The sequence below is a fragment of the Acanthaster planci genome, linkage group LG21 (genome assembly GCF_054643075.1).
Source record: "Acanthaster planci isolate LZ-2023a linkage group LG21, COTS_SCS, whole genome shotgun sequence".
NCBI lineage: Eukaryota > Metazoa > Echinodermata > Asteroidea > Valvatida > Acanthasteridae > Acanthaster > Acanthaster planci.
Genome location: NC_141797.1, coordinates 1,766,913 through 1,839,001, shown reverse-complemented (window position 1 = coordinate 1,839,001; position 72,089 = coordinate 1,766,913). Strand labels below are relative to the sequence as shown.

At 40.4% G+C, this 72,089-nt stretch overlaps 3 protein-coding genes and 1 long non-coding RNA gene across 4 annotated transcripts in view; 2 read left to right on the top strand and 2 right to left on the bottom strand.

Annotated features, from left to right (window-relative positions):
- The first annotated feature begins 23,780 nt into the window (after window positions 1–23,780).
- LOC147795675 (uncharacterized) lies at window positions 23,781–56,173 on the top strand. The gene is made up of 5 exons (XM_087131251.1): window positions 23,781–23,940; window positions 29,824–29,944; window positions 53,375–53,500; window positions 54,163–54,255; window positions 54,841–56,173. Exons 1-5 carry the CDS (start codon window positions 23,872–23,874, stop codon window positions 55,011–55,013), a joined length of 582 nt encoding a protein of 193 aa, XP_086987377.1. The 5' UTR covers window positions 23,781–23,871; the 3' UTR covers window positions 55,014–56,173.
- Window positions 31,887–34,168, bottom strand: LOC147795677 (uncharacterized). The gene is made up of 5 exons (XR_015423665.1): window positions 33,533–34,168; window positions 33,268–33,360; window positions 32,937–33,039; window positions 32,723–32,804; window positions 31,887–32,496 (listed from the first exon to the last, which is right to left on the bottom strand). It is a non-coding gene; the product is annotated as an uncharacterized LOC147795677 (long non-coding RNA).
- On the bottom strand, window positions 37,129–48,066 carry LOC147795676 (uncharacterized). The gene is made up of 2 exons (XM_087131480.1): window positions 47,598–48,066; window positions 37,129–41,186 (listed from the first exon to the last, which is right to left on the bottom strand). Exon 2 carries the CDS (start codon window positions 41,023–41,025, stop codon window positions 39,631–39,633), a length of 1,395 nt encoding a protein of 464 aa, XP_086987606.1. The 5' UTR covers window positions 41,026–41,186; window positions 47,598–48,066; the 3' UTR covers window positions 37,129–39,630.
- A 15,533-nt stretch (window positions 56,174–71,706) lies between the features above and the next one.
- Window positions 71,707–72,089, top strand: part of LOC147795674 (uncharacterized) — a 6,912-nt gene continuing 6,529 nt past the window's right edge. Inside the window, exon 1 of the mRNA XM_087131303.1 lies at window positions 71,707–71,869. Coding sequence (XP_086987429.1) covers window positions 71,801–71,869 — 69 coding nt within the window. The 5' untranslated portion in view covers window positions 71,707–71,800. The remainder of the gene's footprint in view (window positions 71,870–72,089) is intronic.

Below are 72,089 nucleotides of genomic sequence, written 5' to 3'. Positions count from 1 at the left end.
ACGCAAAATAAGATGTATGGCGCGCCAAGTAGAACAGAACTATGGAGTGCCAAAGAATCGTTTCGTTACACTATCTTCAAAGAATTGAGGCATGGTTTGCTCCTCCTCTGATTTAACAGATGTAAGTCGAAGCATCTGCAAGGGAAGGTTTCACCAAACCCCGACGGTCTCCAGTAACGTTACAGGAATTTAATCCTCAAAGAGTGTTTTTCTGCCATCTCACATTCAAAGCGCAGATTCCACCACCCAACAGAACTCAACGTTGATACATTTTTTAAACTTAGAATGCACGTTAAGCACTCTTTATTATTACAAGAGTGGTGTTTGAATTCAATCAGACAAAAGGTTTTGCTGTAATGGTTCTTTGAAGTTCAAGGGTACATCAACCCGTGTGCATTGAGCCACGCAGTCTTGGGAAAATTACTTTGGTTGGTTTCAAAATGACCGCTGAGTGTTTTTCCAATATTTCCCACCCAAAGGTTCACCTTTTCCGTGTTGTAAGCACGTCCGTCGCTTTTCCAATAAGGGACAGATAGCGCCCCTCAGAAATATTTAAAGGCAGGAATTAGCACTTGCCGATGCCAGCCAGTTTGTCGTTTTATACCCAAGAAGTACCAGATAAATGGCAGAAAGCTTTCAATTTTCAAAATGTGAAAATGTTGCTCATCAACGTAGCCAAGGTCGTGCTGTGGATTTTTGTCTCATGCTAAGGACCTGGGGGTGTTTAACTCCTGTCTTTGATGTCTGCGATGCTGTCATAATCAGGAAAAATGACTGACAAAACATGTTGTGACACCACCCTAATAGGAATTTGTGTGGAGAAATGTCACAACTAAATAAGACGAGGGTTACTTAAAAATGATCTGATTTGTTGCAAATTATCATAATTATGTCTTATCTTGCTGGAATTTCAATTTCAGGAGACGACAATGTACAATGCATCGAAATTAGAACTCAATTTTGTGACCGTGGAGAGAGGGTCTCACCTGCACAGTTAATATATGACCCCACATTGGTCAAAATGTTGTGTAATCTTTTACCAAGTAGATTTGCAGTGTACAGACATAAATCAATACATGGCATAAATGACATTCAGTTTAGTTTCATATTATATTTAACCTTCTTTTCGACGTATCTTCTGAACGATATTCCATAATCGTTTTTTTTTTTCAATAATTTGGGTAGGCAGAGCAAATTTGTATGTTGCCATGAAAATTATACACCATGGTGGCGTAATCAGAAAATGGAGGTTCTATTTGCATTTACTCAGAACCAACCAACATGAAAATTTCTTATAAATAAAAATGTGTACCAGGATATCGTGTCCTATTGCGTCGTTATATCTTGCATATTACTTATCTATTAATACACCGTTAGTCTGTACTCATAATTAGGGCTGAAGATGAAACCGTCTCCAACGCAGCTGCAAGAGCCACCAGCTTGCACATGGTAGTCATTCTCAAAATCTGTGAAGTCAAGTCTTTGAATGGAAATAAAAAATAATGGCCAGGTGTAATCGAAAGAGAAATCACTGTGAATGGAAAACTCGTTGTTGAATGACTTTGTATACCTTAGAAAAATTCGAAACCATCAGAGTAGAACATTACAGTTGAACTATAGGCTCACGGTAGTCTTACCTGCATAATTTTGTAATCCACGCTCTGTTTAATTTGTCGGTGCACCTTATGGTTTTAATTGCAGGTCCAAACCGTGTAAAAGATTATTCGGTTCTTTAAATTGATGTTACAGGATTGTTTGACTGCAGGGGAAAGCCAACGCAGTATGCATAACACCGCCTTAGTCGCCACTTGAAAAGACTGACAGACGACGCTATAAAAATTGGGGCAGGGTAACAATTTGCACAGTAGTTATACCATACCTGCAGAGACTGGCTAGTAAATGACAACTACTGCCTTCAGTGACTTTACTAATAAATCTTCTTAGTTAGCATTTGTTAATATTACCCCTAAATCCCAGGGACGGATGCTCTAGATTGTGGTTCCAGAAGTGCAGTGTACATATTGTCCATTTTTAGATGACATTTTTACCACCCCTTCCGAAAGCACACATTCAGAAATGGTTGTAATCAAACCTGTTGTGAAACTTTGCTGGTACTGGGAATTGAAAAAGCACTTTAACAAAGCATCCACACAGAAGAGACTGTTTTGGAATCTATATTCAGAAATTTGATGGGTAGAAAGTAGAAAAAGCAAAACGAAATCAGACGAGAGAAGACCGTGGTTGTGGACAACCACGGAGCTGCATCGGTTTAAAGGGCTTTCAAAATCTCATTGAACGAACTTACTAAATAATGGCCAAAATGGAAATAACGCATTGGAAAGTTTGCAATCCATGTCATCTCCAATATAATATGATACGACCATCAGATGATATCAATTTCAATCTCGAAACCTTCCCTTTCTAGCTATCTGCAAAGTTCAACCCAATGGGACACGTACCTCATTAGACATTGAGCTTTAAAAAATCCACCTTTAAAGTCAGGTGATCTGTAACCCGATCATCACATCAGGTCAATTTGGGTCTAAAACCCTTCCCCGTCGAGCTGTATACAAAGTTTCAATTCAATCGGACGTGTACTTCATGAGATACAGCACTATAAAGCGTGCCCCTCTAATGTCAAGTGACTTGTCACGCTATGACATCACAATCACATCAGTTCAATTTGTATACACAACGTTTCAGACAAACCGGAGATGCACTTCACGAGACTTGGCACCAGATGACGTCATCATCACACCAGGTCAGTCGTAGTCTAAAACCCTTTCCCTTTGGGCTATATACAAAGTTTCAATTCAACTGGACACACTTCATGAGATAAAGCACTATAAAGCGTACCCCTTTGATGTCACGTGACTTGTCACCTTATGATGTCATAATCACATGAGGTCAATCTGGGTCAAAAAACCCTTCCCTTTCGAGGTATACACGAAGTTTCAGTCAAATCAGACATGTACTTCTTGAGATATAACACTTAAGAAAGTGTCCCTTTAATATCAGTGGCTTTTCCCAAGATGACGTCATAATTACATGAGGTCCATTCTGGTCTCAAACCCTTCCCCTTTGAGCTATACACGTTTCAATCAAATCGGGGATGTACTTCAAGAGATATAGCATGTTAAAGAGTGAATTTTTAATGTCACGTGACTTGCCAGCAGTCACATCATTATAAGAACTAGTACAGGAACGATTTCTAGCTTGTAGCTTTATTATGTGCCCCTAACACGAACTCAGTGAAACGATAACAGTGCAAAAGCTGGCATCCCTTTCTTAATATCCCTTTCCAATATACTGAACGAACCTGATGGTGAAACCAAGGTTTCAACCCAATCAGGCATGTACTTCAGGAAATAACGTGTCTTAATGATAAAATAAAATGTAATTTGACTCCTCATCTGATGACGTCATCATCACATCCGCTACATTTTTGTCTAGAACACTTCCTTTCCTTGTTGTTTACAACGTTTGAAATCAATGGAATATATACGGATATGTACTGCAGGAGATATAGGGTTTTAAACAGTGCACCTTTAATGTCACGTGGCTTGTCTTCTGATGACGTCATCATCACATGAGGTCAAAATTCCTCTAAAGCTTTCCTTTTCAAGATATCTGTAAGATTTGAACCTGCTCAGACATGTACCTCAGTAAATATAGGGCCTTAAAGAGTTTTAAGAGACCTTCAATGTCACCTGATATGATCATCTGATGACGTCATGATCACACGAGGTATATTTTGTCTAAAACACTTACTTTTTAAATACCGGCCAAGTTTCAACCAAATCGGACATGCACTTCGGGAGCTATAGTACTTTAGAGGATGCACTTTTAATGATTCGTCTGCTGATGACATTGTCATCACGTGAGGTTAATTTCCATTTATAAACCTTCCCTTCCTAACTACCTGCAAGGTTTCAACCCAATCAGACATGTACAATACAAAATACAATAAAAAACATTATCGTTATCGCAGAAAAGGCGTATATTAGACATTTCAAACATCTGTTCGTTTTGACGTTCCATACAATGCGATTTACTCTCCGCACCACGTGCTTGGCAATTTCACAGGTCCCGATTACATGCCTTACGGACTGTGCGCCGTCTATGTTACAGGCAGATATTGGGCGTCCACGCCCACATTAGCGAATGCACAGTATGCAAATGGGATTTTCAAGTTGGCAATTTATACAGTAAGGGGGTTTGTCGGCGGCGGTTCATGTTTGTGAAAATAAACACAAGTTATGCACTTTATGTAGCTGACTCCGATCTTTTAGCTCTCATCTCATGGACAATTCACGCTTATACTTCTTAGGGCTGTTTTTGTACCGAGTTTTGAAGAATAAAAGAAGTTTTCATTGTAACTTCTGCTCTGATGACTTCATCAGCCCAAAACCTTACACACATGTTGACTGGGTAAAGATGATGATCTACATCGATTTTCAGGCACGGCCGTTTCAAAGCGATTGCCATAAGGTTAAAACGATTTTAAGTTCGGTTGTATACGATTTCTGAGCTCCAATCATGACGGAGTCAAAGAATCCAAGATGGCCGATCCCTGTCGCGATTTATGTCACGAAAGTGCCTCGATGAACTTGATTTCCCTTGACATTAACAATGTTTCTGTGTGAATATTGGCAATTTACTAAAAAAATAATCAGATATCTTTATTCCCGTTGTTCAGTTTTACTATTTAAAAAGCATAACCATTAATTTTAAATTGACATTTAAGCCACCACAATTTTTACAATTGTAAACTTGATGCCCAAGGTTGTGGAAAAGTTTCACATGGTTACATATACAAATTTCCGAAGGGTCGTTTCACTGAGGTGAAATGATTTATCCCTCTTTAATTTACAAAACTGTTAAGGCACCGTAGTGCTTGCATCTGGAAATATCTATTTTGGTGTTTAAATACTGCACTACTTTTGCACCCGATCCGACTACCCAGCGTTACTTATAAGTAGGGCTGCACACCAAATATGCCATGCTATGAGAAGGTCGGTATCATAGGATCATATCATGGACTACGTTCGCCGCACTCGTAAACTAGACGAGTTTTAGCGTATGCACCGCAGCAGTAGCTTTTTTTGTGTTTCAAATGGGGGCACTTTTCACGCCATGTTTACAAGTGTGGCAAACGTAGTCCTGCTATGATCCTATGATACCAACCTGCTTATAGCATGGCGTATTTGGTGTGCAACCCCACTTAATGGTGTGTAATTGGATCGGGTGACGTTTGCCTGTTGGTTTTGAAAACCACAGCTGATGATTTCCGGTGAGGCAGAAAGTTTGAATATGAATTTTATGTGGTCATCGTGTGGAAGGATGTTACGCCGGCCTGACTCTTGTATATCTATCGATATGGGACTGAGGTGTACACTACCCGTACATAATTACAACATGATTTACAGGTGTCCATGTAGTGGGATTTAATAGTCGAACATGCCCACCAGCGATAGCATGGCAAATAATGAATGCTGCATGCAAGGTCGTGGAACTCGATTAAGCTAGAATTGATATAATGATACGTAAATATTTAGCGTGTCATTTTATATGAGACTGGAAGGTTTAGTACAAAATAAATAAATAAACAAACAAACACCCCAACAAACAAACAAATAAATAAATAAAGTATTGAGAAAAATACTGATTTTGTACGTGTACGGGTATCCATTTTATCCAGTTGCGAGTCGAGTAGACTAATGTAGTTTTCTCCAGTACTGAAAATCACGTATGGGCCAATTATTTACCGGTATTCGAGTTGTACTCGAGTACGAGTACTTCAATACCGCTTGTAGCCTGCAATAACTTGCTGTTAGCATTTCTCTTTTGGTGTTGGTGTCACCATTTTCTTTAAGAGTATGTTAACCAGTTACCATTGGATTATCTTAGAGAAGCATCCATCTTGTCTGCCTTCACCTGGAGATGTCACTGCTAGGTGAGGAGAGAAGACTACTGCTTGTCCTTCCACGAAAAAACATTCTTCAATTGATTTAAGCGATTTTTGAGGCAGGAATCAGACTGTCGGCGCCACCTTTCTGTTCTTAAATTGGTTTACACACCGACATCGGTAACGGAAATACCGCTTGAGTGACTGCAGATACAACACACTGTGAGAAGCAGGGGCGTAATTCCTGGGGGATGGGTTTCTGTCCCGCACCTTTTGAGGTGGGGGATGGGCTATTGGATTTTCTGCCCCATTTTGTGTGATGAGCAAACACATTAAAGCAGAGTGTGAAGAATTTTCAGATTTTCCAAACGACTAAAATGTTTGCAATATCATTTAAAAGGGAACACAATTTAGAAAGCTATGAATATAACGTTCAGATATAAGATTTTGCCTGAATTTGATACCCATTACAAATGCACATTTTTATCCAGAACAATGCCCCCTATAAAGTTTATATGGTGTGGCCCCCCCTCCCCGCTTTTCAAATTACTATTCCCGGGCAAATCATTCCCCAACCTTTCCCCAATTCCCGATTTCCAACACAGATTTACGCCACTGGTGGGAAAGTAAGTCAAGGGGCCAAGGAAGATAAAGTGATGGTCAGCTTTTTAACCTGGAAACTCGGGGCGTTCTTTTTGTCTATGCATAAACCTAAAGAAATCCTGATGATTCTTTGACGACCCTCAGAATGCAACACACTGTAAAGCCAACGCCCATTACGAATGCGTCTTTGTGTAAGCTGTAAAAATGTAGCCGTTTTAAATTAAACATCTTTTAATATTAACACCCAAACGCATTTGTTTCAAACGTAAATACCATATTGTTTTTAGCTAACATCACAACACGTTCATAAGGTTTCACCAAAAGGGCGTTTAAAACAAATTTAATACATTCATACTTGTTTTTACAGTGTAATCCTATAAATCGGCGGGATTTCCTTCGACGTCGCCGCTCTCTGCTCTGCCTTGCGTTAGTTTGTGACTGCTTCGCCCTTTTGCATTGTAGAAAACCAGTCATTGCCACAAATCTACTACTGCCCTTACAAACACTCTACTTCAGGGCATGTACATCCTGTCGACGATTATCCAATAATGCATAGTCGCCGCATAAGCAACTAATTTCGCCACTTCGATGTTACAACATTATGCTAAGACAACACACTTCAAAACCACATAAAGCAATGAAAGAGATTGGGAACAATAAACCGGCTAGTTTGACTGTCATCCGAAACCTTGTATCCCTCTCACATTGATAAATTGTTGGCCCTGGATGAGTAAATAGTAATAATGTTGTCGCCTCCCTGATACCAAGGAAAATGCTACGTACACATATAATGTGGAACAACTGCCTTTGAAGTTGACAGAAAACAATGGAAAACCAGAAATACGAGGTTGAATCTTTGCAAGTTTGATTGCCGTTAATAAAAATAATGATTGTCTGAATTTGGTAAGAATCTCTCAAACTACTCTTCATAATGTATCTCCATTCCATTAAAAGTTCTTCTTTGGTGAAGAGATAGTTGTTTCTTTTTCGTCTTTTGAGGACCATGCTGAAGACGAATGGGTTGAATTATGACGCCAACGACATTTTCCAGCACCCAAAGGTAGGCAAAACAGTGCCATTTTACAGCAGGTGTGTAAAAATACCAATTACGATGGCGAAGTGCTTTGTCTAATTGTATTTAAATCATTAAAGATGTTTATCTCTGGGCATTACTAGTTTCCACATGGTTCTGCTTAATCAAATTGCATTGTAAAAACGAAACGAATCTGCACAAATTTCTCACCAAAACTATTTATCCAAGCACGTAATCTGCTCAATAAGCCCTAGGACGGTGCTTCTTCTGTCCATTTGTTTTTTTTTTTGTTTTTTTGTTTTTTTGTTTTTTTGATTTCGTTTCTTTTCTACTTTCTGCCCATCAAATTTCTGATTGTATAGGTTTCTATAAAGTCTCTTCTCTGTGGGTGCTTTGTGCGTTTTCAATTCCTAGGACCAGTAATGTTTCACAACGGTTTTGATTACAACCATTTCGGAAAGGTTCGTAAAAAGTCATCTAAAGTATGGTTTGACTTTAACAGAAGTCAGAACGCTGCTAAAGTTTGTAAGTTATATAAAGTCACTCAACAACGCTTTTTCCATTCACGGTGATTTCTTTTCTGGGTACAACAAGCCAATTTTTTCCCTTTCAAAGACTTAACTTCCAAGATTTTGAAAATGACTACTGTGTGGAGGCTGGTTGTTCTTGGAGCCACGTTTGTCACGGTTTCATCTTTGGCTTTAACGGTGAGTGCAAACAAAGTATGTGTATTAAATTTTCGTCTCATATTAAAATTGGCTGCTTAGGTTTTGTTTCGAAGCATTGGTCCATTATTTCATAAGTACTGTTAGTAATATATCAGTGTATCAATCATCTCTGATTGATAGAGGTTCCCCGAGCATTTTCTCTTAGTATATGTACACGAAGTAGTGAGTGCAGTGTTCTTTTTTGAGCAAATTGAAATCACCCTTCAAAATCTGTGACTGTTGAAAAAAAATCAAACTCGGATATTTACGCATTCAATCGGGACATGCACCTGTGCCATCCCTTATTCCTTTTAAATTGCAAGCAATCCGTTTCACTTAATACGCAGGCAAATTTGTGTGTCTTTTAAGCTATGCCTGGTCAAAAGTGAAATTTATCTGTGTGTGAACGCGAGTAACATTAACTTATGGAACTCACTCCCGGATCATCTAAGACAAGAACATGACATCAAGCAATTTCAGCATCATCTCAAAACATTCTTCTTCTCACAAGCTTTTTCACTATGAATGCACAATTGAATTTTTCATTTTTCCACCTAGACCGGCGCCTCTGAATGCTTTGCAGATATAGTGCGCCTTATAAATGCTTTATTATTATTATTATTAAGTGTTTAATTGCATTGTCAGATGTGTGAATGTTCATAATGGTTCAGCTAAACCGATTTACGTTTACTGAAATCCAAACATTCTTTGCCATCTCTTAAATAGCGAACTGAATGATACCCACTGATCAATTTAAGTGCCATTCAAAGGGATTGTAGGGTCTATAGCTCGCTATTATGCAGGCCGTCAGTGATTGAAGGTGGTGGGTCCAGCAGATTTAAAAATGGCGCCCGTGCATCCAAAGTGTTTATCGTTGGGACATTAAGCGCCTGTTTAGAGCGGTTTGAAAGGGGAATTCCATTATTTTCTGCAAATAATCTTTAGTACCCATGAATTTAAAACTAAAATGGTTAATTTAAGCTGATAATGTATATTTTGTGGATGAACAGGGTCCTTGGAATATAACTTGATTTTCACACCAGAAACAAGCACCGCGTTTAATCAATACGTGCAGTTGTAGCGCAGGGCGTACATGCGCAGTATGCACACACCTGTGCGCGCGCACTACGATCTTGTTCAACGTCGCTTGTACGCCTGCTGTTTGTTTGTTGTTGCAAATAGAGTTGCAACAATCCGTTTAGGTTGGTGCATAGGCTATAACGTGCGAAGACATTTCAGGATCTCGGATGGGTGATAATTTTCTTTTAAAAAAGGGCTGACAGCAGTATTTCAACCAATTTGTTGTTCCCGTGTAAAGTTGCAGCAGTTGGCTTGCCACTTTTCATGTCACTGCCTTTGATCTGAACACGTGTGTGTCATCTTACCCTCTATAAACGTGTCAAATGTGTTACGGGTTGGCGTTAAATTTACCTTTAAAACTTAAACGCTTTGGTTTGACAGTGTACAGGCCTATGATATGTGTATTCCTCTAAAACCCTTGTGAGCGGACACCTGGAGATGAACAGCTCATTGCAACCGTACCTAGATGCCTCGAAAGATTGATGACTCATCGAGGCAATGATACAACAAGAGAAAACTTAATAAACTTGCAGAAAGAAAAATGAAGAAGCAAAAAGGTGTTCAGAGCAAAAATTATGAAATTAATTTCCCCAATATTGAAAATTATTCTGTTAGTATTTTGGTATCACGAACATCGCTATCGGTGGTGTCATGGTGTCACTACCCTGTAAACATTTTAGATGTCCATTTCTGGGAAAAGTCATCCTTTCAAAATCACCCGTCAACCTATGACCGTGTGCACTTTTTGTATGAATCAGGAACCCAATCTCGAAGTTCTTCCATCCAAGGAGCAGCAGCTGCTGAAACTGTACAGTGAGGAATTGGCTGACATGACCCCGCAAGAAATCGCCAAGTTTCTCCTTGACGACTTAAAGTCCGATGAAGTTATTTTTACCCATTTTCTTTTCAACTCGTAAATGATTTCAGACTTTACAAGCTACAAAAGCAAGTTTCTGTTACGCCCCAACTACGCACGTCTCCACCTACACTCGCTTGTCGCCCAGCACTGGCACATTAAGCTTTGTAAGCTAAGCTTGGCCTTAGTGCGGTCTTTAAAAATTTCTTTCAGCTTTTAAACAAAGCTGCTTTCTCAGAGATCTCATTTACAAGACATGCATGTAACAGTTTGTCTTGCACTGTACCTTATAATACATTTTAACAAAAGGTTGGTTGACCACTTAAGTAATCTTTCACTTTTCTACTTAACGTTGCTTAAATCGGAGGGGGTTGCGTATTTCTATTAAATAGAGAGGACCGTTAACCCTTTTTGCATTTCTTTTACCCTTAACTGATTTAAGACACAATCTACCTGCTAGTCTCTCCGGTTCTGCTTCACTTTGGGTGCAATCATTTCAAACCTGCGGGGCAGCCTGGCGCCCCCTTTTATGTGAATGCATGGCGAATCGCATCCCAGCTGCAACAGACGTATAACAGAAAATCCCAGGCATTGTTATCTTTAAGTTCCCATTCCTACATTGCATATTTGACAGCAGCCATAGACGTTAATTCTCTTCTTGATAATTTCCGGCTGGTGCTTTAGAAGTCATGGACAAAGGAGTTTCAGGTTCATGCAAGTTAGGTCATCACTCAGCCGAGTGCTGCGGTGAAATGTCTTTCAAGGTCCTATTAAGACGCATCAATCTCACAGGTAATGATCGTCTTAAATATTCTACCCAGTTCATCGGAGTAACTTGGTGATGTAAAGAATTGAGAATAGGGAGGCAAAGAGTCTAACGTTTGAAACTCGGTTGTGTCCAAACTAAGAAAAATAAAATGTTTTGTATGTTGAAATCCTCTCCATACGGATGTAGACAATTTAGCGCATACTTGGCCCTTCTTTTGGCTTGACTTGCTATTCAATGTAAACAAAAGACGGTCAGCCAATGCCAGTTTTTATCATAAGAATGTCAGTCTCCTCATACTTTATCTCCATTGGTTGAAATGGTGATGTCCATTTTTTTTTTCTTTCGTATTTTTTAAATTGCTTTGGCCCTGGATACCAGAAGCAAAATAACTTGCCAAATCAGAGGACTCAAATATTTTTGGCCGTTTGCTGTTTTTAATGGGTTCCATATATTTCGTCACGGTTGAAGCTTTTAAAACAAAGATAATTAGTTTGACGCATTAATTAAATAGCAGGTAGCTATTGCTTCTTTGTTGTTGTTCAAGAGGTAAAGAATTTTTTATCTTCATTTCCATTCAAGCATGCGTTTTTGTCGAGCTTCTTACACAAGATTATGCCCTTCATCTCAAAATAACCATCCTTGGTAGAACAATTCTCGACAAATCGGTGTCAGGTAAGACTTGGATGAAGGTTGGATTGTTAGATTCCTTGTTCTGGCTTTTTTGTTTGATGAAACAAATTTAACGATTTAACGTCAAGGACGTCATTGCTCAATTGATCAAATTAGACTTGTACCATATTGGGAAAAGCTTTCTTCTTTGGATGACAAAAGTGGCCATCTGTTTTTCTACTATCAGAATAGTAGAAAGGCGTTTCACGTCTTGTGACATGCAATTCTTGACGTTTCCACTTTTCTGCTACCTCAAAAGCAGAATGACCATTTTATTGTAATTCATTTCTCCACTTTTCTGCTTTTTTGCCACTACTAAAGTAGTTTTACTTTTCCTCTTTTTGATGGCGGTCGAAAAGTGGCCATCTGCTTTTACCTGTCAAACAAGCAGGAAAGTGGATTGAACGTTTTAAAGCCAACCGTGAATTCAGCTGTTCTGCTTTTGTGATATCGGAAAAGTAAATTTTACATAGGTGGCTGAAAAGTGGTCAACTGCTTTTCTGTCCTCATTGGGCAGTGCATGGGGCCATGAACCTGTAGGTTACCACCATTTCCGTTCTGGGGAGTGAAGACGTATAGAAACCAACGGTTAACTATGTTTTCTGCGGACCAATCCCATACGGCAGTATCAGTGTCCCTGTGAGGCAGAGAAAACAGCATCTCAAAGGAAATACAGTTTTAAAACTTTCATCCAATAGACACACAAGCATGCTTAGGCCAAGGAAAACGTGAATCTTTCATCATAAATGATAGGGTGGACTGCAATTATTGGTGTATATGTCCTCAATACCGAAGAAAGGATATGGCCATAACCTGAGGTTCACGACCCCGATTACCGTCCTTGGAAAGCAGAAAAGCCGATGCCCACTTTTTGTCCGCCTTCGTAAAATTGCTCCTCCTGTATGAAAAAAGCAACAAATTAGAATTCACGGTTGTTGTCGAAACGTTCGATCCTCATTTCTGCCTGCTCGAAAGGAGAAAAACAGATTGCCGCTTTTCGGCGGCCTGCAACTGAAGATAAAGTAAAATCTATCTGCTTTTCTTGAAGTAAAAAAAACAGAAAAATAGAAAAATGCATAACCAAACAATGTTTGTTCTGCTTTTTGATTCCGCAGAAAAGTACAAAAAGTCGAAATTGCATGTTACAAGAACATGTAATCTGCTTTTCTACCTTTCTGACAGCAGAAAAGGAGATGGCCACTTTTAGTCCTCCATATTCTTCCTAAAATAAAATGGACATCATTTCGTAGAATGAGATGAAAGTTAGTAGTTTCAGGTTATGCTGGGGAGGTGCAAGTTATCAATTTTTCTCAAAAGCAATCAGAGCTTGTCAATGTTTATCTCAAACTATGACTATACTTTGAATAGTTATCAAAATAGCGCAGTTATTTTAATAGCTGATTTTAGGTACCAACAAAACATATATAAGCTAGACTTCTTAGAGTGTTTAAGACAAAAGCGTTCACCAGGCTCACTGATTTCTGATTAGAAAAATTAATTTGTCTCCAAACTGCAGCTCTTAAACTACCGTCAATCTGTGTAGACGCCCCTAAAGTGAAACTGGCTAAACTCTGCCTGGAGTTCCGTGACGTCCAAATTATAGGCGGCTTTCACGCATGCCTTGCATTGGAAGTCCGTGTCGTTTTTAAGACTGTATTTGAAGTTACCTTGGGATGCATTGACATCTAAAGAGGCTGATCCAGCTAAGCAGCCGTCTACGAAAATATTTTGATTGTAATTAATCCGGCAGAATTAGATTAGACTTACCTGCATGCTTTCCTGCTAGAAGCTTTTAGAGTGTACATGTACATGGCATAAAGCGTGTATGCTATTTAATTATTTTAAATTAATTTATTATTTTTTTTGTTAAATGATACCTTGCACAAAGCTAAATCATTTGGGAGAAAATTGTGGGTTCAGGCTAGCGTTTGGATAAATATAATTTTTTTTAATCAATGATTTTCAGCACGAAAAACAACTTTAGACAAAGAAGTATTTGGAGCGACGCTTTGGAGATTCATCTTGTCACAATGAAAGAAACGACTGTTAACCAGCTTTGTGAAAAATACACGTCACTGGCCTGAAAAACTATATTTCAAGCTAAATAAACCTCTCCTGTTCGAAGCAATTCCATCCGTTATCTAAGGTTCATTTAGCAAAGTCAAAGATATTTCACCGCTTGCTATTTTGTTTTATTCAATGTGCAGATTTGTCGCATTCGAGCCTTGTAGCGTAACTAGGGTTAAACGTCAGAGAGCACCAGGTGGCATCATATGAAAATTAGCTGCTGCCGCATTTGAACGGAGACAATGTACAGATTCAATTGGGAATGGGGGCACAGGCATCTGCTCAGGGTACGTGTCCCCTGGTAGTTACGCCACTGATTCAAGCCAGTGGGTGAGTGCCACAACTTCCCCATGCTTAAAGCACACAAATATAGGAATCAGTTATTGTACCTACAACTTCGTGGGCAATTTAATAATATATGTCCAGAGTCCTTCTCAAGCTATTTACATGTTAGTTAATATTTGCATTTTCTTTTTGAAAAATTACAAATACTGCTTATTATTTACAAGATTATTCGATGTTAATTTAGAATGAATGGCCTTAAGGTGGATTAAGTTTGGCTGATTTAAGGAATCGTATTGGTCTTTTAATACGTTATTGCCTATAAATTATATTCAAATCGGACCGAGTCACTAATCCCGCTATTTATTAATTCAAACCAGATCTCAAGACAAAGACATACTCTTACCCTAGAAACATATACCAGCAGAAGGCGCTATTGACGGGGAGACTGTGTGATTATACGTGACCGGACTTCGCCCAGAGCAGCGAACACCACAATTAATTGTGGGCATCCAGTGCCGAATCAGGGACTTTAGCAAATCTACGGAGCTTATTGTCATTGATGTGCTACACTCAATTCACGTCACGGGATAGCAATCCGCCCTTGCATCGACTGCAAGCTCCTATCAGGAACTATACCGCACCACCAATCAGCCCCTCAACCTACCGAGCCCCTCAGCAACACACGCACCACTCGGAACTTAGGCACAGTCACACTAGGCTAGGTGACTAAACCCTGGCACAGGATTCTTGGCCCTCACCTTAGGATCAGCCCTTGATCGGGACGACTAGGCTTTGGCTAAGCGCGCCTTTTATAGCCTTTGCGCTGCTGTGACCGCGCACGCGCTCACGTGACCAAGCAGTGACTTTTGCTGCCCTATCGCACTACGCATAAGGCGGAGCCTATGCACTGCACTCGCTTGACACAGCTATACGCGCCTAACATCTGCCTCTGTTACAGGGAAGAGCACCATCTATAACTTCGCACCGCGCTAGTGACTAGCGCCCTCTGTCAAGTCACAATAATAATAGTAAGCTCGGTCTGCTGGAAGAGATGTGGGTTATTGCTCCTGGAGCCCACTCTCAGCCCAAAACCTGGTCATCGGTATTTTTATTAATATCTGCAAGCTTGCGAAGGCATATTTTGTGAAGCTTCTGATGGCGATCGATGTTAGAGTGGCGTATTTTTAATTTAAAAAACCACGGGCTTGCATAACATGGCCTCATGGTTTAAACTATGGAAGGGTTAAGGTAAAAAAGGCATCTGGCCCCCGACGGAATGAGTAACAAAGTCCTCAAGTTCTGTAGTCAACAGCTAGCCCCATCTGTAAGATTTTTCAAATCGGTCTGGATTCTGGCAATATTCCAAGACTATGGAAAACATCAATAATTGTACCAATTCCAAAGGGGATTAACATTCAGGAGCCAAATGATTTACGTCCAGTGACACTAACATTAAATTTTGTGAAACACTTCGAGAGGTTACTCCTGGATAAAGTGTTGAATGAAACACTTGATAATTATGTTAGATCCAAATAAAATCGTGGTGTCAAAGATGCTACCCTCGTTTATCTACAAAAATTGCTTGAACATCTTGACCACCCGAAGTCTTACACAAGGTTACTTTTGTTGATTTCTCAAGTGCCTCCAATATTACGATGGCTCGTCATTGTTTGGTTCGTGTGTTGTTGGGCATGAATGTTAACCCAAGGTTGATTCTTTGTATCCAACATTTTCTTAGCTACAAGCTGCAATCCTTACCATTGACATAGTGGCGTGTGAAGAGGATCCTGAAAGACAATGTAGCGCACCACTTGTTTAAATAGCGTGCATCTACCTGAAAGTCCTTCACGCGTGACCTGTGAAGCACTAACTAGAAACCATAAAAAGGAGAATATACGTGAAAGTTGGACTGCTGTCAAATTTGGGAATGGAAACTTAAAGATATAAAATGCTTTGAAGTTTGTAATGTACGTCTGTTGGAGCCCAATGCAATTTACCTGCAGGACCAGGTCATGCACACAAAAGGGGCGATAGGTTGCCCAGCATGAATGAGAGCATAGCCCTACAAGTTTAGGTTAATTGTAGAAAGTACTAGGTAAAATTATGTTTTTAATCATTTAAGGGGAAAAACGCAACAACAGTTAAAGGTCCTCTGTAACAAAATGGAAATGTTCAACCCCTCTCCCGGGTTATTCAGTTCTGCTTCTGAACCCGCACTCTAGAACTTTTTCGTATCGAAGCTTTGGAAATTAGAACTCCTGGTCACCAAGATTAATTCAAAAATGAAAGTTTATATTAGTGGTGAGACAAGCCTCTGTAAAATGCATTATTAGGTACAGTGTAGACTGTTTACAAGCCAGCTATTGCTGATTGAGACTGCAATAAAATTAAGCTTAGTTTGCAAAGTTCAAAGTGTGGGTACTGGGCCACAAGCGAGTGTGGTTGGAACTGTGCTCCCTTGGGGCTTACAAAAATCAGCTATTGTAGCTGAGAGAGTCTGAGATCAATTACCAGTTAAAAAGTAACTAGGTAAACATAACTTTACCGGAATTAAAGTCGACAAGGAGAAGTTGGCGATTTTTTGTAGGGTCATTGTTTATAAACTCACCTGAGAGCCAATGGTCACATGAAAAGAATCAGTATAGTTTGCTGGATAAATTGGAGATTACGCCATCTTAACACATGCTGATTTTGGATCATTGTTTGAATATTTTTGTCAGAAGTGTTGCAAAACATCAGGAACATGGCAGTTATTGCACGCGTTAATGTGAAGTGGGATGCATGGCTATTGTAATATCGCAAGAGGGCGCACTAACTAAGCACAGTGGGTTACAACAGGCTTACACAAATCATGACACAACTTTGATAACGACTGCAAGCAGGACATGAGTAAACAGTTATCATAGAATGTAACTTTTGTTAATATTCTAATGAATACTTATGTTTGACCTGGCATACCTTAAAAACACACTTTGGCGTAAAATCGCTTGCATCTAGAGCAAAAAGGTTGATTCCATTTTTAGACAAATGAGGTGCATATCGGGTTGAGGGCATTCATGTTCACATCTTTCAAATTGTCGGAGGAAACAGAGTTGATCGCCACCCTGATGTAAAATACTACTAACAGCAGTAATGAAGTACTGGACCAATGTTTAAAAAAAGAAATAAACACACCGCCACCACCACCACCCATTTTTAAGATGTGACAGTGGTTTAATACGCTTTGTTAGTCAGTACTCACCATTCTGGCCGAAGATGAAACTGGCACAAACGCAGCTGCAAGAGCCACCAGCTTCCACATGGTAGTCATTCTCAAAATCTGGGAAGTCAAGTCTCTGAATGGAAATGGACCAAATGGCCAGGTATACTCGAAAGAGAAAACCACCGTGAATGAAAATCTCGTTGTTGAGTGACTTTATATGCCTTCCAAACTTTAGAGACATTCTGACTTTTGTTACAGAAAAACTATAGGCTAATGGAATTTATCAATACAATTTGATTAGCTGGTGCAGTTTTGGTTTCAATAGCAGGTCCCAAACATACAAAAGTTTTACTTGGTTCTTTTTAATTGATGTTACAGGATTTGTTTGGACTGCTGGGGAAAGCCGATGCAGTCTGCATTGCTCAGCCTTGGGCAACACTTGAAAAGACAGACAGACAGACAGACAACATCATAAAAGTTGGGGCAGGCTAATAGTTAACGCAGTCATGATACCATACCTGCAGAAACTGGCTAGAAAAGGACGACTACTGCCTTCAATGACTTTATTAATTAATTTTCGTAGTTAGCATTCGTTACGCCTGCCCCACAATCCCAGGGACAGATGCTCTCAAATATGGTTCCAGAAGAGCAGTGTACATATTGTCTATGTTTATAGCATTTTTTTACGAATCATTCCGAAGGCACACATTCAGAAATAGGTGTAATTAAAACTGTTGGGAACTTGCTGGTACTGGGAATTGAGAGTGCACCTTCACGAAGCACCCACACAGAGGAGACTGTATAGGAACCTATATTCAGAAATCTGATGGGCAGAAAGTAAAAAAAAATGTAATCAAAAGAAACAAACAAGTGGAAAGAAGAAACACCGTCTAACGACTTATTGAGCAGATTACGTGGTGGGATAATTAGTTTGGGTGAGAAATATGTGCAGATTCGTTTCGTTTGTACAATGCTGTCTGATTTAGTAGAAATCTGTGGAAACCAGTCATGCACAGAGACGAACATCTTTATCATTCCAATACAAATAGACAATCACTTCACCATTGCGCTTTGTATTTTTATACACCCGCTGGAAATCAGCACTGTTTTCCCTACCTTTGGGAGCCAGAAAATGTTGTTGGCGTCAAAAAAGCAACTTGCTCTTTTTCAGCATGGTTCTCAAAAGCCAAAAACGAAATAACTGTCTCCACAGCAATGAAGGCTTTGAATGGAATAAAATGACACAGTAAATAGTCGTGTGAGAAAGTCTAAGCAAATTCAGACAAACATTAATTTTCGAAATGAAAATAACACTTTATTAATGATTTAGTGTTATTTGTAATAACACTAAATTATAAATAATTTTATCTCTAAACGATTGGGACATGTTTTACCCCTGCTCAGATTTTAACTAATAAACTCAACTCTGTCCAGTGAAGAGACCAGGCATTCATAAGGAATCGTCTCGCTGAAAAAAAGTAAAAATTGTTCCTTTTATTCAAGTGTTTCCACCTCGATTTCTAAAAGAAATCAATAAAGTAGCACGGACATTATCTACTTGGTGAGGCTTACTTTGTAGCTTACTGGTGAGAAATTAAATTAGTAAGTTGGACACAATTACAAATAAGAAACAAATAGAATTTGAGATCATTCAGAAAAAGTGAGATTTCCATGATTGTATGCTACGTTTTATTTCCTACTTACACGCAGTTTGTAAAGACTCAACCTCATATTTCTGGTTTTTCATCGTTTTTGTCAACGTAAAAGGCAGTTATTCCACATTGTTGTATACTTTTGCGTTCCCTTCGGTATCAGGCAGGCGATAGCATTCTTATTATTTATTCACTCAGGGTCAACAATTTACTAACAATAAACCAGCTGGTTTATTGTGGGTTTTTATTTATTTATTTTTTTTTGTTCTTTGAAGCTCAAGGGTACATGCGTACCACCCTGTGTGCATTGGGCCACACGGTGAAAAAGTACAAATTTCCTGTCTTGGGAAAATTGCTGTTGATTTCAAAATGACGGCTGGGTGTTTTTCTAAATTTTCCAACCAAACGGTTCATCGTTGCCGTGTTCAAGCACGCCCGCTGGCTTTCCGCAAAGGGACGGATGGCACAACTCAGGAAGAGCTAAAGACAGGAAGAAACGCTCGCCCATGCCAGCCAATTTGTTGCCTGGAAGACTGGAAGCTTAATACCTTGGTTTCTTGGCGCTGTTGTTAACGTATTTCCATGGGCGTTACCACGATGACAATCACGTAGAATTACCACAGATGTATAAACCACATACCACCATTCTTGCGCGTATAACTAGGATTTTGAAAAGTATGGGCAAATAATAGGCGAGATGATGAATGGCAGCGCACGCTCACTGTCTGCATTTATTTACATGAGCTCCAAAATACGTTCACTTTATTGAACTTTGGTACTGTTTTGCCTTCTTGTCAAGTGTCAATCTAGGTCAATCTACATAGGTGAGTTTAAGTAAATACAGGATTTTTTTAACAATCGGAAACAAAATTGCTTCATACAATTTTAAGGTTGGAATTCTTCAACTGTGCGTAAATTCCCTATACCGAGGGGTAAATTTGCCTATGGTTTTTATTTTAGTAGGGCACCGCGCAGATCATAGAGTACCCCTGTAGATTCAAATAGGATCTGGTGGTCTATGCGTGTCTTTGAGAATCACTTATGGGTGATAATACAGTGGGTGGTGCCCCTTGCATTGGTGAGTTAATACGCGCATCAAGAAACAACGTGTTTGTACAACGGAATTCATTTTAAAAAAGAAAAATTGTACCTGCAATTCCCTTAATCAGCGCACAATGGTCACTGAAGCCACCAGTGGCCATTTTACAATTCCAAATACAGAGATAGCAAAAAAGCGTTCTTGCCACTGTTAACCAAATTTGTTTAGGGAATGACCAGTTGCAGTGCCAGCAAGCCAACCATCGCTTTTGTATTCGGCACGATGAAATTGCCACCTGTGGGTTCAGTCGGCGGAAAGGCACTGCAAGTCCGTATATTTTATTAAGACATCTGCAGTTTGCAACAAACGTTGCAAGTTTTAATTCCAGTGTTTCGTTTGCAATCAGTGGTGATTTTAGAAAATGCAAATTTAAAAACTGATCAATTTCGCTTTTTCTCTTTTGAAGATTTTCCCCGAGTGTGTGGCTGTGGCAGCATGTCACATTTTTTGTGCCTCTGTTTGCAAAGTGCATGGAATGTTTGTTGTAGCTTTTTTGTTCTAAAACCCAATATCCTTAACCCCTATATTGTGTTTAGTCATGTTCAAATTTAAAACAAAACGAAGAGTTCTGGCTTTCAAATAGGAAAATATGCAATTGCCATGTGCTTATTGCCATGTTTTCATAAATGATCCTCTTGCATTAGCCTAATCCAAATTTACAGTTGTGAGGTTTTCGTCTTAATTGTTAAACTTACATCTTGTTAAGGAGAAACGACAGAAAATCCATTGGATTCAAATAAAATAATCTACTCCTCTCAGTCGTTTTTACTGTTGTCTATTTTACAAAGCGTTGCACTGCTATTTAATCTGCGAGATGAATTTTATCCATTGACCAGCGTTGGCCAGCCAGGTATATCTGCATAGTAACTGATAATTCAAGAGTTTAACACCACATACAAGCAAGTTTGGCGAGTGGCTAACGTAGCAACCACAAACCTCTGTCTCTTTAATTGAAGGCCATGTTTTCAGCCTTGGAATTGCAAACTCACTTTTCGAAATCCCTCTTTCACCGTGGGAAATTATTTTAAATAATTAGTAAGTTTCTAAACAATATATTTGTTCAGTAAAGTTATTCATGAATTTTCTTCTTTTCAGTTATACTAGAAGAATGTTTAATAACGGGAAGATTTAACACTGATATTAAACTGAAAGTAGCCTATATAAGCTAACTCCGAATTTTAAAAAGAAATGAAGACAGAAGAGTAAAAGAAAAACTTTAATGGGGGTGTCTACTTGTCTCTAAATTCGTTTCTCTGGTCGTGTTCATGAGTGGATAATGTATTTAATGAATATACGACAAAACTTATATAAAACGGACGAAACTAGTTTATGGTGTCGCCCCCGTCCCTGCTTTTCGAATTCCCATGGCAGGGCAAGTCTTCCTACATCCTTTCCCAATCCCATCAATTTCCAACACAGATTTACGCCACTCGTGGGAAAGCAAGTCAAGGGAGCAAGGGAGATGAAGTGATTGACAGCTTTTGCTAACAAACTGGAAACTCGGAACGTTCTGTTTGTCTCTACATAAACCAAAGCAAATCCTGATGTTTCTTTGACCACCCTCAGAATGCGACACCGTGTACAACCAACGCCTAATATAAACGCGTCTTTGCCTTGGTTGTAAATCTGTAAACGTTTGAAATTAAACAACTTTGATATTAATAACTAAACGTGTTTGTTTTAAAACATAACACCTAACACTGCAAAGCGTTCATAATGTTTGAACAAGAGGGCATTTAAAACGGCGTTAAAAACATTTATACATTTTTCGTTTTACAGTGTAGTCCCAGAACTCGCTAGGATTTCCTTCCACGTCATAGGTCTCTTTTCTGCCTCGCTATAGTTTGTGACTGCTTCACCCTTTCGCATATGTACAACCATTTACTGCCAGAAATCCACTGTTGCCCCTACAGACACTCTACTTTAGGGCAAGTACCTCTCGACTACATTTAACAAATGGTTCAGTGCCTCGACCCTGTCATGTGCTGACCACATTCTAGTTCGATCAGTACAGTGGTTCGGAACACACTTCTGGTCTGGTCCAGCTGTTGATCCCATAGCATTGCCCTTGTGCTGTGTTCACTCTTTCCGACTGCAACCTGCATGCCGCATAAGTAACTAATTTCGCCACTTCAGTGTTACACCATTTTGCTAAGACAACACACTTCTCCTTGTTTCACAACCAAACTAAGCAATGAAAGAGATTGGGAACAATAAACCAGCCAGTTTGACTGTCATCCAAAACCTTGTATCCAGCTCACTTTAATAAATGATTGACCCTGACTGAAACAATAGTAGTAATGCTATCGCCTGGCTGATACAAAACTTTGAAGTTGACAAAAAACAATGGAAACCAGAAATACAAGGTTGAATCTTTACAAGCTGCGTATAAAGTAGGAAATAAAATGTAGCATATAATGATGGAAATCGCACTTTTCTGAATTATCTAAAATGTTATTTGTTTCAGATTTGTAATTGTGTCCAATTTACTTATTTCATTTCTGGTCAGTAAACTACAAATTAAGCCTCACCGAGTAGATACTGTCCGTACTACTTCATTGTTCCCTTTTAAGACCAAAGTGCAAGCACTTGAATAAAAAGAACAATAATGTTTACAGCAAGACGATTCCTTAAAAGAATTAATTGGTTAAAATTGTGGGGTAAAAACATGTCCCAATCCTTTAGTGTTAAAATTAAAATTTAGAACAAGTGTTATTTTCATTTTTAAAGTTAATGATTGTCCGAATTGGCGTAGACTCTCTCAAACTACTATTTACTATGTATTTTCATTCCATTCCAAGCCTTCTCTGGTGAGGAGATAGTTATTTCGTTTTAGTCTTTTGAGAACCATGCTGAAAAGGAGAAAATTGTATTTTTGACGCCAACGACACTTTCTGGCTTCCAAAGGTACGGAAAACAGTGCTGATTTCCAGCGGGTGTATAAAAATACCTAGTGCAATGGTGAAGTGCTTTGTCTATTTGCACTGAAATCATTAAAGATGTTCGTCTCTGTGCATGACTAGTTTCCACATATTTCTACTAAATCAGACAGCATTGTACAAACGAAACGAATCTGCACATATTTCTCACCCAAACTAATTATCCAACCACGTAATCTGCTCAATAAGCCATTAGACGGTGTTTCTTCTTTCCACTTGTTTGTTTCTTTTGATTTCAATTTTCTACTTTGTGCCCATCAGATTTCTGAATATAGGTTCCTATACAGTCTCCTCTGTGTGGGTGCTTCGTTAAGGTGCACTCTCAATTTCCAGTACCAGCAGGTTCCCAACGATTTTGATTACAACCGTTTCTGAATGTGTGCTTTCGGAAGGGTTCGTAAAAATGCCATCTAAAAACAAAGACGATATGTACATTGCACTTCTGGAACCACATTCGAGAGCATCCGTCCCTGGGATCTCGGGACAGCATTAACGAATGCTAACTAAGAAGATTTATTAATAAAGTTTTTGAAGGCAGTAGTTGTCCTTTTCTAGCCAGTTTCTGCAGGTATGGTATAACTACTGCGTTAATTATTACCCTGCCCCAACTTTTATAGCGTCTGTCTGTCTTTTCAAGTGCTGACCAAGGCCTTGCTGTGCAGACTGCATTGGATTTCCCCTGCAGTCCAAAAACAATCCTGTAACATAAACTGTAACTGTAACTCAAAAAACCGAATAAAGTTTTTGTATGTTTTGGACTTGCAATTGAAACCATTAAAGAGCACCATCAAATCAAACAGAGCGTCGATGACAAAATTATGCAGGCATGACTTTCTTGGGCCTATAGTTTAACTGTAACAAAAGTCAGAAGGTTTCTAAATGTTGTAAGGTATATAAAGTCACTCAACAACGAGTTCTCCATTCACGGTGATTTTCTCGATCGAGTACACCTGGCCATTTTGTCCATTTCCATTCAAAGACTTGACTTCACAGATTTTGAGAATGACTACCATGTGGAAGCTGATGGCTCTTGCAGCCACGTTGGTGACGGTTTCAGCTTCGGCCCTAATGGTGAGTAGACTAACAACGTTTATTAAGCCACTGTTACATCTTACAATGGGGGTTGGTGGAGTGTGCTAGTTTCTGTTGGTTGGGCATTGGTCCATTACTTCATAACTGGCTTTACTAATGAGAATCCGTGTTTCCTCCTCATTTGTTTTAAATTGGAATCAACCCATTTCGCTAAATGTGAACGCAAATTCGCACAAATCTGTGTTTTTAAGGTATGTTAGGTACAGAATTGGCATTCATCTGAGTATTATCAAAAGTTACATTCCTTGAAATTAATTAATGTTTACATATTTAAATATTCATGATGATTGAGCTGAACCAGTCATTTGAAACATTGCTAAGGTGACAGCTGGGAAAGGAACAGCTGGGAAATGATCAGCTGGAAAGTGAACAGTTTAATGCACCCGTACCTAGGTGCCTTGGAAGACAGATCATCGATCGCTAAAAATTATAAAGAGATAGAGAGAACCTGTTTTAAATGCAGACATAACAACGGAGAAGCAAAGCAGTCGTTAGATCCATTTGCAAAACTGTTATAGATTATATTTTGAACAATGCAAAAAGATTACTTGGGTTTGTGTTTTGGTAGATTCTAATCATGCAATTTCATAACCCTACACTGTCATGTAGGCCAAAATTGTTTGCAGGCTTAATATAACTGTTTACACTAGTCTTGTCCTGCCTGCATTCGTCAGCAAAGTTGTGTCATGATTTGTTTAAGCTTGTGTACTTAACTCCAATGGAATGCTGAATGTTCAACTTTGCATGACAGTAAATGAAAATGAATACTCAATCACCGAAGGGTAAACAGTAAAAGACAGAGTTTCAGCGTGTAACATTGCACATTTGTTGTAATTGCCAACGAAAAAGTTAAATCAAAATCTAAAGCACCTTTGAATTAAGGTGATGCTCGTTGCAAAAGAAAGTCAGATGCAAAAATGTTACCATTTTATGCGTCGTATATGTGTGCCACAATAATATTTATACTTTTGCAAATTAAAAGGCACAGAACATCTTTAACCGTTGTATTTGCCAAGTCTGTGTCATATTAAATGCTTGATTAATCAGCCACAAGTGTTGTTTTTTTTCAAATGCACACTATTCGTAGTTTTGGCGCTATAGCGGGTTGAGAAGATTCATGAGCCCGACTAGGCAACATTTGGAAGACTTGTCAGTGCGATAAATTGTGCAAACAAGTGCGATCAAATAGTATGAAGAAATTTTAATCATCCCCCGACAACAACAAATTTGCCCCATACTGTAAGATGCATTTATTTCATGTTGGCGACGAAAGAGGTCCCAAATATATGAATTGCCTATATGCAATGAATGTTTTTACAATTAATGAGAACTGGTGTGATAAATGGACATAGTTTGACTTATTACCAACATTTAGAAAAAAAAGAATAATTGTGCTTCTAGGTTTCCTTTTGCACCAACAATAATTCAAACCAGACCATAAACCTAAGATGGGAGATATTGGACAATACAACATGATACGCTGCAGGGACACACAACAGTAAGACAGTAAAAGTAAACTGACATGGTTACATGAACCAATTTTCATTATGCAAACTGACAAGGTAGGTTTATAAGTGAAAATATGTCGAGTTGAGAGTCTTGCCAGATCCGTATCGGTTTGTCTAAAAGGACCCAAATTTTGGGATAAGACTGTAATTGGAAACAGGAATTCAAATAGCGCAGTAAAAAACCATGTTTGTATACACACATAAATTTACCCAAGGTTAAATGTTAAAAAGAAATTTATATTTAGTATTCCTTACTTTGCAAATAATGGAGTTGTATAAGTTAAGTGGTCTGTGTTTGATATTTTTGGATAACTTTCGTCTGTGAAATAAGCAGCTTGTTGCATTAAGATGTTGGGCTACCCTAGGTCAGAATGGATTAATTTAGTAGAACAGAATAAGTGTTTTAAATAAAGTTAAATGTACAGTTTTCGACAACAATTTCGAAGAATTTACCACACGACACGTAAATATGTTTACTCCAAGAGAGAGATTCTTATCCAGTTAAATACCTGGGACTTTTGACCCGATTAAGAGGAGCACAACGCCAACTGGGAAAAAGTATTTTGTGTTTAAGTTTTTTTGTCCGGTGCCAAAATTATCATGCAATTTTTGTTAATTAAATTAAATGAGAATTCTTTTAGACAGGAGCCATTCATTCCCTTTACAAGCTCTGTATTTGGATTGCTAAAGTATTTACAATATGATGCTTATGTAAGAGACTCACTGCATAAGTAAAAAGACTATAGGAAATTCTAGGGAAAACATTCATGTATGAAATGTAGCCTGTGGTTCACATTTCAAAATAGCAGGGACCAAATTTCACACAATTCAGCATTCACGATACCAAAGAGATTTTGCTTTATTGGAGTGAAAGAGCTAAGCCAATCAATACGAGAAACACAAAGTAAATGTAGAGAACACCAGTGGCCATAAATGGAAATATGAGGTTTACAGAGAATGCAGGATCCTGCTAAGTTAAAACACACTTTGTGCTCAAGAAAAAAATTGGCGCCAATGTTGCGACGAGTCGTTCCAAGGTGGGATGACACGAGTCCGTTGTGTTGTGTAGGCAGTCGGCAAAAGTAACGGGCAAAGTTCAGCAGAAGAAATGTAACGTAAAAGAATACTTAAGGATCTTGCAAGGTTGATGCTGGTGATTAGTGCCGCAGATGCCTTGGTGTATTTGTGCTGTGTCTGCAAGTCACAATATATATAGCTTGGTTAAGTTAAATTAACATGTGAAGTTGAAATATCTGAGGCATTGACCTAGAAAAATCTTAAAACTAGACAAGGATTTTCCTGGAAATACATTTCCCAGTCCCACACATCGTGAGGTAGGAATCAATCCAGGAAAGCGCAAACTCTTAATCAGAATGGTTATATACAATGTATGTATATATAAAAACAAAATCTAAACCTTGACCAAGAGACAATTCATATCTCTAACTTCTGATGAATTCAACGCATATCAGAATCTACCAAGTATACACAAACCCTGTTCGAATAAACCATAGTCGTCGGAAAAGTATTTCAACATCATTGGTCCAAACTGTAGGACTGCGGTCAGTGTATCACTTACACATGGATGTGATGGGTGATAAGTCCTGACTTACACATATATTCAAAATCTGCTCATATGTCTCAATGCAGTGACAAGCACAACCTATTCCCAGTCTCCGTTAAGTTATTAGTCAAGGTGATTGAAAAGTGCACTCAAACTGCCTTACTTAATTCAGGCAAAGCTTTCTGAGGGAACATCTCTTTTAGATCTAGTCTCAGAAATGTACTGGCTTGTGGAAACTACGAGATACATATATCAAAACTTTCAACATCTGCTTGGACTTCTAAAAAATATCCCAAAGTCCAGACTTCATGTAATCGATCGGTAAACTTCTTTTCCCAATTTAGAACAAGAGTCACAGTGAAAAATACATTAACTAAATTCCAGAAAAGTTACACAATAGTATGAAAGTATATAAATTGGAACTCAAACTTACCTAAGATAGAGAGCCAACACTGGTGAACATAAGCGGAATACTTGGATTTTGAAGTCTGCCAGTCCAAAGAAAAGTAGTGCAGAGTGCAGACAGAGTTCGGCAGGCATGTAGACAGCACAATGGCAAAGCTTGGAATGCCCAGTTTGCCAAAACTCTCGGGCAAACTGCTCCCCACAACATGTCTTTGCCACATGACTAGCTCAAGCTCTCATTGGACAACTTAAAAAGTTCCACACACGACTCCAATACTGATTGGTCATCTAGTATCTAGGCAGATGAGCACTCAGCAGAAGTTTATGGCTTTCACAGCTTGGAGTAAGGTATGAACAACAACTAGGGATTAAGTGTCCCAACATCCTGCTGATCTCCTGAAAATTTACAGGGAGTGTACATACTGCTGTACTAGTCAGAGATTAAAGGAAGTGGATACAAAGAGCATACTGTGATCTTCTAGAAGAGCAGGAACATTAAAGATAAACTGAAGAAAGAGCAGGCTATTTGATGAAAGGAACAGGCAATAAATCTGAAGATTAATCATTGGAACACTGCTTACCAGTAGAAAAGTCAAAGCTCAGGAAAGAACAATTTAAGTACGCAAAAGGAAAACATAGTCATGAAGAAATAACATTTTAAATTGTAACCCAAGACCTCTCAGGCGATTCCACGTATGCAAAACTGCTCTAATGTGTGAATACGAATGGCTTGATTTGCAGTATCATGAGCCTGAGACAGGTACAGGCATACGCCAAGGATAACTGTCTGTTTTCAGTTTATTATTTTAAGACACTAATAATTGCTGACACTGTTAAACCTTTTTTTTTTTTTAATGCCCAAAATGAGATTTCTGATAATAGATCTTGCTGGCTTATCAAATACATCGAGCGGTTCTGCAGTTTGATTGTTTTTTATTTCTGCCAGAAAATAGAAAAACATGGTTATTGATTTGTGTATCATATTTGATGATAGTTACTACTATTAATTTAAACACTTCAGGAAAATACCAGTGACGAACGAGGGCTCCAAAAGGACATAACCAGATTACTTAATGACACGAGTAGTTATACCAGAGTAACCTGTGGCATTTCCATTATGCACTTTGGAAACTCGGTAACAGGGGCAAAACTAAATTGTGCACACTTTTACCAAAAAAATGTTCAAATGCGTTGCTTGATTGAGGAAGTTCTCTCGCTATTTTCTTGCTAAAATCAATAAATTAATCATATTAATTTTAGAGCAAATGGTAGCATAATTCTGCCTAAAATAGGACGAAATCTAATTGAGCAAAGAATAGATGAGCTTTCTTCTTCCTTTAGTATTTTTCTCTTAATTTCCATTGTTGTTACGTATGTTAACTTTTTTGTAAACTATAGGTTGCCAGATTTATTATGAATTATTTTCTCTGATTGAACTATAGATTCCTTCTCTTATCCACGGTGCTTTTGACATAAAACGACTTTGGAGCTCACACTGTGGAAAACGTTCTTCATAAAGATATAACAGACAATTTAAGCAATTCTCACGGGCCTCAACAACCTTATCTGGCGCTAGTAATTCTTGCCACTACATTACGCTCAGCACTTTTTGGGGTTTTCAAATTTTTAATTGTCCGTCTGTTTTGTTTTATGAATACATGTAAATTATCACTTACATTAGTCATAGGGATACCATAAGGAAACATTTATAAGCATCTTATTTGTCCCGGGATCACTTTCACCTATGACACTGTTAGATGTATCAAAGACTGGATGAGAAGAGTTTGCAAACAGCCCGTTGCAAAGTATTAAAACGTCACCTCTGCCATAGTGTAGGAAATCTATCTTAAAGTCAGCATTAGAATAAAACCTTTCGTTCTCATTATCCACCTACTTAAAATAATGATAATGATAAAAGTATCTTTTCAATGTGACACGCTCAGTCGTGGTCGTTTATAGGTCACATCCCAGGAAATGGGGGTATATATCTCCTCACGCTTTTGGACACAGGGATTGGCTATTGAGTCAACTCCGCCGCAGTTTTTCATGCAGCAATAAAGTTTACAGCCAAATGTAAACATCTTTGGGATAACTCTGAGATCCAAAATGCATTCATTAGCACTCATAACATTTTTAAAATAGCTTAAATGTCGTATTGATGTAAGGATCTGCAGGAGCGAAATACATTTTAAACTTTAACTTCAAACATAAGTATAATGAAGATCGCTTCTCAGTGGTTAGTGTCAGTAGGCCTACCCTGCAAAGGTTTCAGATTTCTATTGCTGGGCAAGTCATCACCTTACAAATATCTCATCGCTAATCCTTCTTCCCCCTGTTCCGAGTTCAAATCTCCGCCACTGACCATGTGGATTTTTTGTGAATCAGGAGTCCGATCTCAAAGTCCTGCCGTCCAAGGAGGAGCAGCTGTTGGAACTGTTCAGAGAGGACTTGGCTGAGATGACCCCAGACGAAATCGCCAAGTTTCTCCTTATCGACTCTCAGTTTGGTGAAGTTATTTTAACCTACTTACCTTTTATAGTCAAGGAGCACGGACCCTGAAAAAATGAAAGTTCTCAACCCTCATAACATCTAAGGTCTGACAGCATAACTTGGTGGAATAGACCTTAGAGAACATTTCTAGGTAGTATGTGGCCTCAAATTGTGGTAGCACTTTTGCGCTATACGTAAAAATATTACAATATTTTGAAAATGCGATAAATAATAAAACACAAAAGAAAATTCGAAGTCTTGCTTTAAGCTGCAACTTCTAGCTTCTGTTTTTATTTCATTTCCCAAGAAATGGATAATGAAACATTATAATCCCTTAATCTGTCACAAATGTACATGTCAAGGACTTGGGAGGTCCAAACAATGCTGCCACGCCCATTTTTCGGTTGTAGGGCGGGAACGTGTAACTCATGTTCTAGTGGCTCATCAAATTTAGCGTATTTGTATAAATGGATTCCCAGTTCTTGAACATTTCAGTGTTTTAGGTGGTCAAGGCAGCACTACCAAGTCCATTTTTCATTTACAGAAAAATGCAAATTCCTCATTTGAGGCTTATCCTATCAGATTTAATTAAACTCATACTTTAATTTGAACTGACTAATTGTGGCTGCGGATATGCTACACCACACAGTGTAGCATATCTGCAGCCACACAAGTGGGGCTAACTAATGTCTCCTCATATGAATTCAAATTAAGTTCCTATTTTCTTTCAACCAAATAATATTTTAAGGCCTTAGGTGTCAATAAGGCTTTACCACAGCCACTTTTTAAGTTCCACAGGAAATTTCAAGCCCTTGTTTTGCATATTTCTTTTGGAATTGATACTGCATGGTTGCAATGCAAATTTGTAATCCACTCAAATCTGCATCATACTCCCATTTTCTTACAACAAAGCAACATTTAAGGGACTTTCTTGTTAAAGAAATATTGCCACATCATGTTTTTAAGTTAAAGAATGCAAATATTAGCTTAAGGTTTCTGTCGCTACTGTAATAGTACACTGGCTGTAAATTACTTGTGTCAGATGTATTATGTCAGGCAACTTTCGGGCACATACATGTGGACTAGGAAATTAAATTACATGTAGCTGCATGCTCGACAAAAAAACCCAATCTTCTTACTTGTGTTGCTGGCGTGTAGAAAACCAATTTCTAATTGTAGGCTGCCTGTCCCATTGTGAAATTTCAAAAGAAACCTGTTTTTATCAAAAAAGACAGTTCTTTACAAAAACAGTTGATGCTTTTACTTGTATACTTATGCATCCAAGTCATCCTCACTGTCATCATCCAAAGTTTCCCCTGTCACGTTGTTTGGATTTTCACAATCTTCAGATGCCATGCAAGCACAGGACTCTGTACACGCCAGACCCTCTGTGTGGCAACGACAAACCCTGCATCTACAGAATGAAGTCTTGCAATTGCAGACTGTTAACTCAATTAATCCTCTTAGTGCTGGATCTTTCGTCATTAAAACTGATGTCTGCTTTGATCAATGTCGCTGCCTGATGTATTATTTTCTGCTGGTCGTCACTTGCATTCTCACCGGATGGAACCCCTTGCTTTGGATTAACACTCTGTGCATCCAATGTTGACCTCTGATGTGCAGCATTGATGACATCTTGCAAGCATACTGAGCTTGAGTACACAAGCTCAGACCTTGATGGCCCAAATGTCTGGTGGAAAACAATTCCATCACCAAAGTGGTTTTGCAATCTGTTTTTTAGCCGCTGATTGGTGTATGAGTCAGCAGATTCTCCATGATCTTTCAAACAATCTTTGTACTTTTTCAGCAGTGTTGTCATGTTGAAGGCTTTACCGGCTACAATGTCAGGTGAAATATCTGCAACCAACTCTCTCATTGCAATGTCAAATGTGCTCTCCTGTTTGCTTTCGATGGCAACTTGGCGCTTGAGATTTGACTTGCTCACATATGTGGAAAAGCAGGCTTTGTGATACTTTCCTTCAGCTGCCACAAGGTCATTATTGACACCACGCAGCACCCGCAGCAGCTCTTCATCTCCTCTACACTCAGCAGCATGATAAATAGTTTCACAGACTTGAAATGTGCTGGCCGCTACCATCGATTTCACTTTTTTGTGGGTTAGCTGTTTGCAGAACAGGCACTTCGACCAGTCAGTGGGAGTAGATTTGGATCTGGACACGCGTGGTGTTCCACTACTTGTATTTGAACCCGCACTACTGACTGTGGAAATCTCTGATGGAGTCGGGGAAATGGCACGTCTCCGTTTCAGAAAGTGACGCAGATTTTCCTTGCTTGTGAAGGCCTCATAGCATTTGGAATGCCAAAGAAATGAAAGTTCTGGCAGATGTCCAATGTCAGGCTTCAGACGTTCATACACATCGTCTTCACGGATTTCTAATGCAGAAATCAGTTTGGGTATAGAGGACGGCAGTGGTGTTCTTAGGGACTCATCTGTATCTATCTGGCAGATTACACACTTGTCAAAATTTGTTCGTCTTTTTCTCTTTGCAGGTAGAAGGACAAATGACCCCTCATCATCTTGGCTGTCCATGCTTGTGAGGATGGGCACTATAACATTGAAACAAACATAACAGCAACCAAATAAAATTAATGTTTGAAAGTGCCTTGAGAATTAACCACTACTTTTAACAACACAAATAACAGTATGGATAAATCTTTTTGAAATTATGTATATTTATTTATGAATCAAAATCTATTTCTTTTTAGTATACTGTTAGGCCCACATGTCCAACGTAAACCATAAAAGAAACAGCAATGGGAGTGAAACACACACCTGCAACAACCCTTCTTGGTAGTTAGAAATAATCGCCAGAAGACAACATGGGATGAAGCGACTTGGCAAAGAAGTGACGTATCTGTTAAAATAAGAACGAAAAGGTTTCAGTAAATGTCTGGTCTGGAAGAAATATCAAAAGACCATCTAACTTTTTAAAAACAAATCCCCTATTCAAAAAAGCAACAGCAACATCAATTTGTGAAACACATACTCGTTCTTTTTAGTCCATGACAGTGAACTCCATTTGCTGTTGGCCCGCTGATGAAGATGGGACGATCATGACGAAGCTCTCACAGAGAAAAGACGTCTCGGTGCTGTATCATATGAAAGAAATGATTTTGTATTTTTTCACATGAATGATGTTGTCTCAAGTAGCAATTTAATTTAAGTGCTAAACATGGATACTACCCTTACAATGGTGCCAGTAAGACAGAGCCTGTTATCAGAAATCTTAATCAAGGCCCACATGTTTAATACAAAGTATAAAACACGTAGAAGAAAGGGTTACACCCAAGAAAGAGCGCTGAGAATGAAAAACACACCTGCATTATTAACCCTTCTTGGTCCGTTGGTAGTCAGAAATAATCATCAGAAGACACTATAAGATGAAGTGACATGGCAAAGAAGTGATGTATCTGTTAAAATAAGAACAAAAGGTCTTGTAAATGTCTGGAAGAAATATCAAAAGAGTATCGAACCGTGATCTGACATGGGTTTCCCCAAACTCACAATCCCCATGACCATGGTCATGAACAAACATGACAAATCGTGTTGAAAAAAGTTATGCAAAACACTTCTGGAACCTACCAATAAGCTTGATTGTCCTCTTCAGTCATCAGGCAGAAGTCTGTCGAATGCTGCAACAAATGCCTTAGGCTTTTGTCAAACTTCAGAGACATTTGCAAGTCGAAAACTATGGATGATCTGCAACTAACGTGACTAAGCTATGCTTGCCATGTGTAACCTGATCTGAAACCCAGACCCGTTGCATGAAAAACGAATAGCTCTTTTTCATGTGAGGCACCAGACTATATGCAAAAACCAAACGCTTTATTATTAATAATTTAAAATACTAATATTAAAGTGTTTTTTATAACAAATAACCATTAAAAAATAAAATCTTTGTAGTAAATATTTTATTATAGTTTTAAATGATATAAGTACCAAAACAAATGCGATAAAACTTGCACTAAAAAATACATTGTGTTATAAGCCTAATATGTAAACAGTGTTTGGTCTTTACAGAAATCCCCACTGAAAGAAGGCTTGACTCTTCAAAAAATCACGATTTTCTCAAAAGTGATACCACAATTTGACACCACATACTACCTAGTGAAGATGTGTAAGGTATAAACTACCACTTTATGAAGTCAAACCTTAGATGTTGGGGGTGTTGAGCTAACTCCTAAATTAGAGGGTTTTCTGGACTTTGCTCCTTGACTATTAATTTGTAAATGATGTGCATTACTCGGACACTCTCGATAGAAGCGACATTAAATTGATTGTACACGGACCATCGGTACCGATGGTCCGTGTACAAACCAGAATGGACCAATAAGGAAACAGCGCCCATGGCTTGTGTACTGCCAGAACGTAGCCAATAAGAGTGCCCATGCTCACCTTGCTCCACACCCACAGTGGCCTTCACGATCCAGAATCACAAGCACACAAAAAGCGGGATGCTGACCACAGGGTTTTACGAGCGCTGTGACTGCATGTGTTTTGTGAATTACCACTGCACTGACCTTCAAGGCGGTGGCTTGGTTTGTCAAGCACCCGAATATTCAAACATAAAATTCAGCAAGAGTAAGGAAAAATGAAGAACAGTGCAGTGGGGGAAATTTGCAAACTGCCTGGTGGAATTCGCAGCAAAACGAAATAGAGTAGTGCACACTTATTAAATTGGCTGTAAGGCAACAATATTGAATAATTGGCTCCCCGAGAATGTACACCTGCATGCGCTTTTAATTTTCGAACTGAACAATGTATTGTATGGCGAAACTGAACCATTGCAAACTAGGTATACTCTGTTGATTCCACTGGGCAACACAATATGAGAATCCAGAAAGACTGATAAAAATCATGTTCATTGAATATTTCATTCCTTATTCAGAACATCTTCAGGAACATCTTTAGATGGCTTTCATTAGTCTTTTTTCATTCTGTTCTGAATATTGAAAATTATGAGTTGATCACCTACTGGTTTCCACTAGGCACGCACTAGGCAAATTATACACATGTACATATACAACTGTAAAACACAGTAAAAATTATCCCGAAGAAAGTACTGAAATAATGAAGTCAATGTCAACTGCATTCGCAAAATGTCCCCGGTGTTTTTCATGTGTATGGGGTGATTTTAACATTAATATCAGGAGCCCCCATTCACTTATATCTTGTGGTTAGTTTTATTACCCTTCGTGGGCCAACTGCACCTTTCCCGCAACCAGTGGTAAGCAGGGCTCAAGGAGGACTAGAACAAGGGTGGATCCAGCCTGTGGTTTTATTGCAATCATAGGATCTGATAATTGCCCTTGCAGGATCGAGTACAGATATAAATGCAGTCTTGGTATTTCTCTTCCGTCTTTTCACCTGACGGTCATTCCAGCTTTAGCACAATAGTCCATATTTAGTATATGTTACTGCTCGTCATTATTTCGTCATTCTGTAGAAATATGAAATCCCCATTAACAGTCATTCGTGATATATTTGAGGTTAATGAAAACGGGCGCATACCAGTGAAACTAGCTCACGAGAAAGTGAGAGAAAAGTTGCCGCTCCTCAGCACTTGCAAGACAGGGATACTCCTTAAATCGGTATTCGGCCAGCACATCAAACGGGCGAAACCAGGGAAGAGTAAAGCAAACCCCCGACCCGTGTGGTTGTATTACGGAATCCAGCTAGCCGTCCCAATTGACAGCCCCTGCATCCCAGAAAGCTGGGGAGAACAAAACATCGATGGGACCTCGCCTTTACTGCCCGGAGTAGGCGAAATCATAAACCGAATCATGGTTACACCATGCACACCGCCAGAAGTGAGGAAACTCCATGATGAGAACCGTGCGTTGAAAGAGAAGATCGAAGAGTTATCGAAAGCGCAAGAGGAAGACAGGAAAAATGTCTGCAGACTAAAGAGGGAACTTTCTGAGAAAACTGCAGGCAAAAGGGGAATCCCAACATGCATGCATCTAAAGATGGATGACCTGGTACATGGCGAGGTAGGCCTGTTAGGTCAAGGAACATTTGGATCATGCAAAAGGTCGACGTATAAGGGAATTTCAGTGGTAGTAAAAACTATGCTGAACCCAGAGCATCTGTCTGCTGAGGAGCTCCGCAGAGCTGTGGAAAAAGAGGCACAAACAATGCTGATGTTGGAGGCATCCCCCCATCTCCCCCTCTTGATCGGAGTTAACACCAAGCAACAACCATACAGTATAATAACTCAGTATTGGGGTAGAGTGACGATCTGGAAAGCCCTGAGGGACAAACAACTCCTTGGTGCTATTCCTTGGGTTAACGTCCTTAAGCAGGTCGTGGATGGATTGGCGGCAATCCACAGAAGTCAGGTGATACACAATGACTTAAAAGGTAAGCAAGATCCGTCGAATCCTGCTCCATCGGAACATTTCATTGTTCGATGACATTTTCGTTGTTGACGGCAGCGTAAACGCGATTTTTCATGTTACACCCTATAACAGAACATGTAACATTTCAAACAATAATTGGTGGTCATTGTAAATATTGACATTTAATTTCAGATTTTCCTTTATATATCAGTAAAATGTGTTACCAAAAGCACTTTGTGCATGAGTAACGGACATAATCTTCCGAGTGTACTTCATTGTGTATTTTCAAGATTAAATTTAATAGACCTAGGCCTATATACACGTATAAATTGCTGTCCGTAATTACTATCAGTTATGAATTTTAATTCCAATCCCTCACTATGCAGCCTATCTGCAGGCATGTAAGCAAACAAGAAAACAGGGGCGGTTCCGCCCTCCTTAAAGTGACCATTAGGCCTTCGTATGTTTATAGTACATCATGGGTATGAACCGATAATACACTCCAAGCTTTCAATTTCATGATAAAGGCGAATAGGGATGAAAGAAAACAGCTGGATGAGCAGAAAAAAAAATCACACAAAAATTTGAAAGTCCTCAATCCACTCTGCCTCCTCTGGCTGGTGCCGAGTGGCGGGTAGTAACCGTTAACGTGGTGGTAGTATATAGAAATCCGCAATTCTTATAAATTTACATGTAAATAATTTTACTGACTTCTTTTGTCTCCGCAGACGACAATGTCGTGCTTCGTAGGGATTTCAACTACAGTCCTCTTATCATAGACTATGGGAAGTCGGAGGTTATTGGCTCTACCAAGAGTCACCCAAAACTCTGTGTCAAAGAGCAAGTGATTTACCGGAGGCGGTACCCTTGGGTGGCTCCTGAACTGACCGCCAACGGGGAGCACGCGTCTACGAGCACGGACATATATTCCCTGGGCTACCTCATCCACTGTATTACATCAAAGCGAGCGACTAGACGCCTACTTAACGCCAAGGCAGTGACGTACACTGATAACCCAGGCAAACGGGCAAGTCTAGAGTGCGTCTTGGACGTTTTAAACTCAGATTAAATTGATGATGATTGCTGTAACCTTAGCCAGTTTTAGCCAACTTCAGACGAAAGGACCCCAACGATATGAGAAATCGTTTTTTTCAAAGATTTCAAGGATATACTTTGCGTCGTTCATTTGATTACGGGTTGTGGCTTTACTACGCGAATTTTATTAACTTTGTATAGTATTGTTTTTAAAACTGTGATGTGAAAGCACAGCAGTTAAATAGCCGGAATTGATTTTGTTGTTGTATCAAATCATGCTTAAGTAGCAAACATTAATTGCTTGCAGATATTTACAATTACTTCCTAACACGCAAATTCTACTTCGTCCCAGAAATATACCATTATATGGATAGGCCTAAAAGACTAAGAACACATTCATTCTTGGAACTCATTGTTGCAAACCACTATCTCTCTCAGTTAAAGTTTATTTATTTCACCGTGTTTAATTTGAATTATATTACCAAAATGTGTTTTGCCAATCACAGATTTTTGTGTGTTTTTTAAATTGTTTCAGCAAGGAGTTTAAGTTCAGTTTTAAACAGTATACTAAATCGGAATAATGCCCTGCGCATATACGCAGTAGCCATTCCACGTTGATCACTTTTGGATACACGAAACACGTTTTAATCCACATGGCGAAAACAGTAACACAGATTTGAATTAAGGAATTAATTTGCATGCAATTTATTGGTGTAAAATAATAGTAAAATTAAACAGCAGTGTACAGTGTTGAACAAAGACTATGTGTTCCACTTGAATTCTCGACAGATTTAAGAAATAAATCGCGTGCGCAAGTGCGCTCCTATTTCGACTTGGTTACCAGACTACTAACATTTGCATGTACATATTAACCACAACAGTCCTGAATCCTCTACGGGTTACCGTTAAAGTACAATTTTACGCAGCTTCGAATAAATTGAAACATTTACTCAATTGCTCTATACTTGTATCTTTCACATACAATAAACATCAATTCCCAATAACAGTTCAGGTCCGTATTTCTTTTTACTTTTTTTCTCTTTTTTTGGCAAGGGGTGGTAGTTTATTTATTCAGTGTTTTATTGCTTTGTTTTCTTCATTTGGGCGAGAATTAAATAAACAAACGACAGCTGAATGGCGTTCATAAAAGAGCCTTTCCCTTTTTTTTAAGTATCGAATCACTTTTTGTTTTGTTGTTGGCCGACGGACCAAGGCACACAGACATCAGGTTCACCCCCGAAAAAAGATACCCCCCCAAAAAAGACACCCCTTTCCTTTTCTGACTTGTAGCTATAGTCCGCTCCATTATTGGAAATACATGTTCCAGGTTATACTATCTAAACTGTGGTATATACTGTACAAGTAAAAGGGGGAACGGTATCTGTACAAAGAGATTTGTTAATGAAGTAGTGTTTATAAATACAAAATACCAAAAGTATTCCGTGACAATGCCGAGAATTTCAAATCTATATGCCGAAAAAGAAAAAGACAAGTTCACCTCACAAAATTTGTAATAATGCATCTGAACCTATATCAATATTGTAGCCCTCAGGATGCATGTCTGGGTGTCGCACGACGAAGACGCCTTTGAGAATATTATGAGAATAATAAAACAGGAAATTAGTGTTATCTACCCAGTCTTTTTATAATTAAATATATGCTACAGATACACGGAAGCTCAGTGGTTTGCATTTTGAGTCTTCCATCCTTCTAACTAGTGTATAAAATATAGTTAAAGACAGACTCCCCGTGTCTTTGGGCGTGGCACCTCGAAAAATAGATTTTCAAATTGATTTGACAATTTGTAGGATTGCATTTGTTATGAAATTTACAATGAGCCATCACTCAAACAAAATGGTCCACGACTTAGTAATCAATTAATTTAAATTTGCTTAACCGGAGCGTCCCACTCCTACTGCGAAAAAAAGGACGTAGAGCCAGTGTGCACATATGAGTACATGTACATTTACAGTACTAGTACATAACGCACAATGTACACGTAGTTTGGCATATACGTCTTCAGTACATGCATATTTTATAGAAAAACTATCTGGCAGAGCGCGGCATTATCGCAATATTTCAAAATGCTTCTTACAACTGTATCAAGGACTGCAATGCAAAAAAGCAAATAATTTGCTGCAGTACACTATAATTATTAAAATTTCGTTCGGGAAAAGAAAATTTAAATTTCTGAAAAAGCACTGGTAGGCCTACTCTATCTTTAACAGTTAGTGTATGAAATACAGTCAACTCTCAAAATAGTCCATGGAACATGAAAAATACCCGTCCAACACACAACTCGGTTTAGGATTCAAACAGGTTACTGGCATGTATTGTTTGACGTAGTGTGTCTTCCCTATACTCTGGACGCCAGTTTAGCACAGACTGCGATATTAGCTTGGCAATAATTTCAATTTCTTGTGTCACGGGAATGAGCCTGAAACTTAAACGGTGAATGTAGGCGTACCTGTCAGTGCCTTTCAAAGTCCTACAGTCCCATTGTTGCCCAAGTAAACGATCAAGAGTAACAAAGCTCTCTGGGGAGTATTCCTCTCGGAAACCATTCCGGGCATTTAACCCAAGTAGTTTTCCATCTACCCGATTGTCGTAAGGAATACTAAATTTCACATGTCTCTTTTTCCCGGCCAATCCTCTCTCCAGCTGCCTGCCAATGATTCTCCTCAGTATGGAGCGTCGCTGCTCGATGTCTCTGAAACTCGCTTCTCCTTGCTGTTGCATTCTTTCTTCAGCGGCAAGTTGAGTGGCGCGAATACGTTCTCGCCAAACTGAATCTACAGTCAACAATGCATGTTTGGGGTTTTCTAGGAGTCTGGAAAACCTTCCGGACTGAAGGATTTTTCGGTCACCGATGCGCCGGATAGTATGTCCAGATGCTTCACACTGTCCTTTTCCTTTAATTGTTAGTGTTTCGACAAAGTGGAAAATGTTACTTTCTTCTGTTTCCAGGAAATCGCCACAGCTCACAATGCAGTCGGCCATAGATATCTGCGTCACTTGACTTAATTTGGTCTGACCCGTGAGTTCAATGTTAGCACCGTCATGGGAATTAAGTGATTGTGATTTGCGTTGTTGGACGGCTGTGTGTGATTTACGGCCTTGTTGAAATCGATGGTGTTTTCCCTGGATCTTTGTATTTCTTTGCACACCTTTACTAGAAGCATCGTGGTTTTTCCTCTTGGTGGCTGATATTCCGTTGTCATTGACATCAACATCCTCTCCCTTTGTGCCGATGTTATCGTAGCTCACCCGTACAACTTCATCCTTGTTGTTGGTGGGGATTGTCGCTTGTATGAGTCGCATGAAAGGGTCATTAATTTTGACGGTAGCTTTGACGACCTTTCCATTTTCAAAGAACACAAACTCATCATCTTTCACCATATAACACGGATCAAGTTCTAGTTTGGTTCTGAGAAAACCCTCCGTTTCACGAAGGCCTACAGGCTTGCGTCGCTTTCGCTTGCTCGTGAAGTGAGGAGTATTTTGACGTATACGACATAGTGGCAATCTCTCATCAAACTTTTTAGACCACCCTTCGTAATGAATGAGACATTCATGTTCTCCAGCTTCAACAATTGATGCCTTTCTCCAAATACCAGACTCCAAATCAAGGGCCTCCACCGACGTTAACCCATTCAAAGTAGAGCTGAGTTCCATGGCGGAGGTGCGTGTGGTCAGCATCGCGTACCACAGCACAATGATTCAGCGCCCACGAATAGCGTCTTTTATACATGTACATGAGTATATGGATGTCCCGTTGAGCGACTCCGACAACAACACAAATTGCAGAGCAGTCAATGTGACCTTGGACGTAACTGAAGTAGCAGCACCGTTTCTCATTTCTGAAACGAAGGGGAATTTTGGTTTTTCAATTAAAACAACAGAGAGTATAATCAAACTCTGAAGAAAAAGTAGTGGGCCAGCGAAAAAAGGATGTGGATATAAGTTTGCAGTGTTTCAAGTCTTCAGTTTTGTCTAGACAAACAGGGGTGCAAGAAGGGAAAAGAGAGGTGCGAGAAGGGAAAAGTTGGGTGCCAGAAGGGAAAAGAGGGGTGCGAGAAGAGAAAAGAGGGGTGCGAGAAGAGAAAAGAGGGGTGCGAAAAGAGAAAAGAGGGGTGCAAAGAAGGGAAAAGAGGGGTGCGAGAAGAGAAAAGTGGGGCGCAGGAGCGAATTTGCAGTGTGTTACGCCTTCACTTTGGTCGAGTCGAAAGCGGGATGCGTGAAGGGAAAAGAGAGGTGCGAGAAGGGAAAAGTTGGGTGGGAGAAGGGAAAAGAGGGGTGGGAGAAGAGAAAACAGGGGTGCGGGAGCGAATTTGCAGTGTGTTGCTTCTTCACTTTGGTCGAGTCGAAAGCGGGGTGCGTGAAGGGAAAAGAGAGGTGCGAGAAGGGAAAAGAGGGGTGCGAAAAGAGAAAAGAGGGGTGCGAGAAGAGAAAAGTGGGGTGCGAGAAGAGAAAAGTGGGGTTTGGGAGCGAATTTGCAGTGTGTTACGCCTTCACTTTGGTCGAGTCGAAAGCGGGGTGCGTGAAGGGAAAAGAAAGGTGCGAGAAGGGAAAAGTTGGGTGCGAGAAGGGAAAAGAGGGGTGCGAGAAGGGAAAAGAGGGGTGCGAGAAGAGAAAAGTGGGGTGCAGGAGCGATTTTGCAGTGTGTTACGCCTTCACTTTGGTCGAGTCAAAAGCGGGGTGCGTGATGGGAAAAGAGAGGTGCGAGAAGGGAAAAGAAAGGTGCGAGAAGGGAAAAAGTTGGGTGCGAGAAGGGAAAAGAGGGGTGCGAGAAGGGAAAAGATGGGTGCGAGAAGAGAAAAGAGGGGTGCGAGAAGGGAAAAGAGGGGTGCGAGAAGAGAAAAGTGGGGTGCGGGAGCGATTTTGCAGTGTGTTACGCCTTCACTTTGGTCGAGTCAAAAGCGGGGTGCGTGATGGGAAAAGAGAAGAGCGAGAAGGGAAAGGTTGGGCGCGAGAAGAGAAAAGTGGGGTTTGGGAGCGAATTCGCAGTGTGTTACGCCTTCACTTTGGTTTAGTCAAAAGCGGGGTGCGTGAAGGGAAAAGAAAGGTGCGAGAAGTGAAAAGTGGGGTGCGAGAAGGGAAAAGAGGGGTGCGAGAAGAGAAAAGTGGGGCGCAGGAGCGAATTTGCAGTGTGTTACGCCTTCACTTTGGTCTAGTCAAAAGCGGGGTGCGTGATGCGAAAAGAGAGGTGCGAGAAGGGAAAAGAAAGGTGCGAGAAGGGAAAAAGTTGGGTGCGAGAAGGGAAAAGAGGGGTGCGAGAAGAGAAAAGAGGGGTGCGGGAGCGATTTTGCAGTGTGTTACGCCTTCACTTTGGTCTAGTCAAAAGCGGGGGGAGTGAAGGGAAAAGAGAGGGGCGAGAAGGGAAAAGAAAGGTGCGAGAAGGGAAAAAGTTGGGTGCGAGAAGGGAAAAGAGGGGTGCGAGAAGAGAAAAGTGGGGTGCGGGAGCGATTTTGCAGTGTGTTACGCCTTCACTTTGGTCTAGTCAAAAGCGGGGTGCGTGAAGGGAAAAGAGAGGTGCGAGAAGGGAAAAGAAAGGTGCGAGAAGAGAAAAGTGGGGTTTGGGAGCGAATTTGCAGTGTGTTACGCCTTCACTTTGGTCTAGTCAAAAGCGGGGTGCGTGAAGGGAAAAGAAAGGTGCGAGAAGGGAAAAGAGGGGTGCGAGAAGGGAAAAGAGGGGTGCGAGAAGGGAAAAGAGGGGTGCGAGAAGAGAAAAGTGGGGCGCAGGAGCGAATTTGCAGTGTGTTACGCCTTCACTTTGGTCTAGTCAAAAGCGGGGTGCGTGAAGGGAAAAGAGAGGTGCGTGAAGGGAAAAGTTGGGTGCGAGAAGGGAAAAGAGGGGTGCGAGAAGAGAAAAGTGGGGTGCGGGAGCGATTTTGCAGTGTGTTACGCCTTCACTTTGGTCGAGTCAAAAGCGGGGTGCGTGATGGGAAAAGAGAGGTGCGAGAAGGGAAAAGAAAGGTGCGAGAAGGGAAAAAGTTGGGTGCGAGAAGGGAAAAGAGGGGTGCGAGAAGGGAAAAGAGGGGTGCGAGAAGAGAAAAGTGGGGCGCAGGAGCGAATTTGCAGTGTGTTACGCCTTCACTTTGGTCGAGTCAAAAGCGGGGTGCGTGATGGGAAAAGAGGGGTGCGTGAAGAGAAAAGTGGGGTGCGGGAGCGAATTCGCAGTGTGTTACGCCTTCACTTTGGTCGAGTCAAAAGCGGGGTGCGTGATGGGAAAAGAGAGGTGCGAAAAGGGAAAGGTTGGGCGCGAGAAGAGAAAAGTGGGGTTTGGGAGGGAATTCGCGGTGTGTTACGCCTTCACTTTGGTTTAGTCAAAAGGGGGGTGCGTGAAGGGAAAAGAAAGGTGCGAGAAGGGAAAAGTGGGGTGCGAGAAGGGAAAAGAGGGGTGCGAGAAGAGAAAAGTGGGGCGCAGGAGCGAATTTGCAGTGTGTTACGCCTTCACTTTGGTCTAGTCAAAAGCGGGGTGCGTGATGGGAAAAGAGAGGTGCGAGAAGGGAAAAGAAAGGTGCGAGAAGGGAAAAAGTTGGGTGCGAGAAGGGAAAAGAGGGGTGCGAGAAGAGAAAAGGGGGGTGCGGGAGCGAGTTTGCAGTGTGGTACGCCTTCACTTTGGTCTAGTCAAAAGCGGGGTGCGTGAAGGGAAAAGAGAGGTGCGAGAAGGGAAAAGAAAGGTGCGAGAAGGGAAAAAGTTGGGTGCGAGAAGGGAAAAGAGGGGTGCGAGAAGAGAAAAGTGGGGTGCGGGAGCGATTTTGCAGTGTGTTACGCCTTCACTTTGGTCTAGTCAAAAGCGGGGTGCGTGAAGGGAAAAGAGAGGTGCGAGAAGGGAAAAGAAAGGTGCGAGAAGATAAAAGTGGGGTTTGGGAGCGAATTTGCAGTGTGTTACGCCTTCACTTTGGTCTAGTCAAAAGCGGGGTGCGTGAAGGGAAAAGAAAGGTGCGAGAAGGGAAAAGAGGGGTGCGAGAAGGGAAAAGAGGGGTGCGAGAAGGGAAAAGAGGGGTGCGAGAAGAGAAAAGTGGGGCGCAGGAGCGAATTTGCAGAGTGATACGCCTTCACTTTGGTCTAGTCAAAAGCGGGGTGCGTGAAGGGAAAAGAGAGGTGCGTGAAGGGAGAAGTTGTGTGGGAGAAGGGAAAAGAGAGGTGGGAGAACAGAAAAGAGGGGTGCGAGAAGAGAAAAGTGGGGCGCAGGAGCGAATTTGCAGTGTGTTACGCCTTCACTTTGGTCTAGTCAAAAGCGGGGTGCGTGAAGGGAAAAGAGAGGTGCGTGAAGGGAAAAGTTGGGTGCGAGAAGGGAAAAGAGGGGAGCGAGAAGATAAAAGTGGGGTGCGGGTGCGATTTTGCAGTGTGTTACGTCTTCACTTTGGTCGAGTCAAAAGCGGGGTGCGTGATGGGAAAAGAGAGGTGCGAGAAGGGAAAAGAAAGGTGCGAGAAGGGAAAAAGTTGGGTGCGAGAAGGGAAAAGAGGGGTGCGAGAAGGGAAAAGAGGGGTGCGAGAAGAGAAAAGTGGGGCGCAGGAGCGAATTTGCAGTGTGTTACGCCTTCACTTTGGTCGAGTCAAAAGCGGGGTGCGTGATGGGAAAAGAGGGGTGCGTGAAGAGAAAAGTGGTGTGCGGGAGCGAATTCGCAGTGTGTTACGCCTTCACTTTGGTCGAGTCAAAAGCGGGGTGCGTGATGGGAAAAGAGAGGTGCGAGAAGGGAAAGGTTGGGCGCGAGAAGAGAAAAGTGGGGTTTGGGAGCGAATTCGCAGTGTGTTACGCCTTCACTTTGGTTTAGTCAAAAGCGGGGTGCGTGAAGGGAAAAGAAAGGTGCGAGAAGGGAAAAGTGGGGTGCGAGAAGGGAAAAGAGGGGTGCGAGAAGAGAAAAGTGGGGCGCAGGAGCGAATTTGCAGTGTGTTACGCCTTCACTTTGGTCTAGTCAAAAGCGGGGTGCGTGATGGGAAAAGAGAGGTGCGAGAAGGGAAAAGAAAGGTGCGAGAAGGGAAAAAGTTGGGTGCGAGAAGGGAAAAGAGGGGTGCGAGAAGAGAAAAGAGGGGTGCGGGAGCGATTTTGCAGTGTGTTACGCCTTCACTTTGGTCTAGTCAAAAGCGGGGTGCGTGAAGGGAAAAGAGAGGTGCGAGAAGGGAAAAGAAAGGTGCGAGAAGGGAAAAAGTTGGGTGCGAGAAGGGAAAAGAGGGGTGCGAGAAGAGAAAAGTGGGGTGCGGGAGCGATTTTGCAGTGTGTTACGCCTTCACTTTGGTCTAGTCAAAAGCGGGGTGCGAGAAGGGAAAAGAGAGGTGCGAGAAGGGAAAAGAAAGGTGCGAGAAGAGAAAAGTGGGGTTTGGGAGCGAATTTGCAGTGTGTTACGCCTTCACTTTGGTCTAGTCAAAAGCGGGGTGCGTGAAGGGAAAAGAAAGGTGCGAGAAGGGAAAAGAGGGGTGCGAGAAGGGAAAAGAGGGGTGCGAGAAGGGAAAAGAGGGGTGCGAGAAGAGAAAAGTGGGGCGCAGGAGCGAATTTGCAGTGTGTTACGCCTTCACTTTGGTCTAGTCAAAAGCGGGGTGCGTGAAGGGAAAAGAGAGGTGCGTGAAGGGAAAAGTTGGGTGCGAGAAGGGAAAAGAGGGGTGCGAGAAGAGAAAAGTGGGGTGCGGGAGCGATTTTGCAGTGTGTTACGCCTTCACTTTGGTCGAGTCAAAAGCGGGGTGCGTGATGGGAAAAGAGAGGTGCGAGAAGGGAAAAGAAAGGTGCGAGAAGGGAAAAAGGTGGGTGCGAGGAGGGAAAAGGGGGGTGCGAGAAGAGAAAAGAGGGGTGCGGGAGCAACTTTGGAGTGGGGTAGGTCTTCACTTTGTTCTAGTCAAAAGGGGGGTGCGTGAAGGGAAAAGAGAGGTGCGAGAAGGGAAAAGAAAGGTGCGAGAAGAGAAAAGTGGGGTTTGGGAGCGAATTTGCAGTGTGTTACGCCTTCACTTTGGTCTAGTCAAAAGCGGGGTGCGTGAAGGGAAAAGAAAGGTGCGAGAAGGGAAAAGAGGGGTGCGAGAAGGGAAAAGAGGGGTGCGAGAAGGGAAAAGAGGGGTGCGAGAAGAGAAAAGTGGGGCGCAGGAGCGAATTTGCAGTGTGTTACGCCTTCACTTTGGTCTAGTCAAAAGCGGGGTGCGTGAAGGGAAAAGAGAGGTGCGTGAAGGGAAAAGTTGGGTGCGAGAAGGGAAAAGAGGGGTGCGAGAAGAGAAAAGTGGGGGGCGGGAGCGATTTTGCAGTGTGTTACGCCTTCACTTTGGTCGAGTCAAAACCGGGGTGCGTGATGGGAAAAGAGGGGTGCGAGAAGGGAAAAGAAAGGTGCGAGAAGGGAAAAAGTTGGGTGCGAGAAGGGAAAAGAGGGGTGCGAGAAGGGAAAAGAGGGGTGCGAGAAGAGAAAAGTGGGGCGCAGGAGCGAATTTGCAGTGTGTTACGCCTTCACTTTGGTCGAGTCAAAAGCGGGGTGCGTGATGGGAAAAGAGGGGTGCGTGAAGAGAAAAGTGGGGTGCGGGAGCGAATTCGCAGTGTGTTACGCCTTCACTTTGGTCGAGTCAAAAGCGGGGTGCGTGATGGGAAAAGAGAGGTGCGAGAAGGGAAAAGAGGGGTGCGACAAGGGAAAAGAGGGGTGCGAGAAGAGAAAAGTGGGGCGCAGGAGCGAATTTGCAGTGTGTTACGCCTTCACTTTGGTCGAGTCAAAAGCGGGGTGCGTGATGGGAAAAGAGGGGTGTGTGAAGGGAAAAGTGGGGCGCAGGAGCGAATTTGCAGTGTGTTACGCCTTCACTTTGGTCTAGTCAAAAGCGGGGTGCGTGAAGGGAAAAGAAAGGTGCGAGAAGGGAAAAGAGGGGGGGGACAAGGGAAAAGAGGGGGGGGAGAAGAGAAAAGTGGGGTGCGGGAGCGAATTTGCAGTGTGTTACGCCTTCACTTTGGTCTAGTCAAAAGCGGGGTGCGTGAAGGGAAAAGAAAGGTGCGAGAAGGGAAAAGTTGGGTGCGAGAAGGGAAAAGAGGGGTGCGAGAAGAGAAAAGTGGGGTGCGGGAGCGAATTTGCAGTGTGTTACGCCTTCACTTTGGTCGAGTCGAAAGTGGGGTGCGTGAAGGGAAAAGAGGGGTGCGGGAGCGAATTGGATGTGTCTTCACGTTTGTCGAGGAAAAGAACAAAGGGACTGCATGTGGTACTTTTAACCGGTTCTTTGTCTGTAAGTCAGTCATTTTTTTTTCCTTTTTTTTTTAGCTTTGTTGGATCGTGACCTTTGTTGTTGCTTCATAATTTTACCCAAACACATACTCAAAACATCAATCCCGAGGGTCTTCAGCAGCGAGAGCTCTTCTGGTGTAGTTTTCTTTTTCTTCCTCTGGCAATGCACGCCACTCCTCGCAAATGTTTTGATTTGCAGCTGTAAAATTCAACGTACTCGCTAGAGCCTGTTGCAAAATAAATAAGCAGAATTTGCTAATACGTGTAAAGTTAAATGTGTTGTCTGTATGTGTAAATGTTATCTATGGTGCAGGCCGTATACGGCCGTTTTCTAGTTCCAGGCTTTTTTATACTCTCTTCGAATAAAGACCGTTCGGTTGGTCGCGTTTATACGTTTTTTCTAACCAGGAGTCTGCTAAGAAAATAGGTCCTATTATTATGAAAGTCCTTTTATAAGAAAATGGTTTGAGATAGTTTGTTTAAAAGATAATTTGGCCGGATGATGAATCACACTGTGCCGCGAATTCATGAAATTTTGGGGAGCCGGGTACTGCGGTTACAACACTGTAATTTGAATTCATGTTTTTTTCCCAGTTCCGGATCGTGAGTGTAAAATATGAACAACACGCGCATAATCGTTTGAGCGACATGACTGACGGACAGCAGTTTGTGGCCCATGGCTGTTAAAAGCATTTACAATTGGCACGTTTTAAACATCTGCCAGAATTCTGCCGCATGAACTGAATTTCCAAAATCAAGAAATTATACTTCATTGGAAAATCTGCTTGTCGGTAAGCATAGGTGAAAAATAGATTGGATGCTTGAAGTTTTTGATCCGATATCGAACTGGTTTAAAGTGACAATACGAAAATTCAAATATGGACATCAGTACATTCGACAATTTCAGAATGAAGAAACGTAAATTTGAAAAACAGTACACGGTACTAGTATATCCTTCACACAGTGTAAATATTCATCACATTTATGTTGAATAGTTTGGCCGAAATTAACATGTACATGCACCTTTCACAACCCAGCACTATTGGAAGATGAGTGTATTTGTGTAGTTGTCATATCGGCTATGGTATGCCATAGTTCGGATATTGAGGACTACACCATATACTCCAATAATTACCCTAGTCCAGTAAAATTTGAACGAAACACAAGTAATTATTTGCATGCGTTTTATGTTTAAATGAATAGAATCGACAAAGGATCCAATAATAACAGATCTAGGATACATGCTGAAACTTGGCCTTCTTGAAGACATTAAATCCCGTAGGTAATCTCGCCGGTCTTCGTTGATTATTCTCTCTCAACACTTGTCTATGTGGTTGACATGGTTGGACTACTCCCGGTCTCTTTTTCAGTTGGCGCTTTAGCCTGGTTAACGCCGAGATCCTGAAACAGGACATTCATTTCTGTAATGACACTGTTAAGTCTCCCTTGAAACTATAACATGCTAAATTTATCAACAGTTCGCGTACATTTTGTTAACGTTTAACGCTAATATTTTGATAACGGCGACTTTAAGCCGTGGTCTCGAGATTTCGTATTATTGGATTGACATGTTACGAGTTCACATATATGAGACGAGAAACGGTGCTTTTTTAAGCATCATCGTCAACGTCAAATGGATTTCTCAATGAACTAAAATCATAGCAAGATTGTTGCTTGATCAAACTTCATTTTTACTATATTTTAGAATGACATTTTTATGACACGTGTACATTTATTACCGTCTGTTTCTTCTCTCTGTGATGTCACCGGGGGCAGGTAGATTCTTCAGTGATTGGAGCAGTTGTGGCGGAGCATCCTTTAGTTTTTGCGTGTCAAGTTGGTAGTTATCGACACCTATATCATGGCCAACTCTGGCACAGTGGTTAAAGTAGTCATCGGATATAACAATCCACCCCCTCCGAAAACCTTCTGCAAGGTTATGTGCAACGTGTCGTGGATCCTTATTGCACTCAGCTTGAGATGACACAACTATCCATCTTAAAGGAATTCTTTCATCTGGCAACGTGCTACCTCTCCATACCCTTCCACCAAGGCGTCTTATCTCAGAAGATACTGTATCCTGGGAAGCACTCAGCTTGCCAGCAAGGACGAACATTTGGTTAGCTAGAATGCTCTTCGTCTGCAGTGCGTCTTCATTTCCAGTGCCGTCTTCAGATGCTTGATCTTCGGCCATACTCAAAGGTTGGCTTTCTCCATCGCTGTGACTCTCTTCATCAACATCACTCATTGTCAACTGGTTTTCAACAAACTCATCAAAAGCCACAACAATTTCAGATGGACAATCCCTGATACGATGCCAAAGACATCTCCACTGCCATTCGAAGAGAGCTTGCAAAACTGTGGGTCTGTTTTTACCGCCACCTCTCAAAGTGTGTTGATAAAAATATGTCATGTTCAAGTAATGCCGGTGCTCACCGGCTTCTGTCGCTAGCCTCATCATGGAATGAAAAGGGAAATTCTCCAACAGTATTGGCACGACGTCGATGAGTTTCATCATGTACGGAGTTAGGTTACTGGGACCATACGTGAAGCACATCAAACGGTGGAATATGTCTGCGTGGTTTCGATAGGATACAATATCGTTTGCAGAAAGACCGAATGTGAAGTTGTCTTCATTCTTGTTGTGCAGATCATCGTGGGGTGCTGTCAGAGTAACGGGGTCTATTGTAAGTAATTTATACATCTCCCATAAGTGAAGATGGGTCATCTGAATTAGGCTTTTGTGTGTGACCGTTTGCTGGTTCAGGCCAAGAAGAGCCACGATGTCTTGTGGAAGTGGTTGGATATACTCGACGTCGGGAAGGACATTATCCAGAATATCCGAATAATGTATTTCACCCCCAAACTCCGATGGGGGTGCTAGGATGACTTCCGCACTTGTGGTATTTAAGGTAAAATCCCGTATGTCTCCGTTGTCATCAAACTGAAGGGTAAATACACCCTCTTTGCCACGGTGGACGTCACGTTCGGCAATGTTGGAAATTAGATTACGCAGAGCAAGTACCCTTTGCCGCTTACCTTCTCTGGCAGACGCATGCGATGCGATATCTGAAATGCTGTGTACGAGAAGTTTTATGAGCTTCTCGACAATTCGCGATATTGCATGATTTGGGTCGACAGCGACGTGGTCCGTATCAATGGGCAGAAGTCTGTCTTCGTGTGTGCGATCCAGTGAGAGTCTTAAGTCTGATCGTCTTCCTGTCAACAGATCGAATTTCCCTTTGTCTGCTGTATTCATGAACATGAAAAGATTCCATCCGTCTGATGTGGTTGGACCAAGTTTACCCCCAAACACCGCATCACAAAACATTGAATCGGCCGAAAGGTACACACCGTGTCCCATTGACTTCATGGACTCCACAAACTCCCCAAGCCGTCCTCCTTGCTCACCCAGATTCGCCTCCAGATTGGGCCGTGTATCTTTAAGAAAAAAAAGGTTGGTCATCCATACCTCTTTTGGACTATGAAGTTTCACACCATTTAGAACCTGCGAGTTGTTGATGCAAGTGAGGCCTATCAGACAGGTTTGCTCCCTTCCTAACTTGCTAGCATCACCAAAGAGCCGCCACCACTCTTCTTGACCAAGCCAGTGGTACAGATATAGAAGGCATTGCCTGAGTTGCCAAGGGTCGATGGACATTCCTGTTGCCGTCTTTTGAGGATTTAGCACTTTCATTTTAGAATTAATCGTTGCTTTTAGCCGTCTCGTTTCCCTTTCTGGGGCAAAAAATCCAGGCATACTTCTTCGTAAATGACTAAAGATTTCTTCAGTGCTCATGGTGTCCGTCATGAGTAGTATCTTTTCAGCTGCCACATAGAAACGGCGCGAGGCGTGAACATTTACCAGTTCTTCGTATAAGCTTGAATTAGTACCATTCGATTTCACTTTAATGTTTTTTAAAATATCAATGACATCATCTGTGTACAGTTTGCCGTTCCAATGTTGGTCTGCGCCCTCAAGCCTTTGTGTACCTTCCTTTACGCTCATCGCCAATGCCAAACTAAAGTCTTCCTTCCCCCCATTGTGCACCTTTGCCGCTATGTTAGCAATTTCCTTTTCTTGTGCGTAGACTCGTTTTCTAAGAGTTCTGAAAGCCTTTGCCCGCCCATGTTCTTGAGATCGGGCTTCTGCACGAGCTTTGAGTGTCACGGAGGATAGAGTACGCCTCCCGGTGCGATTCTGCCCGTTTTGCTCGGGCTGACCAGCTTCTTCTTCGTTTATTTCTACCTCATTGTCTTGAAGTTCATTATTATGACCTATGTCCTCATCATCTTCATCACTCACTTCAACTCTGACCGCACGTTCGCCATCGACCCCATCATCAACGGGAGGGAATCCTCCTATCAGAGACTGAACACACTGCCCTCTTAGCCACGCAATTTGTCTAACAATTTGTGCCTTTCCCTCTTCGTTCACAACACCCTCGCGATCTTGAAGTGGAGCTCCACCAAACAGAAGGGCAAGAAATGCCTCAATGGACAAAGCTTTCCTGTAATTGCCAGATTTGATAATATGGTTCTGTACATTAAGGTCTTGTTTAGCCAGAAACTTTTCGAACGGACCCCAACCCTTGTTTTTTCTTCGGTTATCTTGTCCCAGATAACGAAGAGCTTTCTTGGAGTCAATAAAAACTGTATCATTGACTCTGTAAGCCCCGAAGTTCTCTTGCCAGAAGGGAAACGACAGCATGTTAGAACATCGTTTTCTTGTGTCGTCTACGTGTACATGTACACTATTTATTACACACGCAGTAGACCTCTACATAATTTGGGAAGTATGACCTGCAGAAAGCTTTCCCAGACGGATAAATTATTACAACGTGTACATGTACTGTACTGTACTACTGTGTACATGTATATCAATGGAGCTGTTCGGTGAAATAGCACATGCCCAACCACCAACTGCTTGTATAAAGCTTGGAAGGTCAATCAGTGGTAAATCACGAAACAACATGCCGTCGTAAAAACCCTGTGGTAAAGCTCCCCCCGCTGTGCATGTGCACTCTTATTGGCTACGTTCTGGCAGTACACAAGCCATGGGCGCTGTTTCCTTATTGGTCCATTCTGGTTTGTACACGGACCATCGCTACCGATGGTCCGTGCACAATCAATTTAATGTCGCTTCTATCGAGAGTGTCCGAGTAATGTGAGACTCTACCATCTACAGAAGGTAGTTTCTGTTACGCCCCAAGTATGCACAGGTCTACCTAAACTCGCTTGTCGCCCCGTACCCCCACTTTGAACTTTGCAAACTAAGCTTGGTTTGAGTGCAGTCTCAACCAACAATAGTCGCCTGTAAACAATATTCTTCCAGCTGAACACGCCTCTTTCTCAAAACCCCCAAACAAAAGACAGACTTGTAACAGTTTGTCTTACACTGTAAATCATTTTACAAAGGCGTGATTGACAACTAACATAAACTTTCAGTATGCCAATTAATCTTGGTTATAAGGAGTTATGATTTCTAAAGGTTCGATACGAGAAAGTTCAAGAGTGCGGGCTCAGAAGCAAAAGTGAATAAACCGGGAGAGCGGTTGAACATGTCCAAAATACAGAAGACCTTTAACTTTTTTTGCCGTTTCTTTTCCTGATCTCATTAAATACATAATATCCCTGGTGGTTTCTAAAGTTAACCTACAGTTGTGGTGCAATGCTTTCATTAATGCTGGGCAACATATCCTCCCTTTTGTGCACATGACCTGGCCCTGCAATTTGAATTGCATGGGGCTCCAACAGACGTACATTACAAACTTCCAGGCATGTTTTATCTGTAAGTTCCAATTCCCAAATTGTACATTTGACAGCAGTCCAACTTTCACGTAAATTCTTCTTGTTATGATTTGTAGTTAGTGCGTCAGAAGTCAGGGGTGAAGGAGTTACAGGTAAATGCACGCTATCTAGAGAAGCACTCTCAGCTGAGTGCTGCACCACACTCTCTTTCAAGGTCTTCTGGAAACGCCACACTGTCAGTGGTAAGGCTTGCTTGGAATATTTTACCCATAACTTGGTGCTATAAAGAAATGAGAATATTGAGCCAACGATTTCATAACATAAAGTTTAAAAACTAGTCGTTTCCGTGCTAAGCAAACCGTCTTATATGCTGAAATCCTTTTTGCATGGATATGGACGTCTTGGTTCACATTCCTCCTTTTGGCTTGGTTTGCTGTTTAATATATACAAAAGACGGTGAGCCAAATCCAATTCTTACAATCAGTTCTAATGTCAATTGTGTCTGTGAGACTAACTTTCGTTTGTAGTGATACTTTATCTCGATTGGTCATAAGGTCGATCTGCATTTCTCGTTATATTGGTCATGCTTTAGCCTGAATACCCAAAATTCTATGGACATCGCTGACCTTAGAGGAACCGTCTGGAAAGCAAAATCCGCTGACTGTAAAAGACATGGTTTATTGGATGTTTGCTTCATTTTTGTAACGGTTGTTTTTTATGAAAAAAATTAAGTTTGACCTATTATATGTAAGTGGTTCGAGTGTATTGCCCAGTTGCTATAATCAAAGTGTAATCTCTTTTTTATCCTTCACCATTCTGAATAAAGATTTGCCCCTTGGGTTTCTTATGTCTTATTTGCGGTTCATGGGGTGAAGAGGGTTTTTTATCTTCAATTTCATTCAAGCTTGCGCTTTCGTCCAGGTTCTTAAGAAGGTATATGGTCTTCACCTCAAAATAACTGCAGCCCGTAGAATAATTTACGACAAAGAGGTGTCAGGTAAGACTTGGATAAATCTTGGATTGTTAGATGCCTTGTGCTGGATTTTTTTTCAATGAAACAAAGTAAACGATTAAATGTCAGGGATGCCACTACTGTAGCTCTTCCTATCAATACCCACACAGGTTCAAGCGGGGGTTATTGAAGGTAGAATTTTACCGTTTAGGGATTTTTATCTTTCTTGAATAAAATTTACAATACAATGTATCTGGGAGGTGCAAGTTGTCATTCTTACTGTCATGGCAATCACTGTCAAAATTCAAATATTTGATCCCCGGTTGGCATACATACCAGTGCTGGAAAAAACGAGCCCCCTTTCATGAAAGACAGTGCAATGTAGTAAAGAACACAGAGAGACAAATTTTAACCCGACTTTTTGACATTATTATCTCGTCCTGACTTATAATCTCGTCATCAAACAATGTTTATGTCAAAAATAATGTACTTAAGATTGTTTTTCAATTTGCTCAGTTATTTTAATAGCTGATTTTAGGTACTGACAAATATGTACATAATTAAACTTGTTTGCATTAACTGGGTTCATCGATTTATGACTAAACTAAATTAATTTAACTTCAATTTCAGCCCGTGAACCACCGGCCATTTGCATAGGCGTCCCTAAGATAAGAGTGGCTAAAGTCTGCCTTGACTTCCATGAAGTCCAATGGAGAAACGGCTTCCATGCATGCGTTAATTTCGAAGTCCGTATCCCTTTTAAGACTCTATTGGATGTTCGTCTGGGATGCATTGACTTCTAAAGAGGTTGACCTAACTAACCAACCGTTAGAGAAAACACTTCAATTTTAATTATTCCATCAAAATTGTTTTAGACTAACCTGCATGTTTTGCTTCTCAAGTCTGTTAAAGTATAACCGACACAAAGCTTGTATGCTATAGTTAAAGTATTTCTATAAAACTTGCACAAAGCAAAATCTTTCTAAAGAAAATGTTGATTCAGACTATCGTTAGCTGAATATTATGCACTGTAGTTTTCAAAATTAATGATTGTCAGCACGATAAACAATATCTGGAGCAACCCTTCACATATATGCCAATTTGAATTCCAGCAAAACTTTCCCGGTGAGGGTAACAAAAAATAAATTTCATAAAGAGTTTTAAGTAGTCTTTACAGCTACTCAGCAGAGAGTTAACTTGTACCTAAGAAACTACGCCTAAATTAACCATCCCTGCTATAAATACACGTCAGTAGCCGTTAAACAGCAAAACTTTCAAGTTTAATTAATCCCCTTGTTCAAAAAATCTTTTCCAATTTGTATGAAGTGTCAAAGTTATCAATATTTCACCACTGGCAACTATTTCTGAATCAAATGCACAAAGTGATAGCGAACGTTAGGAAAAATCACAAATTTCTTATGGGGGACTGGGGCACAAGCATCCGGTGGGGGCACCCGTTCCCAGTAGGTACGCCACAGACTCAAGCCAGAGGGTTGGACATTTTTAATTGATGTTTGACACCATTTATTATTTAGTGTAACAACTCTGACCATGATTACTATTTATTTTGAAAAAGACTGCCAATCATAGTTTTTCAACTACTGACAGGCTGCCATTAACAGTCTCCAAGTTTATCCTAGCCTAACAGTCGTAACAATTTTCATTTCTTTGCACTCCTGTCACCTTCCCCTTTGCTACAATAGCATCAAAACAGGAATATAACAGATATTTCAGACTCAAGTCGTGTATTTCCACAATATCTTCAATCAGTTTGCTGTGGGAAACGAGCACATTAAGCCTTAAGTCAGTATGCAATTATATATATAGTATAGTATATTGTTTGGGTATGGCTGTTAACAGCAAGAGAGCAAGAAGTTGTCGGGTGCAATTTAAGAGACACATTGGATCCTTTGAGAAGTAGATAAAGAATATTAATAAAACAATAAATACAACGAGATGCAAATCAGAAGTGCACTTTCTTCTGTTCCATATTGTTGTCATTTTGAATTCATCCAGCAAACACTTCGCAGCAACATATCATCGCCGTTTACTTAATTAGGGTACAGGAGAAAGGCACCGACTAGGGTGTGGTGAAGGCTTCGATGACTATACCTAAAACCGTACATGGTCAAAACGTGAAGTCTCTTCGCTGCAGCAACAGCACTGCGCTCCCAGATACCTGCTTGTAGGTGACTGGCACATTACATGTGAACTCGCCAGTCGTCAAATCAAACTTGTTTCCTGGCAAAAGCGTCTCGGCCTGCTCGAATGGGATAGGGATGTTTTGACTAGTACGGATATCCAATATGCTCATTGGCATCGCTGTGAATGCTACCAAAAGGCCCTTTCGACCTTTGTCCGCACTTCCCAGGTGGTACCAACGAAACCAGTTGGTCCTCTAGGACCTATATTATCAGGCAAACCCATTCCAACGCCCAGGGTTCCAAGGAGCTCCCTACTCATCCACAGCACCAATCGGAACAATATTGCCTTTTGACCCTTGAAACCAGCATCACCCTCTGACCGCACAGGACCATTGGTCCAGAGTACTAGCAGCCCAGGTATTCCAGGCATTGCAGCAGGTCCTTGACATTACATTGGACACACGAGTCCCAGAATCATTGGCGTCCTGGGGAACGGTCCCAGTAATAGCTTCTTGGAGCTCAATAGAGTTTCATGAATGTGGACTACTGTGGTCAACAATATAAAAAGGGCTGTAAATAATTAAATCACTCCCAAAATGAATATGTTAAATAGCCCAAGAAAATGGGAAAAGCCAAGAAGGTGAGTCTAGTCTATTCTGCAGATTTTCTTCCGCGTAAGGACAGTTTTGCTCCACGCGAGTTTGGTGAAGTGATGGAACGAACGTGGGCCTTCATTTGTGGTCTTATATGTAGAAGCCTCCGACCCTGCTACAGGTGAAAATGGAAGTGCCTTGTTACTTATATTAACATCTAAAAAATCAATCTTGCTTCCAACGGTATTACCCTGCAGGACAGTACTGCACAAAACATGTACCGGTAACGTCAATAAATAATTGAGTGCCGCCTTAACCGAAGGTGGAAAAAGTTTTTAAAAAATTAATTAATTAATTAAAAAAAAACACTTTTTGTTCGGCGGTATTTACTATAATTGATTAAAAACTGGTTGGTACAGGGACCTTTGGGACCTTTCTGCAGACAAGTGTGTAAGAATTGATGCTGAGGACGTCATCAAATCAAAAGTCCTATTTAAGAGAGCTGTAATGTTTTCAAAATTGGAACAAATTCCATATGGAAAGAGGCCATCTGAAAACTCCCTTCACAAAATAGTAACAATACAAATATGGGCGTTAACCATGGCGTTTGGACTCTTTTTATCATTCATTCGGTCGACCCACGAGTTTTTTATTTTTCAAATCCTCAACAGTGCAAAATATTACACAAGAACTTTGGTTCCTTGATTCACAAGGTCATGTAGCAAGGGCAGCCCGTGGTTGAAAGAGGTCCACTGTAAACCAAATTAAGTTTACCGACACAAAATTCTGATTTTTCTGTTCCAGAACGATAAACAGTACTCAAGTCACCCCGTGAAACATCTGGGGAAAGTGTACCCACCCGTTGGACCTCATATTTGTTTTAATAGAGATAAAATTTGTTCTGTTTTTCTTCTGAGATTTGACATCTCATTATTGAATGTTCTATTACAACCAGAGAAACAACAAGACACAGTATTTTAAAATCAATTTTATTCCTTTAAGTATTAGTCCAAAACAAAAATTAGCAGCTTGAACTAATCCACAGACGGCAGCAAATCCTATAATTAGACCTGTGATAACCAATTTGGGTTTTATGTCATTTGTAGGTTTGGACACGTTAATATAACCGCCCAATCATGACAATTTTCAATGAGATATACGTGTAAGGTGTGATTTGCATATAAATAAACAGGTGAAAATGACTTCAAATGACGTAAAGATGAAGGTGGCATTTTTATTTATTCCCAAAATTTGATTTATAAAGAGTCGGTTTCGACGTTGAGTAGAATGCGACAGTCTACTCATAATTTCAACTACCTTGCGGCTTACATTTGACGTATGCAATGACGCCATAATGACATTGTCAGGAATTCTAAATTGTTTTTTTCAATATATCAATGTCTGAAATCACTTGTATCTCGCACCTATATAAAGAGATACTGAAATACCTTGTATTCCTGTGGAAGCAAATAGAACTGATCTGGTTTCTACTTTTGATATGGAGGTATTCGCAACTTAAATGGAATTGTCTAATAAAATGCACGCATGCCCGATCACTCAAACGCCAATCTCTGTTTGGGTTAATTTTCCTTACAGGTGCACCTTTTACCAGTTGTTTTATATGTATCAGTTAGTGATGCATTTGCAGAAATCACACTTCACTTTTATTTACTTACATCCCCTAAAATCTGACCAAAACCTGATGGGTGACGTGCTTGACCAAGGATACCTCAGGGCTATTCGCATGGGAGCATGGTTAATTAAAAAGTATCAACTACAGATGACTAAGACTCAAACAGAAACTAATCGTGGTATCTCTGTGAATTTCTGGTAGATAAAAAAGACGAAGTCTAGATTTTGAGGTTGCAGTATAGGCTGAAAATAATCTCATTTTGAACAGTGACATTTGAATGTCCCAAGTTATAAAACAACGTGAAATTTATAGTCTGTCTTTAAAAATAAACAATTCCTGTTACATTCATCAATGACAAAGAAGAAAGGGCGAAGAAGACGGATAGGAAAACGCAGAAAGGGACGTTGTTTGTTGGAAATTGTTTAGCAATGTCTGTGATAATTGGTGCTCGAGCCAATGGTTACGGAAAATTGAACACCGGAATATCTCTGTGCATGACTAGTTTCCACAAGTTTCTACTCGATGAAACTGTTTTGTATCAACGAAAAGCATTTCCCCTTTCGCACACATTTTCCACAAAAACCAATTATCCAACCCCGTTATCTGCTCAATAAACCATTAACCGTGCTTTCTATCCACTTGTTTTGTTTTTTATTTCATTTTACTTTTTCTACCTCTCCATTTCTGAGGGTTTGCTTTCACAGGAGGCCATAAACCTATCATCTAAGGACATCGACGGACAATATTTATGCTCCACTTCTGGAACTGTATCGATAAACATCGGTCCCTGGGATTTGGGGATTAGTACATGTGACAAGACAAATGATGTATTTAAGTCGACTTCCTAACTATAGTTAATCGACATCGCGAGATATTCAATTAAAGCAAGCCTGCTTCCAGAGTTCCCTGTATCGACTTGGCCAGATAATATATGTTATTAAGTCGACTTCATAATTCAAGTAAGTCGACTTGGCAAGATGATTTATGTCATCAAATCTACTTCCAGAACTCACTATGTCGACTCGCCGAAATAAATTTGCTGTCAAGTAGATTTCCCAATTCCAGCAAGTCGACTTGGCGAGAAAATACGCTGCAGTTCACGTTCACTTGTGAGTAGTCAGTTAATGACTGCATGTGTACAACATGGCATGAATCATCTCGCCAAGTTGACTTACTAGAATTATGAAGTCAACTTGCAACATAATTTATATCGCCAAGTCCACACAGTGACTTTTAGAATCAGACTTGATGACATAAATTATCTCGCCAAGTCGACATACGACAATTAGGAAGTCGACTCACTAACATAGATTATCTTTTCAAGTCAACCTACCAGAATTAGGAAGTCGGATGGACTGCATATTTTGTCGCCAAGTCGTCTTCCCAAAATTGTAAAGTCGACTTGACAACATAAATTGTCTCGCAAGTTTACATCGCAAGTTTACATCGTAAAATTCCAAAAGCAGACTTGATGACATAAGTTATCCCGGCAAGCCATTTGATCAAATAAGGGAGTCGACGTTACTATATAAATAATCTCGCTAAGTTTACATAGGGAATTCCAACTGGAATTAGGAAGTCGACTTGACTACATCATTTATCTCGTTAAATCGACTTGATACGCTTTATAAGTCGACTTAATAAGAAAAATTATCTCGGTATCTGAACAAGTATGATGGCACTTCAAGAGCTCCGTACAAGCTGTATTGGCTTTCCACTGAAGTCAAAACAAATCATATAACCTGCATTACAATGATTTTAAAAAGCTTCTGAAACCAAACTTGTACCAGCAACATCAAACAGTGCATCGATGGCAAAAATTATGCGGGTATTACTTCCTTGGGCTTATGGTTTGACTTTAACAGAAGGCAGAACGCTGCTCAAGTTTGTAAGTTATATAAAGTCACTCAACAACGCTTTTTCCATTCACGGTGATTTCTTTTCTGGGTACAACAAGCCAATTTTTTCCCTTCAAAGACTTAACTTCCAAGGTTTTGAAAATGACTACTGTGTGGAAGCTCGTTGTTCTTGGAGCCACTTTTGTCACGGTTTCATCTTTTGCTGTAACGGTGAGTGTAGACAAGTATGTGTATTAAACCTTCGTATCATATTAAAATTGGCTGCTTAGGTTTTGTTTCGAAGCATTAGTCCATTACTTCATAAGTACTGTTGGTAATATTTCACATCAGTGTATCAATCATCTCTGATTGATAGAAGTTCCCCAAGCATTTTCTCTTAGTATATGTTCATGAAGTAATGAGTGCAGTGTTCGTTTTTGAGCAAATTGAAATCACCCTTCAACATATGTAATTGCTGAATAAATCAAACTTGCCTATTTACGCATTCAATCGGGACATACACCTCTGCCATCCCTTATTCCTTTTAAATTGCAAACAATCCGTTTCACTTACATTTGCGTGCCTTTTAAGCTACGATTGATCAAAGGTGAAATTTTTCTGTGTGTGAACGCAAGTTACATTAACTTAAGTGTTTAATTGCATTGTCAGATGTTTGAATGTCCATGATGGTTCAGCTAAACCGATTTACGTTTACTGAAATCCAAACGTTCTTTGCCATCCCTTAAATAACGAACTGAATGACACCCACTGATCAATTTAAATGCCATTCAAAGGGACTGTGGGGTCTATAGCACGCTATTATGCAGGCCGTTAGTGATTGAAGGTGGTGGGGCCGGCATATTCAATTAAAAAATGGAGCCCTTGCATCCAAAGTGTTTATCGTTGGGACACGAAGTGCCTGTTTAGATTGGTTTAAAAGGGGAATTCCATTATTGTCCGTAAATAATCTTTAGTGCCCATGAAATTAAACTAAAATGGTTGATTTAAGCTGATAATGTATATTTTGTGGATGCACAGGGTCCTGGGATTATAACTTAATTTTCACACCAGACACAAGCACCGAGTTTAATCAATACGTTCAGTTGTAGCGCAGGGCGTACATGCGCAGTATGTACACACCAGTGCGCGCGCACTTTGATCTTGTTCAACGTCGCTTGTACGCCTGCTGGTTGTTTGTTGTTGCAAATAGAGAGACATCCGAGTGTTCGGAGTTGCAACAATCCGTTTAGGTTTGTGCATAGGCTGTAACCTGCATAGACATTTCAGGATCTCGGATGGGTGATAATTTTCTTTTAAAAAAAGGGCTGACAGCAGTATTTCAACCATTTTGTTGTTCCCGTGTAAAGATGCAGCAGTTGGCTTGCCACTTTTCATGTCACTGCCTTTAATCTGAACACGTGTGTGTCATCTTACCCTCTATAAACGTGTCAAATGTTTAAAATTTGTCAGAGATTTGCGTTAAATTTACCTTTAAAACGTAAATGCTTTGGTTTTACAGTGTACAGGCCTATGATATTCTTCTAAAATTCTTCTAAATATTGTATTCTTCTAAACCCTTGTGAGCGGACACCTGGAAAGCTCATTGCAATCGTACTTAGATGCCTTGAAAGACCGATAACTCATCGAGGAAATGATACAATAAGAGAAAACTTAACAAACTTGCAGAAAGAAAAATGAAGAAGCAAAAAGGTGTTCAGAGCAAAAAATATGAAATTAATTTCCCCAATATTGAAAATTTTTCTGTTGGTATTTTGGTATTATGAACATCGCTATCGGTGGTGTCATGGTGTCACTACCCTGTAAACATTTCAGATGTCCATTGCTGGGCAAAGTCATCCTTTCAAAATTACCCATCAACCTATGACCGTGTCCACTTTTTTATGAATCAGGAACCCAATCTCGAAGTTCTTCCATCCAAGGAGGAGCAGCTGCTGCAACTATACAGTGAGGACTTGGCTGACATGACCCCACAAGAAATCGCCAAGTTTCTCTTTGACGACTTAAAGTCCGGTGAAGTTATTTTTACCCGTTTTCTTTCTAACTCGTAAATGATTTCAGACTTTACAAGCTACAAAAGCAAGTTTCTGTTACACCCCAATTATGCTCGTTTCTACCAACACTCGCTTGTCGCCCAGCACTGGCACATTAAGCTTTGTAAACTAAGTTTGGTCTTAGTGCGGTCTTTAAAAAATTCTTCCAGCTTTTAAACAACGCTGCTTTCTCAGAGATCCCATTTACAAGACAGACACGTAACAGTTCGTCTTACACTGTACCTGATAAGGTTGGTTGACCACTTACGTAATCTTTCACTTTTCTACTTAACGTTGCTTAAATCGGAGGGGGTTGCATATTTCTATTAAATGGAGAGGACCGTTAACCCTTTTTGCATTTCTTTTACCCTTAACTGATTTCAGACACAATCTTCCTGCTAGTCTTTCCGGTTCAGCTTTACTTTGGGTGCAATCATTTCATACCCGCGGGGCAGCCTGGCGCCCCCTTTTTTGTGAATGCATGGCGAATCGCATCCAAGCTGCAACAGACATATAATACAAAATCTCAGGCATTGTTAACTTTAAATTCCCATTCCCACATTGCATATCTGACAGCAGCCATTGACGTTTATTCTCTTCTTGATAATTTCTAGCTGGTTCTTTAGAAGTCATGGACAAAGGAGTTTCAGGTTCATGCAAGTTAGGTCATCACTCAGCCGAGTGCTGCGGTGAAAGGTCCTCTTCAAACGCATCAATCTCACTGGTAATGATCGTTTTGAATATTCTACCCAGTTCTTTGGAGTAACTTGGTGATGTAAAAAAAACGTGAATAGGGAGGCAAAAAGTCTAACGTTTGAAACTCGGTTGTGTCCCAACTAAGAAAAATAAAATATTTTGTATGTTGAAATCCTCTTTTGTCTTATTGCTTTGGCCATGGATACCACAAGCAAAACAATTTGCCAAATCTGAGGACTCAAAGAGGCATGACATTTTTGGCCGTTTGCTATTTTTAATGGGTTCCACATATTTCGTTAAGGTTGCGGCTTTTAAAACAAAGATAACTAGTTTGGCTCATTAATTAAATAGCAGGTGGTTGTTGCTTCTTTGTTGTTGCTAAAGAGGTAAAGACTTTATCTTCATTTCCATTCAAGCATGCGTTTTTGTCGAGCTTCTTACACAAGCCCTTCATCTCAAAATAACCGTCCTTGGTAGAACAATTCTCGACAAATCGGTGTCAGGTAAGACTTTGATGAAGGAGGGATTTTTAGATTCCTTGTTCTGGCTTTTTTGTTTGATGAAACAAATTTAACGATTAAACGTCAAGGACGTCATTGCTATAGCTTATTCTGTCAACACGAAAGAATTCAACTCTGGGCTAATCAAATTAGACTTATATCATATTGAGAAAAGCTTTCTTCTCTGGAGGACAAAAAGTGGCTATCTGCTTTTCTACTATCAAAATAGTAGAAAGGCATTTTAAGTCTTGGGACATGCAATACTTGACGTTTCTACTTTTCTGCTACCTCAAAAGCAGAATGACCATTTTATTGTAATCCATTTCTCCACCTTTCTGCTTTTTTGCTACGACAAAAGTAGTTTTACTTTTCCTCTTTTTGATTGCGGCCGAAAAGTTGCCATCTGCTTTTACCTGTCAAACAAGCAGGAAAGTGGATTGAACGTTTTGACGACAACCGTGAATTCAACTTTTCTGCTTTTGTGAAATCCGAAAAGTAGATTTTACATAGGTGGCCGAAAAATGGCCATCTGCCTTTCTGTCCTCAATAGGCAGTGCATGGGGTCGTGAGCCGGTAGGTCACGACCATTTCCGTTCTGGGGAGTGAAGACATATAGAAACCAACTCTTAACCATGTTTTCTGCGGACAAATCCCATACGGCAGTATGAGTGTCCCCGTGAGGCAGAGAAAACAGCATCTCAAAGGAAATACAATTTTACGACTTTCATCCAATAGACACACAAGCTTGCTAACGCCAAGGAGAAAATGTGAATCTTTCATCATAAATGATAGGATGGACTGTAATTATTGGTGTATATGTCCTCAATCCCGAAGAAAGGATATGGCAATAACCTCAGGTTAACGACCCCGTTTACGGTCCTTGGAAAACAGAAAAACCGATGCCCACTTTTCGGCCGCCTTCGTAAAATTGCTCCACCTGTATGAAAAAAGCAACAAATTAGAATTCACGGTTGTTGTCAGAACGTTCGATCCTCATTTCTGCCTGCTCGAAAGGAGAAAAACAGATTGCCGCTTTTCTGCAAATGAAGAAAAAGTAAAATCTATCTGCTTTTCTTGAAGTAAAAAAGCAGAAAAATAGAAAAATGCATGACCCGGCAGAAAAGTACAAAAAGTCGAAATTCCATGTGACAAGAACATATAATCTGCTTTTCTACCATTCTGACAGCAGAAAAGGAGATGGCCACTTTTCGTCCTTCATATTCTTCCTAAAATAAAATAGACATCATTTCGTAGAATGAGATGAAAGTTAGTAGGTGCAAGTTATCAATTTTTCTCAAAAGCAATCAGAGTTTGTCAATGTTTATCTCAAACTATGACTATACTTTGAATAGTTATCAAAATAGCGCAGTTATTTCAATAGCTGATTTTAGGTACCAACAAAACATACATAAGCTAGACCTCTTCGAGTGTTTAAGACAAAAGCGTTCACCAGGCTCACTGATTTCTGATTTAAAAAAATGATTCGTCTCCAAACTGCAGCTCTTGAACCACCGTCAATCTGTGTAGACGCCCCGAGAGTGAAACTGGCTAAACTCTGCCTGGAGTTCCGTGACGTCCAATTTATAGGCGGCTGTCACGCATGCCTTGCATTGGAAGTCCGTGTCCTTTTTAAGACTGTATTTGAAGTTACCTTGGGATGCATTGACATCTAAACAGACTCTGTTGGAAAGGAAATTGCCAATTCGGTCAGAAAAAAAGCTAGTCAGAGGATGTTCTTCCTCCGAAAGCTTGAGAAATTTCATGTGAACAGCACTCTCATACCCTGTTTTATCAATCAGTTATTCAGAGTGTGGTAACGTTAACTTTCATTTGCGCCTTTGGTAGTCTGACCAAAGAACAAAAGGACAGACTAGATCATACTAGGAAATGGCACAAAGATTAATAGGCCAAGAACTTGCCCTTGTCCAAGTCATTTATGATAATTGTCTTTGTAAAATTGTAAAACGATAATGTGAGACATAACCCATTCACTCAGCGAATGTTACATGTTTAATAGTTCTGGGATTCATCTTAACCCCCCCCCCCCCGCTGACGTCAGCCTCGATACAGTCATTTATTCCAAATTCAATCCACAGTTATAATGCAAGTGTGAGACGGTAACTATTTATTTGGATATCCCCCTGACACACTTTTATTGGTAATTGTCACACCATGGGTCTGTCCTTCCCCTGGAGGACGACAGTGAAGATGGAAGAAATAAATGGATAAATTGATCAAACACTGGACCATTAATTTATGTTGACCGTACTGATACACATATTTAATTCTACATAAAAATCATGAAAATTATTACTACAAAAAATTAAAGGAACAAAATGACACTGGGTTAGGTAGAGGGATTAACTCTAGCGCCAAGAGGCACTACACTGGAATTTCTACACCCAGTCTACTCGCTGGAACTGAGTGTCACTGGCCAGATGTAATTCTGAAGAGAGGTTCCCTGCCCTATCACTGTTGGCTCCATGGGCAAACCTGAAGTCAGAATGATGTAGCAATCTGGACACACATACCTGTTTTTTATACAAAGTGTGGACATTCCTTTGCTTTCCTGTGGTTAAGGAAGCTTGAGGAAAATGCTCCTTTTCTCTAACTAGGATAATTCCGTCGAGCTGGATTTTTGAAGATGATTTCCTGGACTGTTCGTCTTCATTTTGCCACAGCTATACTTGTGCGGTATTTCCTTTGTTCTCGTGTACAAAACTCCCACACAACACGTACAAATTTCAAATCACTTCAATTTAAACCAAATTCACTTTCCTGGGTTGAAATTTCGACCGTATGTCCCTTACATAAAACACTTCAATTTGCGACGGATGTTTACCCATCAAACATTTACCCTTTTTGAGCTATTTCCAAATATTGCTCGTTTGTGTCACAACTCATCCTAACCTTTTGCGTGTAGCCAATCAATGACCTCACACATGAGGGCTTGCGCTTGAGGGTGGAAAACGTGCTGTAACTGTAAAACTTTATATAAAACACCGTATGGGGACGTTTTTGTGCACTCTAGTTTCTTTCAGCTGCAACGTCACAGGACTGTGTTTTGAAGTCTGCAAGTCACTGTGTTAATCGTTTTAATTCTTGCAAGGCAGTTGCATTAAAATCTTCTTCCAAGGGGATGAAGGAATCCATGTGATATTCTTACCAATTTGGAAGGGTTCTGTGCGGAATGGGTAGAAAATAATACTTGAGATCACAAACAAATAAAAAAATAAAAGTCATGCTAGATTAACATGGATCTAATTATGTAATTAAATGCTGATAAAAAGCAAAGCCTAATATGTCAAAGTTTAATAAGGGTAAGTTTATTCATGCAGATAAAAAGAAACTCTTAACAGCAAATTGAAATTGTTGTTACTCAGGCTTCTTTTGTATCTCACTGCCAAAATAAAAATGAAATATACATTCCTATTCATGCAACTTTATTGTCACGAAGAAACAAATCTTTCGCACAGAACCAGAAAGCTAGTATACATACAGAATGCTCTCTAACAGCAATACGTAGTCTATATCTGTAGAACATGTGTATACTATACGGAGACTGTAGAAATGCAGCCAGGCACAAAATGATGCCCAATATTGGATTCTTTGCCGACACTAATATAATAAAATACCCAACTATCATTTTTGAATGCTGAATCTCCTACCTTCAATTAGGTCGCAATATCAAGACTTATTGAGAGTTCAAGATGGCTTTGAAGCTTGGTCTGCGCAGCTGCCAGCGCAAAAATACATGAAATAAAATGATGAGACTTGATGAATTTGTTTGGAGTTTAGTGACGCTATCACAAAGCGTCCATCGAACACCGTACACTCCATTCGTATTTGATTTGGAAGTAAAGTTTTGTCCGACTGCTAAATCAGGTCTTACTTAGATTTAGAGTTTGTTAGTTTTAGCAGTTTTGTACCACCACTCTAAAAGACAAATGCCATCTCTTTGCAAGTTGGAACACCGATTGCTCTGTGGCGTTTCATTATTGATTTTTAGCTTGAATTGTGCAGAATCTGGAGTGTACGAATATACGAAGTGTTAAATAAACAAATATTGACTGTTTTTATCTGTTGGTAAGTAAACCTTGTAACCTTCGGTGATCCATATTCAGCAGTCTATTTTCATTAACAGCCGTTAATGCGTCTTCCCTAAACAATCCAGCGGAAGTATGGGTCATAGAACGCTATTAGATCTTGAATTGAATTTTGGCACGTAAAAGGCACTTTTACGATCTTTGTGGCCATTTCCTTCGTAAAACGTTGTTAGAAAGAAAATTATGATAATATCTTTTCCATTTGCAATGTTTCTACAGACCCAACAGACACGCCATTGTACTGTTCTATGTACTTATGCCAATTGATGTCAGTTATGCCGTTAAAAACAAACACCAGCAATAACATGATATTCACCTGTGAATTCATAGCCAGCTATATTCAACAATTATTCAAGATATACAGAGCACTGATGACGAAACAAATAATTAATGGAACTTACAAGGTCAGCACCAATGAATAGTATGCAAAATTTATTTTGGAAAAGGAATAAACAAACAACATACTGTTACTGAAATTTGCATTAACTGCGTTTTTTACTTTTTGGGGTTTTTTTTGGCTGACAATTATATAGTCTTCACCAATAAGCTGTGGTTACTGTTCAACCACACATATTGATATTTCAATGACAAGATATCTTTTTTATATCCAATTCTGATTATTAAGTTATTCACACGGAGGGCAACGACACTAAAGTGTGATCAGAATGTTAAAACATTGTGAATCTTCCGAATACGTTCCATGTCAATTATGTGCTTCGGGTCCAGATCATTTATTTTCAAGCTCGATCAAGGTCAATTTACTGTATATGTGCTATGCTATATATGCTATGTCTGGTCTAGTGCAGCATATACCATAGTTGCAAAGGAGTAGTACTAGCTTTCGGTATCTTGACAACACAGTATCTTGGACGTCTTGTGGCACAGAATACACAATGTGTCATGAAGACTGTCCAGATATTGTGGGATACATCGAACACGTAAAGCTGTATGCATGTGAAAATTCGTAACATGTACATGTATATCCCAACCACATGTAAATTGTCTAGACAGTCCGAAATATTTTGGCAAAATTTAACAGTCTAGGTCTAGGTACGAATTAGGGCTGGCTGACCCTCTTTGATCTAATCAAAAACGAGGAATGCGCACCAATATGTCCATATCCATGCAAAGGGGATTACAACATTTAAGACGGTTTCCTTAGCACGGAAAAATGGTTTTCAAACATTCCACATTCTCGTTTCTTTATACCACTAAGTTACCTCAGTAAATTGGGTAGAGTATTCAAGGCAATCCTTACCATTGACACAGTGGCGTGTGAAGAGGATCCTGAAAGACAATGTAGCGCACCACTTGTTTAAATAACGTGCGTCTACCTGAAAGTCCTTTACGCGTGACCTCTGAAGCACTAACTAGAAACCATAAAAAGGAGAATATACGTGAAAGTTGGTCTGCTGTCAAATTTGGGAATGGGAACTTAAAGATATAAAATGCTTTGAAGTTTGTAATGTACGTCTGTTGGAGCCCAATGCAATTTACCTGCAGGACCAGGTCATGCACACAAAAGGGGCGATAGGTTGCCCAGTATGAATGAGAGCATAGCACCACAAATTGGAAACTCGGAACGTTCTGTTTGTCTCTACATAAACCAAAGCAAATCCTCATGTTTCTTTGACCACCCTCAGAATGCGACACCGTGTACAACCAACGCCCAATACAAACGCGTCTTTGCCTTGGTTGTAAATCTGTAAACGTTTGAAAATTAAACAACTTTGATATTAATAACTAAACGTGTTTGTTTTAAAACATAACACCTAACACTGCAAAGCGTTCATAATGTTTGAACAAGAGGGCATTTAAAACGGCGTTAAAACATGTATACATTTTTCGTTTTACAGTGTGGTCCCAGAACTCGCTAGGATTTCCTTCCACGTCGTCGCTCTCTTTTCTGCCTCGCTATAGTTTGTGACTGCTTCACCCTTTCGCATATGTAAAACCATTTACTGCCAGAAATCCACTGTTGCCCCTACAGACACTCTACTTTAGGGCAAGTACCTCTCGACTACATTTAACAAATGGTTCAGTGCCTCGACCCTGTCATGTGCTGACCACATTCTAGTTCGATCAGTACAGTGGTTGGGAACACACTGCTGGTCTGGTCCAGCTGTTGATCCCATAGCATTGCCCTTGTGCTGTGTTCACTCTTTCTGACCGCAACCTGCAGAGCTGCATGCCGCATAAGTAACTAATTTCGCCACTTCAGTGTTACACCATTTTGCTAAGACAACACACTTCTCCTTGTTTCACAACCAAACTAAGCAACGAAAGAGATTGGGAACAATAAACCAGCCAGTTTGACTGTTATCCAAAACCTTGTATCCAGTTCACTTTGATAAATGATTGACCCTGACTGAAACAATAGTAGTAATGCTATCGCCTGCCTGATACCAGGGGGAACACAAGAACATACAAGTAATGTGGAAAAACTGCCTTAGAAGTTGACAAAAATAATGGAAACCAGAAATACGAGGTTGAATCTTTACAAGCTGCGTATAAAGTAGGAAATAAAACGTAGCACATAATGATGGATATCCCACTTTTTCTGAATTATCTAAAATGTTATTTGTTTCAGATTTGTAATTGTGTCCAATTTACTTATTTCATATCTGGTCAGTAAACTACAAAGTAAGCCTCACCGAGTAGATACTGTCCGTACTACTTCAGTGTTCCCTTTTAAGACCAAAGTGCAAGCACTTGAATAAAAAGAACAATAATTTTTACAGCGAGACGATTCCTTGAAAGAATGGTCACTTCACTGGACAAAGTTGAGTTTATTGGTTAAAATTGTAGAAGGGGTAAAAAAATGTCCCAATCCTTTAGTGTTAAAATTAAAATTTAGAACAAGTGTTATTTTCATTTCTAAAATTAATGATTGTCTGAATTGGCTTAGACTCTCTCAAACTGCTATTTACTATGTATTTTCATTCCATTCAAAGCCTTCTCTGTTGAGGAGATAGTTATTTCGTTTTAGTCTTTTGAGACCCATGCTGAAAAGGAGAACATTGTATTTTTGACGCCACGACACTTTCTGGCTCCCAAAGGTAGGGAAAACAGTGCTGATATCAAGCGCGTGTATAACAATACCTAGTGCAATGGTGAAGTGCTTTGTCTATTTGAACTGAAATCATTACAGATGTTCGTCTCTGTGCATGAATAGTTTCCACAGATTTCTACTAAATCAGACAGCACCGTCTAACGGCTGAATAAGCCGTTAGACGGTGTTTCTTCTTTCCACTTGTTTGTTTCTTTTGATTACATTTTTTTTTACTTTCTGCCTATCAGATTTCTGAATATAGGTTCCTATACAGTCTCCTCTGTGTGGGTGCTCCGTTAAGGTGCACTCTCAATTCCCAGTACCAGCAAGTTCCCAACGATTTTGATTACAACTATTTCTGAATGTGTGTTTCTGGAAGGGTTCATAAAAATGCCATCTAAAAACAAAGACGATATGTGCACTGCACTTCTGGAACCACATTCGAGAGCAACCGTCCTTCGGATTTCAGTGCAGCATTAACGAATGCTAACTACGAAAATTAATCAATAAAGTCATTGAAGGCAGTAGTTGTTCTTTTCTAGCCAGTTTCTGCAGGTATGGTATAACGACTGTGTTAACTATTAGCCTGCCCTAACGTTTATGGTGTTGTCTGTCTGTCTTTTCAAGTGTTGCCAAGGCCGCACAATGCAGACTGCATTGGCTTTCCCCTGCAGTCCAAACAAATCCTGTAACATCAATTAAAAGGAACGAAACAAAGTTTGTGCATGTTTTACATTTGCAACTGAAAGCAAAAGTACACAAACAAATCAAATAGAGCGTCGATGACACAATTATGCAGGTATGAATTCCATGGGACTATAGCCTTACTGTAACAAAAGTCAGAAGGTTTCTAAAGTTTGTAAGGTATATAAAGTGACTCAACAACAAGTTTTCCATTCACAGTGATTTTCTCTTTCGAGTACACCTGGCCATTTGGTCCATTTCCATTCAAAGACTTGGCTTCCCAGATTTTGAGAATGACTGCCATGTTGAAGCTGGTGGCTCTTGCAGCTGCGTTTGTGACGGTTTCATCTTCGGCCATAATGGTGAGTACCGACTAACAAAGCGTGCTAATAAACAATTGGCACATCTTAAAATGGGTGGTGGTGGCGTGCTTATGTTTTGTTTCTAAACATTGGTCCATTATTTCATAACTGCTGTTAGTTATATTTTACATCAGGGTGTCAATCATCTCTGTTTTTTCCGACAATTTGGAAGATGTGTATCTCAATCCCGATATGCTCATTTGTTTTAAATTGGAATCAA

What these genes read in the sequence shown, in the direction of transcription:
- LOC147795676 (XM_087131480.1), bottom strand. Translation starts at nt 41,025, where the DNA reads ATGCTGACCACACGCACCTCCGCCATGGAACTCAGCTCTACTTTGAAT.
- LOC147795675 (XM_087131251.1), top strand. Translation starts at nt 23,872, where the DNA reads ATGACTACCATGTGGAAGCTGATGGCTCTTGCAGCCACGTTGGTGACG. An exon ending in TTTCAGCTTCGGCCCTAATG is followed by an intron (nt 23,941 to 29,823) that starts GTGAGTAGACTA and finishes TTTGTGAATCAG; the next exon opens with GAGTCCGATCTCAAAGTCCT. An exon ending in CCTTATCGACTCTCAGTTTG is followed by an intron (nt 29,945 to 53,374) that starts GTGAAGTTATTT and finishes TATGATTTGTAG; the next exon opens with TTAGTGCGTCAGAAGTCAGG.